Consider the following 60,948-nt stretch of genomic DNA (forward strand, 5'->3'; position numbering starts at 1 on the left):
GACTGAGGCCAGCCACTACCACTGAGAGGGAGGCAAAGTGTTCGGGACAGGGACTTTTGTGTGGGAAGCTGGAGGAGACAATGTAGGGAAGGGAGTGCAGCCGCAGGACGAACGGCTTAAGGTGAAATGCTGGTGCTGGGGGACTTCCCGCTTGATCTCACACAAAGAAATGCTGAACAATTCTACCTGGAGCAGCGTCTGCCCTTGTCCCTATCTGGCAGGCGTTAAAATTACTTCCTCTCCTAAAAGACACTTAACTGAATGGAGAACGAGTTTGGCAACAGATGAATGCTGTGTCTGGCATTGGAAGTGTCAAGAGTTGGAGCAGCAGCTCGAGTAGCATTTTCTGGATGAATAAGGATGGGTATAAAGAAAGCAGAGTAGAAAGCAATAAACGTTTCTCTAATGTCCCACAGAGTGTTTTTTCCTCTAAAGGACTTAACTGAATGCAGCTTTGAATGTTTCTCTTCATGGTTGATTTCAAAATAGGTCATGATATCACAAGCCAAGATGTCAATTGGAAATAATGACAAGTGGCAACACGGATAGTGTATTAGTCACAAGTCCTTACATACGAGTTCAGAATTATCCCTTGCTACTGTGTCTAATTGTCTGGTCTCTATTCCCAACACAAGCTAATTAGGATCAAGGTAGGTCTACATTTAAAACGCTGCATTGGCGCAGCTCTGCTGCTGTCGCACTTTAATGAAGACCTTCTACACTGCCAGGAGAGGGTTCTCCTGTCGGCATAGTTAGTCCACCTCGGTGAAAGGCGGTAGCTGTGTTGGCAGGAGAAGCTCTCCCACCAACATAGCACTGTCTACACCGGCACTTCGGTCGGTGTAACTACATCACGCAGGGGTGTGGATTTTTCTGATGGAATTCTGTAGCGTAGTCCTGCCCTCAGTGATGCTTGTAAAGCAAATAACTGTATCGCTGCCTGTCTAATCTGTTTAATTTAGCTAAGCTAGCAGTAAAAATAGTCGTACTTTTCTAAGCACAGAGAAGTCAAATGGTTCAATAACTGATATTCCCTCACCCACCTTGTCTCGCTAATAACCTTTCAATGCATTTCTAATGTACTCTTCACTGTGACATTTTGGCAATAAGTATAACAATTTAAAGTCTCAGTTTTGTCCAGATAAGGACCATCTTCTCTGCTCCTTATTCCACAGGTCTACCTAGGCATTGAGGTTTGGGCAGGTGGAGGGAGGAGTGGCATTTCCCCAAGTTCCGCCCACAAAATAAGCTCCACCCACGTCAGATGTGGAAAAATTAGACACCACTCCCAGTAGATTGTACAAAAACTCTGGAATTTGCTTAGACAGGGGTTTGGAAAGGGCTGAGTGCATGTTCCCAGAACGATGTGGGGGGTGGAATAGCTGGCCACCTGGCCATGTTGGCTTGGCTGAGCTGAGTTATTGGTTCCTGTTGAAATGTTTGTTTGTTAACGCTGTTGGGAAGATTGATTATGTCGTTGTGTCACTAATGAAGCGTCAGAGTGCCTAGAACCTTTGTATAGGCATCTATTTTACTATTTAAAGCGAAAGAAAGAAAATAAACATTTTTAAAGGTGCCTTTGTCTCTGCCTTTGAGTGCCCAAGAAGAGACGTCTGTGGCTTGACTTTCAGAGATGCCAAGGACCGCTGCTCCCATTGACTTCAGTGGGATCTGTGGTTGCTCATCACTTCTGAAAATGAGATGGAGGTCTCAAGTGGAATACCCAAAAATGGAGGGACCCCATATCAGTGAATGTGGACCTCTGTGACATCATGTAGTGGCAGAGCTGGGGATAAAACCCAGCAGTCCTGACTTCAAGGATTCCGGTCTCACCACTAGATCTCACTAGCTAATGGGGGAGAGGAGACGCTGACACATCCTTCACTATAGTGGTGCTCTCTTGTAAGGCACATTCTGTATCAAACGCTTTTTCACTACCATCCCCACCTCCCTGCCTCTGACTAATATACTTTTTTATTGGCCACTTCATTTGACTCCTCTGTGCTTAGAAAAATACGAATATTTATTTCAGGATACTGTAAGGCTGTTTTGCTGCAATGACGGCTTTCTGATTCCAGGCGAACACGATCATGTGAAAGAACCTATTCAAAAATCCGTCGCATTCCCGTCCTTGTAATTTATGCAGTCGGGTTTATACTGTAACTTCACATATCAGCTCTCATATGCCCCCAAATTCATTTGCTTTCAGAGCAGGCAGAGCTGTTAAAGTGGCCACATACAGAACACCCGTCTCACACTGGAATTATATTGTCCCTAGGTGGGTTTCATTATCATTGCCACTGTTCCAGCCGAAAACACCGTCAAGCAGATTAAAAGCCTTCACAAATGTCAGCACTTCAGAACTTATGGGCCAGCTTGTGCCATCTTGACTGTTGCTGAGTAGTACCTTATTCCACCAATAGCCCCATTGATTTCAGTGAAATTACTCAATGAGGCGTATCAGAATCTGGCCCTAAGAGAAATTGATCTGTCTGGGCCATACTGTTAACCCCTTACACAGGTTGGGGAGCAGTTACACAGATAATGCTTGTGCAAGTAAGTGCTCACCATTGTGTGCAAGGGGGCCACCACCGCATGGAAGAGATTCACAGTCTGGCGCTGGGACACAACGCCTTTCTAGCTGTTGGTGCACACGCTGTGTGTGCCAAGAATGTGGACACAATTCTGAGTGCAGAAGGGTGTCCCAGCACGCTGGGCACTAGCCTAGGACTTGGAAGACCTAGGTTTAATTCCCTGCTCTGACATGGACTTTCTGCGTCACCTTGGGCAGGTCACTCAGCCTCTCTGTGCCTCCGTTCCCCATCTGTAAAACAGGGAGACTAGCACTTCCCTACCTCCTGGGGGTGCGGTGAGGATAAATACGCTAAAGGGGGCGAGGGGTTCAGATACTATGGTGATAGGGGCCTGATTAGTACCTTAGATAGTTTATCTGGCTTGAGTTTCCCTCTCATTCCTTTCACAGCAGCCTTGGGTTTCAACCTTCTCTAACTATCTTTATAATTACTGTCAACTGCGGCTTACGACATCCTGTCAAACATTCTTGAATGGGATGTTTCATTCTTGCGATGCCCGGCTTCACAGCTAACAGTCGGGGTGGGGGGTGTTTTCTGCTCTTCATCATGAAAGCAGACGCCTTCTCTGCTTCGTTCTGACAAGCTTCTCGATAGCCACCGAGCTCTTACTGTTTCCAGGCACTGTTTGCCCTGGGAATCCTTTACCCACCTCTGCCACAGTAAACACACAGTTAGCTGTGTTGCTTTCTCTCCCAGCTCGCTCATACTTTCCCTTCTGTAGCTCCTGTGCTCCCCCGCCCAGCCCTCCTATTCCCAGCATGTCAAATTAATTCAAAGGGCTTGTTTATCCATTCTTTCCCCTCTTTACCACAATGTGAGTGGCCCTCCCTCTAGTTTCCAAAGGCAAGTCACCCGGAGATAAACAAGATATTTTTCCAAATGCTCTAGACATTGGCCATTTTAGTCCAGTGGTACGGCCCAAGTATTCATCCCCACTTCAGTGTGCCATTGCCTTAGGACCTGCTCCTGTTGGGATCAATTATGGCTTTGCCACAAGCCCTGAGTAAGGGGCAGCCTAGAGCTGTGCTGCCTCAAAAGCAGACCAGGAACCAGATTGTGGCCCATAGAGTCATATTCTGGTTCCTGGGTTTCCCCCTGCTCCAGGGGAAAACAATCCGCTCCAGCCCTATTCCTCCCCATTCCATCCCCGCCGGCTGGCACATTGTGGGTGGGGTGTGCCAAGCCAAGATGCCACCCACTCCCTGTCCCTGCCTGCCTGCTGCTCTCCCCCAGCGCTGTGACCTGCTACATGAGTAGTCAGGAACTGCTGACCAAAACTGAAGGCGAAACTTTTAGGTGCCTCCAGCACAGGCCCAAATCTTGTGGGCTGAATTTTTCATGTTGGTTTGAGTTTCATCACCAAGCTGGTGATGGTTCTCATGGGTTGAGCAAACACTTGGGAGCCCACTGCACAAAGCAGAAAGCTTAACGAAACCCACAGGTTTCAACCGGAGTTTTACCCCTGAGTTTAAACAAACCTCAAAGGGGCTAGAAATCACATGAGCCAGAAGCACTCTGTAGAGTAGGCAGTACCACTAGATACATTACAATGACCTCGCCAGAGATCTTGCATTACTTCGTTACGCACTGCTGCTACCTGGCTTAGAGTGCGCACTTCCAATTTTGCATGCTCACTTTCAGATGCCATCATCTTCCATGGACTGAAACCAACAAAATAAGCCTGTCAAAACCCATGAGAACCAAACCCACAAGTCACACAGCTCTACTTCTGTTAATCATGGGCCAGATTCTGCCATGCTTACCAATGCTGAGTACCACCTTACTCTACGAGTAGTCCTGTTCATTTCAAGGAAGATCATACTTAGTAAAAGAAAGGATAGCAGAATCTGGCCCCATATTGTTACGTAGATTTATTTTCCTTGCAGGAGAACTATGATATAACTGTCCATCTCTTTGTACCCTATGGCCGCAAATTCACTGGTATTGGGAACAAATCATGGATAAATCAATAATAAGTGTTAATTATGGTCCTAGAGTGGAATCCCACATCTTGGTGTGCTACACTAGGACTTGTTATTTCCACTTGACATGGTGGTTTGGGATGTTGTGGTCGATCCTGGAAATTCTCCAAGATGTGCGCCATTGGGGGAGAAAGTGATGTGGGTTTTTTTTAAAAGCTGTGTAAGACCCCAAATCATTCAAACAAGATATTTGAAAATATTTCTACTTTATTTATCTGCTTTGATCCTACTGATCAAATGGGCAATATTAGGCCTCATCCAGAGTCTCGAAATGCTTCCCAACAGGCCATGGGCCAGATCTTCAGCTGATGTAAATTGGCATTTGAAGTCAGTGGAGCTACATCAGTTTAAAACAGCTGAGGATCTGGCCCTGCGACCTGAAATTCCTGGTTGAAAAAAATGTCCATTGAATTCTGGATTTTTAATTCTCGTCATAGAGCACCCCTGAAATCAATTTGTCAGATTCAGTCACACTTATTCATGCTGTGTAGTACCATACTCCTAGTAGAGGTGGTAGAATCTAGCTCAGGGGGCTACCTGTGGAATTAAGTAACTAAATGTGACCAAGGGTGATCTATATTATCTTACACAGGGACCAATCCTCTCACCCTTAGTCACATTAAGTAGTATCTTGATTCCATAAGTAGTCATTATTTTAACCGTAACAAGCATCATAAGGTTAATCACACAGACAACATGACAGAATGGAAGTATTTACAAAAGAAAATCAAGATTGCTAAAGAGCATCTTCTTCAGGGTCTTGAATAGAGGTCAAAAAATTTCATTAAAAATGTTTTTAGCATCAAAAACTTTCTAAATTTGAAATGTTTTCAACCCACCTTCTCTGCTTCCCTGGACTACTCTGATCTGTCAGATTCTCTCACTTCTTTAGGAGTTAATTGCTTTTCTTTGTCCCATTTTATTTTCTTTGTATCGTCCGCAGACAGGTCAGGCTAGGAACATTTAGTGCACACTGGAGCTGTTACACATCTGTTTCACATCCAGATCCAATATGCCACTTCACATCTGTCCCAAAAGTTGTATTTTGATGCAGCATTTCTGTACTGTTCTATTATATCAAAGCACCAAGAAAATGCTGAGGAAAGACGTATGGACAATGTAGTTGAAGAGACAGGCCCAAAACCCGACCTGCTTGAAAAATGCCACCTTCTTTTTATACACAGTACCCTGTTCCTTGAAACTCTATCAGTAGCAGAGTTTCGGGATGAAGAGCCAGGGATGCAAACTTGTTTGCTGGCCAACCCTATGATAACAAACTCAATAAACTGGGTTTTCTTTGCAACAGCACATTGGCACATGCATACAATCCTGGGGGGTCCATTTTAAACCCTGAAAGACAAAATGTCTGCCTGAGTAGAAATTGTGCCGTATGCTGGTGAGGGGTTCTCAAACTTTTCCATAATGTGAACCACATCTTAATATAGAGAGATTGTCTTGCCAGCCAGCTCTTCGCGGACCTGAGCAATTGGTCCATAGACCACCATTTGGGAACTTTCAGCTTAGGGGAATAAGCACTGTGCATAGGACAAACTCCATGGGCGTGTTGCTTCTTAGCACTTCTCAGGAGCTAATCCATTTTCCCTCTGTCTCTGCCTGCTTGTCTATTCAGAGGTCAAGTTGCTTTCTGGTTTACTAGAATGCAGTAGCTCTACAGGCCAGGTGAGGGACAGTTCCAATTTAGACTTCGTTCTACAGCAGTAAGATGGGTGTCAGAAGTCCAACGGAGGCTGGGGGGGACGTGGGAATGAAGATGTAATTTACACCACCTCACGGATCACCACTGAATTTGGTCCCAAATGAGCCTGACCCTGAGCAACTCTTGTGTCCAACCAACAGATTCTTGCCTGGCTTCATGGCAACAACATAAAATCAGCCTCAGGTTCGTGTGACGGTTTCGCACAGTTGAGCTAACCTTTACACAAATCTGGTGGGTGTGCCAGGTCTAGGAAGTGACATGAGTCCAGGAAAGTTTCCTGTGCCTTGGGGGTAGGTGGTGAATATTTCACGTGGCCCTGATGAGCTCTTCCAGGATATTTCACTCACAGAACATTTTTTCATCTTTTTTTTTTCTTTAATTCCCTGTAGTCAGGCTCTTACTACAACTGCAGACAGGCTGCCATAATCTGACACCCTCTCCCCGATATACACCTGCTAATGTGCTTACAGGCTGGGGAAAATCGGCCTGGGCCAGGAAAGCTGGGATGTGAATATTGTGAAGGTGGCTTAGCATAAAAGGCATTCATTAAGGGATTTTTACCTCACTTCCATTTATATAATCACTAATCCTCCCGCTGTCTAGGCTTCATGGCTCGTCCAATAGCGGTGATCATTGTCACTGTCCTCAAGCTGGGTGAATTGAACTGGGCTTTCTCCAGAGCTCCCTCCACACAGCCTGTGACTAGACGGAGTCACTCACGGGGGTTGTGGGATAGTGCCATCTTGTGGACCCTAAAGTTATCTCACAGGAAGTAGACTAGGGAGAGACGTGGAGAAAGGGTGCTTGAATCAGATACTGAAGCCTTCATCCTTCATCTTAGAGTCATAGAATCATAGAATCATAGAATATCAGGGTTGGAAGGGACCTCAGGAGGTCATCTAGTCCAACCCCCTGCTCAAAGCAGGACCAATCCCCAACTAAATCATCCCAATAGAATCATATCTTATTATCTCATTGTTAAGTCAAAGCATTTCGCTGACATTTGAGAGCCCTTGTTTTCTTGAGAACGCTGCACCGTCCATCGGTTAGCATGATGAGGAGCATAGAATAAACCCTTTGATAGATAATCATTGAGCTCTCCGGGACATTACAGCTCTGCGGGGTTGAAGAAGTGATTCCCCCATTTCATTGTTACACAATTGGCCTGGCTCATTCCAGCATGGGGCACTCACTATCCCCGAAGAATCAGATATTGGCCATTCTCAGATCAGGATACCAGAACACCCGGTCGAAAAGGGACCCTCCCCGGCCTGGTGAAAATGAGCAAGTGAGGGTGGAGGACAGCGAGCAACGGAGAAAGGGGGGATGGAATGAGCAGGGCAGGGCCTCGGAGAAGGGGCGGGGCAAGGGTGTTCGGTTTTGTGTGATTAGAAAGTTGGCAACCCTATGACTGACAAGTGGTCCGACCCACTATGGCAAAACATCCCTATAATGCCAGCAAGGCCCACCAGATTTTCCCCTGAAGCAGGAGGCAATTTCCCTCGAATAAGACAACGTCAGGTGTTCTTTTGCCCTGACTTTTGCCCTTGAATCAGCAGATGTTAACAGCCACAAGTTTCACAAACGTCAATGATTTTATTTTAAAAAAAAAACAGAAATGAAAAAAAAAAACCTCTCCTCTAGCTACAGCTCGCCTAAAATTAGTTTGGGGTTTACTAGACACATCGACTTCACGCTGCGAATGCTGAGTTACTTTCTGTGTTAAAAAAATATTATTGTTTACCTAACTGTTCTTCGGTGAGAAATGGGTGTCTGTTTCTTTAAACGGAGAGAGCTGAAGGCAGACAGAGCGGCTCCCAGCTTGTTTGCCGCCTGGGGGGGAGAGAGATGGAGAAGAGTGCATCCTGTTGTTGAGTAGAAAAGGAGACAGACGGACAGACAGACAGGAGGAAAGGGTCCCCCATGGATGTTTGCAAGAAGTTCTCTCTCCCTCCCCCCACTTGGTCCTCTGCCTTCTCATTTTTAAACCGAAGCCCTGAGTTTTGCCAGTGCAGCCCAAGATAGAACAGGTTTATTAGCGACAAGAGATCTTTCTTCAGCCCAGCTCTGTGGGGAGCTATATGTCTGTGTAATGGAAGGGTCACAACAGACCCAGGCATTTAGAAAGATTTTATCCAGAAGATGGTATTATGACTGTTTCATAATTTAAGTCTCTGTTTATTTAAGCACTTGGGGGTTTAAAAACCAAAAAAACCTCTGCCTGTCAGATCTGTGCTCTGGGCGCATGTGACTGGGATGGGACAGGACTCGGCAGAGGCTCAGCACCAGAGTTCAGGGAAAGTTGGTGGTTACCATTTGGATGGGGTTGTCATCAGAATCCATCACTGCCCCCCCCAACCCAACACGCGCCCACACACACAATTTCACCCTAGGTTGCTCTATCATTCCAATGAATCTAAAAAGCCTTAAGCAAAGCTCAACCGAAACTGCTGAGACTCTGTTCCCCTCCCACACACACACACACACACACACACACACACACACACAAAACATAAATCAGCATCGGGCTTCACTCAAAACTCAGCCCAAAGTTCATTCCTGTCTTGGTCCAGGCACGTTCACTCAAAACTCAGTCTAAGGCCTGGTCTACACTAACCCCCAAATTCGAACTAAGGTACGCAACTTCAGCTACGTGAATAACGTAGCTGAAGTCGACATACCTTAGTTCGAACTTACCGCGGTTCAGACGCGGTCCACACGCGGCAGGCAGGCTCCCCGTCGACTCCGCGGTACTCCTCTCGCCGAGCTGGAGTACCGCAGTCGACGGCGAGCGCTTCCGGGATCGATTTATCGCGTCCAGACCAGACGCGATAAATCGAACCCGGAACTTCGATTGCCAGCTGTCGAACTACCGCGGTAGTGTAGACCTGGCCTAAGCTTCCCTATTTCGAATCCTGACTCCTTCCTATCTCAGCCCCACAGGCGTCTGCATTAGGGTTTTATTCCTTTTGGAATTGCACATTTTTACACTAAGGGTCAAACTTTCTGGGGTTGCCTCTAAAACGGCAGGTGCCATTTTCCACATTTGAGCGTTGAGCGTGCAACTTTTCTGCGCCCAAATCCTAACAACGATTTCATGCATGATCAATGCATTTGTGCCTGTGAGTCAGAAAGCCGGGTGCCTAATTCATGCTTTGATTTGCACATCCAGATAGTTTCCAAGTACAAATCTGAATGTTTGGGTGTATAAAATTGGGCCAGCCATTTGAGAGGTTTGACTAAGATCCCTTTGAAACCATGTCCTTAGGAATATACATTTGTGGGGCTCTTACCGTTGCACTCAAATGCAAAACCTTAGCTCCAACCTTGGCCAGATTAAGATATTTTACCAATTGATATGCTTATTATTTGTATTACCCGTCGCGCCTAGGAGTCGTAGTGATGGCCCATGACCTTATTGTGCTAGGTGTTGTATAATACTCATACTGGTAAAGTCTACTGTGCATTACCGCAACCTAAAAACTTCAGAGATCAGAGTAAAGGTTGAGTGTGACTAAGCTCCATAGACAGATAGATTTGTGTGATTGCATGTGTCAGCCATTGAGAAGTGTGTGCATGAGTTAGGTATGACTGGGTTGTAAGGCATGTGAATTGGGCTGGGTCTGGACACTAGCATTGCAGTAACTGGTGATCTCCTCGATTTTTAGCATCTACTACATCTGCTGTATAATTTACCCATCTCTGTCCCAACTTGGGTGCATATTACCACTGAAGTATAAATTGAATTGCTGAGTTCGTAGATATGATTATGGGTATTATAAATGTCAGATTGCACCAAACTGTAAGGTCCTTAGAGCAGGGGCTTTCTTGTTATGTGTTTGCATAGCTCCTACCACAATGGGGCCTCTGTAATAAAAATAGGAAGTAACAAAAATCCAAGTACAAAGGAAGGTGAACAAAGGGTGCATAAACTATCATCTAGTAAACAGCTCTGACTTTCTTTCTCTTTCCCTCACTCACAGTGCTGCCTGCCAGCCCCTGGTGGGGCAGATGAAAATGAGAAAGCCTTGGGCTAGAAATGGACAAACATTGTCTAGAGGAGAATGAGTTTCTTGCTGTCATTTCATATATTTCCTTGTTTGTTTAATTGGGGGCACTGTGTATTCTAAGCAACTGTAGTTAGCCATCTCTCTTGTTTGAGGGGTTTATTTCCCTGCATGTGTAATTTACCACATGTGCTATGGTGTTGCAAATCGTTTCTCTCTTGGCTTAGCTATGACATTCTGTGGGGATGGGCACCCTGCTGCTGGAAGCCGACAGCCACAGGTGGTGTTCTCTTTAGACTTGCTCTCCTGAGAGTAGGGCCCTGTATTTCACCAGCCAAGCTATTTGTGCAGATGAAACCGAATTAAAAGCAGGGGAGTAAATTAACTAGGTGTTTTTGAACACTCGTCAGACCTGGTCAATAGGAAACAAGGGGGCAATTGCAATGATGGAAATAGCCTCTACCAGCCCTTAGGCAGCCATGCATCTCAACCAGTGAAAGCAGAGAATGCCCTTTGGAGTAGAACTGAAGATGCTTGAGAGTTAGGTGTGTACTATGTATAAATAATCCAGGACTCTTTAGTAATCTCAGGAGCCATTTCACTTCTTAGGGAGCTGTTGCCATTCCTCCCTAACAGGGGCCTTGCAATGGTCATCCATGACTTTTTCACTCCCAGTCTACATTCCAGCAATGCCCTCTCCCTAGGGCGCCATTTGAAATCTGCCCATACAGCAGCTTGCTTCCTGAGTAGGGTGTTATGAGCATGTAGCCTGTGCTGTGGGTAACTTCCAGGTACCGTTAGACCCTATAATGCCTGGAATGGCCTAGGAGAAGCTCATATGAGAGACCGATTTATACACCATCCCAACAGTTAAGATCCTCTAGGGAGGTCCTGCTGTCAGTTTCCAAATTAAAACACTCCAAAGCTGATACATTGCTTAGCAGAGGGCCTCCATCTTCAGAATTGTCTCCTCCTCACTGTTCACCAGAGCATGAGTCTTGTGAGCTTGAGGTCAAGGCGTATTTATTTGTCCCATCATAAATTTCATGGTTTTATTGCATGGTAGAATCACCGATTATCTGATATCACCAATGGTTGTGTACTCAGGTGTCAACAGAGAGAGACAGAGACACTAACAGGTCATTAGGTTGAGTGTGGATAGTGGTTCTCCTGGACCTAAAGGTTGAGATTTTCCCTGACCGAAGGATGGGAATTGGGCATCCAAATATCAGTCCAAGCATAGAGCAAATAGAAGCTCTACCATTGATTTCAATCATCGCAGGATTAACCTCCAGCTTTGTAAAGAAGCAGCTGCCATGGCAATAGGAGGTAGGAGTATCATTGAAATAAATAAATGCCTTTTTAATATCATTCAGCGTGAGTTTTCAGGCATGCTGGTCATGCTGTGAGCAAAGGAAACCAGAGTTTTCATTCTATGTCCTAAGTCACGTATTGCCTGGCAGTGGTATAGGGAATGATTTGCTTAAACTTTACTTGTAAGAAGAGATGGGTTTGACATGAACTTGCAGATCCAAACATCCCGCAACTTCATAGGTTCCCAGATTTAAATCCCAGACCCAGATCTCACCCATCTCTATAACAGACTAAACAAAAAAAAAAAAAAAACTCGGGTGGAGATTTCCATTACCAGCTGGAGGATGTAGCCCAACAACTGGGAGCTGGCATTGAAAATCTCCACCCCAGATCTTTCCCCACCCTGATCTTATAGGGGTTCAAACTCCTGCTCCAGAGCTGGGTGCAAAGTTTGCATCTCAATCCAAAGGCTGAAGCAGACAGACATGCAAACAGGACGGTTTTCTCTTGGAGGAAATCTCCCACATCTCATTGGTCCTGTTGTGGTCTTTTCAAAGTGGCATCCCCCCTAATTTTGATTGAAAATAACCCATCCAATTTAAGAGGAAAGTGGCCTTTTAACAAAAATTAAATAAAACTCAGCAGGGATGGTTTTATACTGTAGTAAGCAAACATTGGGTAAGCCTTGAAAATGCCTGAGGCATTGACAGAGGCCTGATGTCCATGCATGCTATAGATGTATTAACCGGGTAATGAGAGTTACTGGATAGCATCATCTCTTTCATCAGCCCACATGAGGCTAAACATATGTAAAGCCAAAGAGCACATCTAGCTGCAGGTTCCTAATATTGCGTTTCTACTGTATTAATTTTACTAATTAAAATAAATCTTTCTTATGTACTGTAGACAAACAGTAATCAGGCCAAAAGGAGAAGGAGCCAAAGACTAAGACAGTGGATAAGATAGAGGGGTGTAAATCAATAGTTGTGGGAGTTTTGACTGAGCAAGGACTGAAGGATTTGGCCCATCGTGACTTTAAAGTGTTTCTCGCATTCTGGTCATTAGCCAGATGTTTCAGTGCAATTGCACTTCCAGTGTCCCACAGCAATGTTTTGTGTGTGTCTGTGACACACTGAAGAGATAAATGGGAACTTCCAGCTCCAGCCTCAGTTTTGTTTCCTTGTTGTTTATTCAGAACACGTGTTAAAACTCAGTCAAATATTCCCTCAAGGAGCAGCAGCTTCCATTATTTTATTTTGGAGAGAAAATTCTGAGTAGCAGTGGGTGGTGGGGGTTCAGTGTGGTGTTTGTAGCTGTTCTATGTTCTCACCTGGAGTACAATGTTCAATTTGATCTCAAAAATGACCGCATAAGTGGAAGGGATTGAGAGAAGGCTACGAAAATGATGCATGGAAAGAGGTCTGTATGAAGAGAGATTGGGGTGAGGGGAACTGTTTGGTTTAGCAAGGAGACACATAAAAGGAGATTTGATAGATATATGCAAATTAATGAATGGTATAATGACAATAGGCTAAATGCTCCTATTTACACATCCTTACAATTAATACTAATTAATTAATTCCTAGCTCTTAGTACTTTTCAGCCACAGATCTCAAAGCATATAGCAATGGAGGTAATATCTCCACTTTACAGATGGGGAAACTGAGGCAGGAGTGGTGAGGCAACTTGCCCAAGGTCATCCTGTAAACCTGTGGCAGAGCTAGGAACAGAACCCAGGTTTCCTGAGTCCCTGCCCAGTGTTCTATCCGCTAGGCCACACTCCCTCCCATAATTAATGAACAAAGGCATATTCAACACAACTGAAAGGCAAAGCACTTTACACTGATGGAGGGAAATGCTTTCTTTTTTACACAATGCCGAATTAGCCTGTGGAACTCATTGCCACAAAATACCACTGAAGCCAAGAGCTGAGAAGGATTTTTAAAAGTATTAGCTAATTACATGGGAAAGGAGAACATCCACAGTTACATTAAATTATTTATTTTATTATTTGTTAATGAGGGACATAAACCCTCATGCTTCAGGGCATAAACCAACCTCCGGGGGTAGGAAGGATCTTCCCCTCTAAGCAAGTTATTCCAAAAACATCCATGGCCAGGTTATTTGTCCCTATCGCTAATGTGGTGGCCAGCAGAGTCCAGATACTTGCGCTACCCTAGCCCCCTTCACAGTAACACTCTTGTCCAAACCGCACCCAGGCTGCAAAATATTCTGTTAGGGCCCAATCCTGAGAGATGCTGAGCGCCATCTGCACAGGGCCGAGCATCCTCAACTGCCATGAACTTCATTCCCCTTGCATGACTGGGCCTTTCACTACTAGCAAAAGCTTGAGAACTAAAGATGATGGGCCTGCTTCTGCTCCCCTTGGCCTCCGGAGTGATCCCTGCTATGTGCCCACCCAGGGGAGTCAGGAGGTGTAAGCAGTCCCCTTATGCCCCTGGATATCCTCCCCGCATCAGCAGAACCCACATAGCAGGGAGAGCAGCTACTCCCTAACCCAAGCAGATAGAGTGCGGGGAGCAGGAGGAACCTTGGCTCCGGCCCCCAGTGCACCACAGCTGACGCCAAGGACAAAGTGGTCTGTGCCACCGAAAGAACTGGTACAGACTAATTCTCCCATGAGCAAGGGGGGGAAAAGGACCAGGTTGTGAGTCCCAAAGTCACAATCCTATTCTTACCTGCTCCTGGAACAGCATATCTAAGTGCTGCCACTTACTTTGACTGCCTTGTATGATTGAACTAAAGAGGAGTCATGGATACAGTAGATAGAGTACTACACCGCTACCCCGATATAACGTGACCCGATATAACACGAATTCGGATATAACGCGGTAAAGCAGCGCTCCGGGGGGTTGGGGCTGCGCACTCCAGTGGATCAAAGCAAGTTCAATATAACGCGGTTTCACCTATAACGCGGTAAGATTTTTTGGCTCCCAAGGACAGCGTTCTATCGAGGTAGAGGTGTACTTGTGGCTACATAGAGATATTTAAACACAGTACTTTCTCAGCACAAAAAATCGGCTTCTTGTCCTCCTAAGGGATTTCAGCCTCCAACTCTCTTTTTGTAGCTATTCACCTTGCAGCAAGCTCAGTACCTTCAAATGCTGCCTACGAAACGTTTTCAGCCCAGAAGCCGTTTTAATATTTTAAATGTTTTTCTCCAGCACTGCAGCAGCTGCACTATGTAAAATAAAAGACATTTTTCTCTCTGTCCCTGGGCAGCTCTAAAGCATCAAATGGTAAATAGGGAGGAAAAAAGAAAAGAAAAAAGTTTTGTTTCTGCCTTGGAACTTCTCCTAAATATCAAATATTAACCCCCCAAAATTCCCTCCAGGGCTATAGATTTGATGTTAGCAAAACTTCCTGTCTTGCTGAAAGGCTCTAAAACAGTCAGGGTTTAAAAATGAATTACTCCAATGAGAAAGCATGCCTGAATAGCTCCATTTCTGCAGCTGGACTGCTCCAACTTCAATTCAGATCCAGTCCATGTTAAAATATTGACTTGTGTTCCGTAACTTGGAATAGTTAAAAAAAATCGATTGGGCTTCATCTCTTAATTTGTATTTTGCTTTCATGTGGCATTGCTGGGTGTAAGCCCAGAGTTTTGATTGTGGAAATTGTAAGGCCAATGCAAATTTATGGGCAACAGGTCTGCACTATGGCAAGCTGTGGCCCTAAGCACTCCTCCCATGCTGTCCCATGTCCCCACCCCTTCTTGGAGCGGTGGCAGGTTTTGGAGTTAAGATGAATGGGACAGTTCACACCTCTTGGAGCTATTGTTTCAGGCTGCCTCCATTGTACTCAAATCACATTTTCAAGCTTTTCTTTGCATTCACCAGGACTAGAAATTTTTTTTTTAATGAGAGCTGAAATTCTGATCTCATCACATGACTCCAGGAGCTGGGGTTGGATATTAGCTATGCTTTAATCCAGACCAGACAGTACTTTTAATACCCTTTTTCAACCAGTTGGCAACTTCTGTACTAACAAGTAAATGAAGTTCCTGCTTTTTCCAACAGTGCATTTGCCAGGGTTGTTTTAATTTTTATTATGGTTGCACATGGGGCGTTATTGGAGATCAAGGCTCCACTGTGTTGGGCACTGTACAATAAGAGAGAGTCCCTGGCCCAAATCTAAGTAAACAAGGAAGGATTATCATCTTCATTTCACACATGAGGAACTGGGGCAGAGAGAGGTTAAGTGACTTGTCCTGGCTCACACAGGAAATCTGTGGCAGAGCTGGGAGTGAAGCCCAGAATTCCTAAACCTCAGCTTAGTGCATGAACCCCAAAAGTCTCCCTCCTCTCCACTTTGAGAGATAAAATGACAAAGATGAACAAAGCCTTTTCATTGCCTAAGGGCTTTATTAATTTTACCCAAAAAAGCCTCATAGCACTCATGTGAAGCAGGCAAGTGAGGATTATTATCAGCATTTAAAGATGGGGAAAGTGAAGCAGAGAGGTTGATGGACTTGGGAGAGGCAGAGTCTGAGCTGGGATGCTGGAGGCCCTCACTCTGAGTCCTGTGCTTAGGCTACTAGATTACACCTCCCTCAATCACATAATACAGTGCAGCCACTGTATACTACACTGCATACTACACTGCCAGCACTCCGGCCCGAGTCAGTGTAACCAGGAAGGATCACCCTAGCATGGGTGAGCCACTGGTGGTGCATAGCTGCCTAGAGGCTCTTTCCTAGGGGGGTAGCTAAAAAGGGAGGATGCAGCTCCTTATCCCCAGCTGTGTTTTCTGTTCCTTGAGGGTTTCTAGCAGCCAGCGGCCACTCTAGCTATAAGCAAACTAGGCAGCTGCCTAGGGTGGCTGATTCCTGAGGCAGTAGACTTCTGGGTGGCGTTGCAATCTGGCACACGAGGTTGCAGCCCCCTCAAATTCCCACAGACACACACACACTTTTGCAGTCCTTCCGGCACCCTTGGAGGGCAGTGGCATGCTGAAGTTTTACCTAGGGCAGCAGATTTTCCTGAGCGGCCTCTGCTAGCAGCCAGTTCCCCTAACATGTTGCAGAGGGACCGGGTAGCAATAGAATCAGGGGAGCTGTAAGCCAGCTTTGTGTATATGCAGCCAGACTTGCCTTGTGTGAAGCTGGGTTGTGCCTGTGGAATGGAGCCCAAGATCTGCTCAGTGAATGCCTGGGGTGGGGTGTGATACTTTCATTAGCTGCCATTTTGTTGCTTCTTACCAGAACACAATCCAGGGATGGCTTCCATTTGTGGATTCGTCTTAGGGCCCGGTCCTGCGATAGATACTGAGCAGGCCCATTGAATTCCCTGGGACTACTGCACGGGTAGAATTACTCATGTGCTTAAGATCTTGTAGGAGTGGGCCCTAAGCAATTCTGTTTCTAAATTCCAGATCAGGCTTGAAGCATTGATCTAGTTCCTTTGAAATCAGTGATGTTTTATTGCTGTGTTATTCGAGGTTTTTCCTCTACTGTGCCTCGATACATTTGACAGATGCTTCACAAAAACGCTAGAGTTATAGCACAAAATAGTATGTATGATGTAGAATAGAAAATATATCATAGTACTGTATAGAAGAGCACAGTATTATCGCATATCATAGAATAGATTTCTATGAACAATTCTCTGTAAGTCTAGTTCTTGACCATGTGGCCGGTCCATATATGGACAAAGGAGAGTGTCATCTGATACCCATAGTTTGTTTTCTGTGCAGAAATCTGTCCTTATTTAACCCTAACTACATGTCAGTATGCTTCCAGGAACTTCTTGCTTTGCGAACATAACATTTTAAAGGATTTTTTTTTTAAAGTCAGTGCAGTTTCATGTTTAGAAGAGTGAGGCACCCAACACATCCTACTCTGAGTAGGGTTCTTTGATCGGTTGTGATGCTGCATGAATGGTAAATATATCCTCAGACTCAGAGTAAATATTCAATGGCATGTAACTCAGGTATAAAGGAGTAAATTTTACACAAGTTGGCCACAGACGCCTTGTCATTTCCCAGTAAATTAAAGGGTCTTCCATTGGACCTATAAATTTATCATACTAGTATTCTTCCATGACTACAGAAACAGACTGACCCTGTTTTGATAGAGTGTTCCATTCCCTACAGATAACAAGAGCTCCATGCTGTTCGTGTGTGTACCACGGCACCTATAAATTGAGAACTAAACCTTTTTTGCTGCTGCTCTCAGTGTTAGTCTTTCTGTTTTACTGACTGGTAGTTTTTTTTCCAGACCCTTGATCGGATCCTGCCAGAAAAAAAGCCTTCCCATGTGCTCTCCCAGCTACTCACAGGCTTGGAAACCATCTCCCTATGCCAGAAGCACTGCCGTTCCCAAACCAAGCTTCTTTCTCCCATAAAGAAGTACACAGTGGGTTACTCAGCGTTGTGCAAGATGCCGAACTGCTGTTACAAGAGTCTCTGTTTTATGGCTAAATGGGAGGAGGTGCCAAAAATAATGAATAAAGGTCCTGAAACTTTTTTCCCTTGTAATATGGGGTCACAGAATGGCAAGTTTGAGAATCGGTGGTCCAGTGCTATCTCAGGACTTGTCTACCCGATGCCGCGGTCTGGACTATGGGGGTGTGAATTGTAGTGCACTCTAACTGCCCCATGTTGGCCCTGCAGGTGTGAACTAAAAGCTATCTAGTATGCCAACATGTATACCAACACAGTCCTGTTGAAACAGGACTACAGCAAAGCAAATTAGGTACCTTTAAGTTTGCACCAGCAGGGTCTACTCGGGGAAGTTAGAGTACGACATATTAGCATGCTCTAGAGTTCACATCCCCATAGTCCAGACTACAGTGCCATGTTGACAAATCCTAAATCATCTTCATAGTAATTCACATCACCACAGTTATTCTTTACTTCCTGTCCTAAACCACTGTGTAGCATTGCTGTGCCGTGTTAAGCAATTGCTCAATTCAACCCAGAAGTGGCTGGACTTCGCTGTCTGGAAAATTATTGCTATATAACAGTGCAGAGTTTGTACAGAGCCCAGACCTACATGACTTGAAATTGAAATTAATGGAGATATCCCATCTCCTAGAACTGGAAGGGACCTTGAAAGGTCATTGAGTCCAGCCCCCTGCCTTCACTAGCAGGACCAAGTACTGATTTTGCCCCAGATCCCCAAGTGGCCCCCTCAAGGATTGAACTCACAATCCTGGGTTTAGCAGGCCAATGCTCAAACCACTGAGCTATCCCTCCCCCCACTTTAATACATGCAACTCCTATTTAAACCAATAAAAAGAGGGCTTGCTGGATTAGATCTTAATTTAATGAAGCTACGTCTACACTGCAGCTAGGAGCATGCCTCCCAGCTTGGGTAAACAGACTCGTGCTAGCTCTGCTCAAACTAACGCACTAAAAATGGCAGGGTGGACATTGCAGCATGGGCTAGCTTCCTGACTCCATAGGTCCGAGCTCAGGTGGTTCATCTGAGCTGCTGCCTGTGTCACAACATCCACGTTGCTGTCTTTAGCCCGTTAGCTCAAGCAAAGCTACTGTGAGTCTGTCTGCCTTGGCTGGGAGGCACGTGCCCAGCTTCAGAGTTCTTCTATCAGGTCAATATGATTGTTGTTGCCAGTAAACCACATAAATTCAGCAGCTGCTGAGATCTTGACTAGCAAAGATTATGTTGTCCAGTGAGAAGGGCATGGGGCTAAGAGCAAGGAATTCCTGAGTTCTAATCCTATAGCTCCTCCACTGACTCTTTATTTGACTTTTGGACAAGTCATTTCAACTTGGATTTCCTAAGGGAGTTGGCTCCTTTGAAAATTCCAGATGTGATCTTTCTTTTTCCTAGTTTCTTCATGTGTAAATGGAGGTTAGTAATATTTCCCTACCTATTTCACAGGGGCAATGTGACTTTGACTGGAAACTCTTTGGGGCACAGTCAATCGTTTTGATATATGTGTGTACAGCGCCTGGCACTGCAGGGCCCCGATCTTTGACTGGGGCCTCCAAATGCTATCAAAATTCAACTGTTATAATAAATAGTAATCATATAATGTTCATACCACACTTTGAAAATGCAAAACACTATCTACATTCTGGGTTATTCTGCAGCTTATCGTTAATAATGAAGTACTGAAGATGGCACAATGTGAATCCATTCTGGTGGCAAAGATTTTAACAGGAGCACAAAATGGCATCTCTGGAATCTAGTGTCAAAATGCAAAGTAAAAGATAACAGTAAATAACAGTAAATAAAAAGATAAAGATAACAGTTCCCGTGCAAAAAATAGAAAAGGAACCATTCAAACATTTTTTTTTATGGCATTGCCACTGGCACCAAGATGTGACCAGAGATAGACCCACAATTAAGCCCATATTCACAGGAATCTTGGATCCAAGGGGGGGAAATGTTTAACCACTCTCTCTAGGTTTGGGTTGCTTAAAAAGAAAAGTGACTTTTTATTTCAGTATCTGAACCCTTTAGGAAAAGGGTGCACATGAATACGAAAAAAAAAAAATTATCAGGCAAGACTGCCCTTTCAAAATCAAGTATATGCTCCAATTTGTATGCAGAAACAGTGACATCTAGTGGTCAGTTAGTTTACTCACAGGTCTGCACCAAGCATCATTCCAGTTTCAAGGCAGAGAAGGCAGAAGGGATCAGGAATATTGAATATAAAACAAGTTAAACGACCATAAAACCAAACAAAAACATCGGGTTCATTTCTTGCCTAGATGAAAGCTTTTCCCAAGTCTTTCCAAGCCTCTCCTGTAAGAGCTTCTGGAAACCATCTATTCTGCTGAACTTTCCATCTTCAGTGTTGACACAGCTACTCTGCGTTCAACTTCATAGCCCTTGTTCATACTGTGTTATACCCTGTCGTGCCTGTAAGTTCCATGGAGGAGGGATCCTGTTCTTTGTCGAGCACATCATGGCTTCTTAAAAATCATTTAGATAGCTTTTTGCACCCCTCTGTGTTGGTGTCTTCATAGCAGCCAGCAAGCTGCAGCTATGCCTCACACTTCCTTTGTTAGCCATGATCTTTGCTACTGCTGAGCAAGCTTCTGAAGGGTCGGAAGTCAGATATGATTTGGGTATGTTCAGTTCTTAGGCCAGATCCTAGGCTGATGTGGATCCATTGACTTCAGTGGAGCTACACCAATTTACACCAGCTGAGGACCTAGCTTCTTAAATCTGCAGAAGTAGGTTGGAAATCTTGAGAAGGGATTATCTATCATCTAGATAGACTGAGATCATCTCCTTGACTGAGATCATCTTCACAGCATTTAATTGTCTTACACAAATTATCAAAGTATCTAAAGACACTGCTATGGCCCGATCTGGTTTCCTCTCTCCTTACCTTTAGGCCATCATGGTTAATTCTCTCTTCTTCCTTCTGTTTTCTCTCCCCTTATTCTACCTGCTCAGATTTCCTGTAAGGTTTCTGGTACTTTGTACCTCTCATCAGGCCAGGAACACCTCCAGAACAGCTCCCCATATCTTTCATCAGTTCAGTGTCCAGTCCCAGTCAGGACCAGGAGTTGCAGATGCATGGGATGGTGAGTTTGGTTTAATAAAGTATTTGGAACTTTGGAACTCCAGGCAGGGTTACATAGGTTTGCGTTTCAGTGTCAGTGTGGGTTGATTCGTCTATACCCTGTTGTCTCATCCCCAGTGTGCACAAAGTTAATGAAAACTCAGAAATCAGACCACCTATGTATGCAAAAGGAAGCAGCCCAGGATTTCCCCCCTTAGATAATGGTAGAGAGGTAGCATAGCCCCGGGTTGTGTAAGGCACTAAGCTGAGACTCGGAAGACCTGAGTTCCATTTCTAGCTCTGCCACTGATTTGCGTGTGGCCTTGAGCAACTCACTTATAGAATCATAGAATCATAGAATCTCAGGGTTGGAAGGGACCTCAGGAGGTCATCTAGTCCAACCCCCTGCTCACTTCACCTCTCTGTCTCCATTTCTCTGTTTGTAAAAAGAGGGATAATGCTCCTTGGCTATTTTTGGAGAGAGTCTTGAGCTCCTCAGATGAGAATTATTATCTATTTGGTTATATTTTATTCAAATTCAAAGCATGTGGCCTGATGTCTCCCCTGAAGCAGAGCTGTACACTAGGACACCAACAAAGCCAGCCAGGCTGTTTTTGAGTCTAAGCATCTTTGGCAGGGTGACCAGCCTTGAGTTTGTGCCAGCCTCAAGAAAAATGATCTCGCTCATTTGCCAGTTGAGGAGCTGGGAATAAGGAGTTGTGTGACCACACTACCAAACCATGTCAGGGCAGCATAGACATTTTTATTTTTCTCCAGCAGTCAGATTCATGATTGAGGAAACAAGGTGAGAGAGGAAAGGAGGCCAAGGCACAGAGCCATGCACATGATTTGCTGTTAGTCGGCTGCATCTCTGTTCAGAGAGCAGAGGTGATGGAAGCCTTTCTAAACTAAGGCCTTTTTCTTTGGCTTGAATTCCAGGCATGGCACTCATAATTATGAGCCTCAGGGCTGCTCTCACTTAAGCGCTGATTCCTATGGCCCTGCAGGAAGCAGAGAATAAATGTAGGGCAGTAAACTGTGGCTATGCCTCCAAACTGCTCCCCATGCTATGGGGCTGGGAGTAGGGCCAGAGTAGAGCCCTTCTGTCAGCTCAACACTGGTTGCAGAAGGTTCTCTGTGCAAGGGGTATTCTTGGTGGGCTGTTTCCTCCCACTTTAAGGCCTCTGTATGCTGTAAAATAAAGCATGGAAGGGCATTAGCATAAGTGAAAACCCAACCCTGAATGTTGTGAAGTGGACAAGTAAGAGACAAGCCATGAAAGCATATATATCTGTTGTGCAGTCATAGCAAAACCTTTGGCTATGTTCATTCATGTTTTTTTTCTTAACATTTCAAATTGTGTTCAGGTTATCTTCATTTATAACGTTTCTGCTTACGTCTTCATAGCTTAGTGACTTTGCCCAATATTATTCAAACATAGGGCAGTATCATGCCATTGTTTCACATGTAGACCTCCCATTCATGTCATACTTTTTACTCTGCAAGTTTAGCACCGTTATCCATGAGTGCTTGAATGGGTGAACATCAGATAGGCTTTCTGAAAATGTTGATACAAAAAACCCCAAACTCAGTCACTTGAATATTCAGGGAGACATCTGGGACTGACCATTGATCAGGAGCCCAGTCCTGGAGGGGTTGAGCAAACTCAACTCCCACTGAGTTCAGTGGGAGTTGCAAGTTCTCAGATCCCTGTAGGAGATCCTCAGTGCCTCACAGGATCAGGCCCACAAGCCACTCAAAGTATGTTGCTAGTTGTACAGGTCTTCAGCTGGTATAAATAGATGTAGCTCCAATGACTTCAATGAACGCAATGGGTGAAATGCAGGCCCTATTAAGGTCAATGGGAGTTTTCACATTGACTTCAGTAAAGACAGGATTTCACCCAATGACTTCAATTAACTGCAATGGAGCTGTCAAATTTAGGGATCTGGCTCAGTATTTACATGGCATTTGGTACCATGTTAGATGTGGAGAATGAAGGACAGAGAAGCAGCCCGATTGCATTTTCTTGTTCTTAGATTTTTAATCGGCGATTCTTGACATTATTTGAAAGTAACCCTTTAATGCTTTGAGATTTAAATAATTTCCTCTGAATTATCCAGTAGAACCATCTCAGTGGCAGGAGAATGGTCTAGATGGACCATTGGCCTATTCCAGTATGAGAAATCCTCTAATCATCTATACCAGGGGTCAGCAACCTTTCAGAAGTGGTGTGCCGAGTCTTCATTTAGTCACTCTAATTTAAGGTTTCGCGTGCCAGTCATACATTTTAACGTTTTTAGAAGGTCTCTTTCTATAAGTCTATAATATATAACTAAACTATTGTTGTATGTAAAGTAAATAAGGTTTTTAAAATGTTTAAGAAGCTTCATTTAAAATTAAATTAAAATGAGGAGCCCTCCGGACCAGTGGCCCGGACCAGGGCAGTGTGAGTGCCACTGAAAATCAGCTCGCGTGCCATAGGTTGCCTACCCCTGATCTATACCTTCATTGAATTGGCTTTATTTTGTCACTTGTCAACAGGATTCCAGTGTGAATGCAATGATGGTCTCTGAGAGTTATCTTGGTGTGATATTTAAAGTATTTTAATGTTTGTCACATTATTTTAATTCACTGTTCACAGGCTTTGTTTTGATGAAGACTAATTATATGTGTGCTACTTATATAAGCAGATCCCTGAAACCCAGGGAAATCTAAATTGGCTTCTGATTAAACAGGGATCTATATTAAGGTCCTGCTCAGCGCACAGTACTATGATACAGTATACACATTCAAATGTCATACTGACCTTTAATGATGACATTCTGCACTTAACAGGTCTATTAATTATTTTATCTTTCATGAGTAAAATGTTAACACATCATAATATATTATATCACATACTCCATTCTGATTGGTGATATAAAATATAATGAGATAATAATAAAATAATAAGCTATGGTTATATTTACACAATACTGATGGATAATACTGGTCAGATAAGACCAATTTCTTTATACCAGTGTAAATTTGGGGTAATTCCAATGACTTCAGTGGATTTACACTGGTGTAAATGAAAGCAGAAATGAAAGCCAGTCTAATGATAGGCCTGTATAATGATATATAGAACAAGATCTCCATTGAGACTTATATTACTATCTTCCTGTTTTAAGCACCTCTTCAAGTATGCAGTAAAGGACAAATACAGCCGTGCCTTCTTAGCTTGGGAGGTTTCCCTTGCATTGGAAGTGGTGATGATTTGGGGGACAGAGCAGGGGGTGCACAAAGAGGCACAAGACATGTCCCTGCAAGGGGTCTTTAGACAACACCACACAACGAGTGTTTAGAAGCAGTATGGGGATGTATGTGTGTTTAGAGCCACATGGCTGGGCAGGGCTATAAAAGGAAAGGGGAAGCTGATGCAAAGGAAGCTCCCACAGGGTTAGTTTGTGTCCTCTCTCTTCCCAGCGGGCTGAGGCTGGAAAGGCCTCAGGTGGTTATTGCCCAGTAGTCTGAGTTGAGCCCTAAGGAAGGTATGTGAAGTGACCAATAGTCGGAACTTTTATTTCTCCTTCTCCAGCCAGTGAGTCTGCACACTGGCTTACAGACCCCTTTCCTTGCTTCTGAGAGAGATCACTAGAAGCCATCAGGAGGTTTCTCACAGCACTGGAGCCTCTCATTTGATTCCCCAACCATCCCATAACACTGCCTGACTTTTTCAATGTTAGGGAATGAAATTGGTATGATCAGCATTCAGGATCTGAGGATATGACGTTAGGAGGAAGGCACTGCACAAACAGGTTCACAATCAGCTTCTCCCTGAAAACCAGCACAAATGCCCGTAGCGGAACAAACAGATGAGTGCCACTGGTGAAGCACTTCCAAGTGGAAACAGCTCCTAGTTGATTCAGCTTATGTCTAAAATCCTGGTTCCCAAGAATGCTCCACAATAGCAGGTGTTCACATATTCCTTATATATGTTCATGTGCCCAAGGGAAGGTGGTACATACTGTCCGTTCGGCAATAGTATTGTCTTACCTACTTTAAGTATTCTTAGTGTCAGAACTTCCCAAGCATCTAATGGATCTGTCCTTTCCTTCCCCCTTTGAATTACCAAATTCTGCCCTCAGTTCCACTTGTGAAATCCTACCGAAAAATCCATGTGGCTGCATGTATGAAACAGAGGCCCCAAATGTATTATTTTTGTATAGAAAGTTCGCTGAATAGCGGCATTGTCCCCGGCCAAAGACGTATACCCAGTCTATACATTTCCTCTGTCATGCTTTGCCCCAGTGAATAACATGCACAGTTCATATGGTAAATATTGAGCCACACCTGACTGATTTTATCAACACACATCATCTGATTTCAGTGTAACAAAATCAAATGTCAGTGGATTTGATTTGAGCTTTTATTATGACATAGTAGGTGAAATAACTGGCGAGGCAACTAACATAAAATGTTAATGCTGCATAAATGTTGTGCTTCACTACAATATTATTAAACCTGCAGAAATTCTATAATCCAAAACCCCAAAGGGTGGCAGCCTCATCGTGTTTTTATTTTCTATCCGTATTCATTCCTTTCTCTTAAAGCCTCCTCCTGCTTCAATATATACTAAGATAGTGCCCAAAATAAACATGTTCTAAGACAAGTTGGTGATTTATTCCACCCCATTCCTAAAATCTTAGGAGAAGCCCTAGATTCATGCATATAAACCATTAGTTTACCTATGGGTTGAAAATGTATGGTGATCTACATGAGTCAATGGAATTGTTTTAAATATGTATGATTACAAAAGAAAGCCTTGCTACATACTAAGATTGCTCAATATTCCAAAGACATTCAGCTCGATAGTTAGTACATAGCAGATGCTGGATGAACCTCGTCCTGCTTAACATAATCATAGACCGTTTCCTCTTAAATGCACCTGGGGAGATCTGGAAAAGGAGTGGGGAAATATTGTTAAAACACAGAAAGACATGTTGACAATATTAAGAATTTACATAGTGCTTCACATCTTCTAAGTGACATACAAACAGTAATCTTCACAATACCCCCACAACCAAAGCAAGGGTAAAATTGGGCCAGCTGCTACATTTTTTGGATGCTGCCATCTTATGTCCCAGAAGCTAAGCTTTTGGGTTTTGTTTTTTTTAAAGGGCCAGATCTTCCGCTTTTGTAAGTCGATGTTTTTCCACTGAAGGTCCAGATTTTCAAAGGTATTTAGACACCTACAGATGCATATGTCCAGCAGCCTAGTGAGATTTTATGGGTTAGGTGGCTAACTCCCACTGAACTCAGCAAGAGTTAGGCACTTTTGAAAATCCCACTAGGTGCTTTTTTAGGCACCTAAATACCTTTGAAAATCTGATCCTAAGGCTATGTCTACACTACAGCCTATGTCGGCATAATTTATGTCACTCATGGGTGTGAATAAACCACCCCCTTAGCAACGTAAGTTACACCGACATAAGCACTCGTGTGCACAGCGCCATGTTGGTGGGAGAGCACAACTGCTATGAAACTATGGTTGCTGAGACGCCACAGAACAAACCCAACTCTTTGCAGGATCAGGCATATGAAGCAGAATCTCAGATACCACCATGTGCTTGTTGTTAAATGCTGCCTTTTTAATGATGAGCTCTGTGAGTTTCATACTGCCACAACCCAGGTGCCCAGTACTGTACAAGGTATAAACAGATGAGCAGGACAAGGAGTGCAGGGAGGTCAGGAGCTGTATTAATGAGTGCTGCTAGGCAGTCACCAACTTACTCCCAGGTAGTAAGGGATTATGTAGTCAAGTACTTTATTAGCATGATAAGAATTAGGCATAAACTCCTGTTCCCTCAGACATGCCCACTGTCCACCTGTCCCTTCTCCTTTTTGTATCCTGTGCATGTGCAAGGAAGAGAGCAGGTGCACAGAGAACATGAGACTGACTATAGCTCAGTATAGAGTTGTATGAATAGTGAATAACCTTATTTACGCCCATGTCTTGTCTCCACTAACACTTGCTGCAGAATGCAACAGCCATACACAATCTGCTGCTTCCTGCACCAAGATCTGTATGATCAGGGCCTTTGTGTGAACTGAGGTACGTACAATTCTGTGCTATAAGGCAGCAGAGTAGTTGTGGTGTCCAGAAGATTTTAAGTGTATGCTTGATTATTTCAGCTTTAACTTGCACCCTGGATAGTAACCATTGAATAATTTACCAAGGCTTGTGGAGGATTCTCCATCACTGACCATTTTTAAATCCAGATCAGATGTTTTTCTAAATGATTTGCTCTAAAAATTATTTTGGGAAAGTTCTCTGGCCTATGCAATACAGGAGGTAGGACCAGATGATCACAGTGGTCCCTTCTGGTCTGAGAATCTATGAAAAAATAACATTCTGTGCCAAATTCTCTGCAGGTGTGAACTGGCATAACTCCATTGACTTCAGTATACACCAGCAGAGAATTCTGCCCTTTATTTTGAAGGAACTGTGATGCTTCACAAAGGAGAACACATACCAGTAACTGGGGAAAAAACAAACCCTTTAGACTGGATGAACTAAATTCCTGTTGCAATGCGGGTAGCAGTGTGGATTTAACCAATGCTCAAGGAATTGTTCTTCTGATCTCTGCTCCAAGCGCTGGAGGTAAAGCATGTGTTCCTGTTTTGAGGAAAGAAAACAGCATTAAACTTGTGTATTCACTCAATTCTGGTGTAAGCCCATTGAATTCAGTGGAATTTCACCCCTTACAAAGGGGCTGAATTTAACCCAGAGAGTTAAGCTATGTCACCTTGAAAATAGCCTACAAATCAGGTTGATCAAATCTCACCATTGTTATTGAATTCCATCAATAGTCCTGCTAGTGTTTGCTACATTATGGACCAAGTTTTTACAGGCAGACATTTGCATTAGTGCTAAGAGATAAATTTGCATGGACACTATTTTTTTTTTTAAATACACACACTAAAGCTTCTGCTGGCCCAGGGGGTGGACATGGATTTTTGCAGGAACATCTACAGCACTTTAAAACCATGGAATGATTCTGGATCACTGAGTAGTTCTAAAGGGGATTCTGGTAAGTACCAGTCATTCACTGATCTTCCTTACGAGATCGATAAAATTCTATGTTTTTTCCATGTAAGTAAATAGAATGTATTGGTATGACACTCCCCGACCTTTTAAAAGGGTTCTAGTTCACAAGTGTAATCAGCTTTCCTGCAAACATTAACAATTCTCTCTCTCTCTGTTTTCATTGTACGTTTGAACATTACCATCATACCAACATATATCATGCTGAACTTTTACATTGCACGTTCTCCACTATCACCTGTTGTAACCCCATCTGGATATGGATCACCTAGCTAACAGAGAAACGCCAGCCCATCTTCAGTGTCACTTCTTCCCCATCCTGGGTGATTTTTGAGATCTGATATCTCACAAATCATCGGGCTAGAAAGAATTGCCATACATCCCAGGTTTTCAGTGGTGTACTACTACTTGTGGTGGTCAATGAGATGTAATTCTTTGGGGTGGTCACTGGTCCCTTGGTTGTGTTCAGTACCCTGGGCTAGTTTATCCTTGAAGAGAAAGGTAGTTTCCAGTATCCCTTCCCCTCCAAAAACACCCAAGGTCTATTATATGTGGTGCCTTCCCAAAGTTATCTGATTCTGTTTCTTCCCCAGTTTTATGCTTATAAACTCTATTCACTCTGAAATCCCAATTTGTTTTTTGAATGACCTTACTATATATATATATATATATATATATATATATATATATATATATATATATATATATATATATACACACACACACACACACAGTAGCAATGAATTGCTTACTTCCTTATTTGACAAAAGCACCATCTTTTATGTCATCAATAATTAGCACAGATCTAATAGTGCTACTTAGACTGTGTTCCCTCAGCCGGCCGGCTGGCCTTCTCTAGAGAGATACATGCTCCAAAACATTGTTTGACTCAAAGTACTTGGCATGTCCCTTTAAGCATATTATGATATAGGCCACTTATCAGTTCTGGTGGTGTTAGTCCTCTGTTTGAACTGAACATTATACCTTAAACCTAGGGCACTAGATTCAGGATGCAAGAGAGATGAGATAAGCATCAGAATATACTGGCTGAGATTTTTAAAGCTGCCTAGTGGGTTTTCATGCTGCAGTAGGTATCCAAATCCCTTATGCAGCATGGAAAACTCAGCCAACGTCATTATAAGTGGAGAAAGTAGGACCACAGAAGTAAAAAAATAATTCAGGCCTGGTCCAGCATCCTTGAAGTTAATAGGAGTTTTGTCATTGACCTCAATGGGCGCAGGCCCTAAATAAGTAAAGGCAGGTGTGAAATGAGTCACATGGCAATAATCACAGGCACTACCAAAGTCCATTTCAGAAATAGGGGGCTTTTAAAACTACCTTTGGAATTTACTTGCAACCAGGGCCACCCGGGGGGGGGGGGGGGAAGTGGGGCAATTTGCCCCAGACCCCACAGTGGCTCCCACGAGAATATAGTATTCTATAGTATTGCAACTTTTTTTTTATGGAAGGGGCCCCCGAAATTGCTTTGCCCCAGGCCCCCGGAATCCTCTGGGTGGCCCTGCTTGCAACTGTCTTGAGAAAAAAATATTAGCCAGCAATATCTGTTGTACTTTCTGCCAAAGTGGAGACTTCCTCAATCTGCTGATTCACTAAAGAACTAATTTATTTATACCACTCCCATTCCTGTGGTATCTGATCTCCGAGGGCCCAATACATCTCCCGCTGAAGTTAATTAGAAGCCTCCCAGTTGACTTCATTGGGAGCAGGAGCAGACCCCCTCGCTTTTAGTAGTTCCCCAAAATAAAATCTAGCTATGCCCAGTGCATTGTCACCATTCAGAAATGAAAACCCTCAGCAATCATTAGATCTCTCCAAAGGCAGGCAGCTGAGAAATGGGTTCCTTTCACAGGTGAATGTACTACTCTACAGTCACATCTTCAATCGATTTGATGTGAGATAAAAAAGCAGTGTCTCGCCGGTGGAGTAGCTACTAGTTTCTGTTATGACATTTTAAATAAAAGGTGTTTGAAAAAAATAAGTTTCGCACAAAATGAAATATGTGTGATAGTTCCCCACCTAAAACCAGTCTACACTGGCTATAGTCATTGCGTTAGAACATGTTTTCTAACCAGGGGTTCTAAAATTTCATTGCACCGCGACCCCCTTCTGACAACAAAAATTAATGCACAACCCCAGGAGGGGGACCAAAGCCTGAGCCTGCCTGAGCCCCACTGCCCCGGGGGTTGGGGGAGGGGAACCAAAGCCCAAGGGCTTCAGCCCCGGCTTGGGGTTCTGTAGCCTAAGCCCTGCCAGCCAGGGCTGAAGGCTTGGCCTTTGGCCCTGGGTTGGGGGGCTTGGTCTTTGGCTTCGGCCCTGGGCAGTGGGACTCGGGCTTTGGCCCCGGGCTCCAGCAAGTCTAATGCCAGCCCTGGTGACCCATTAAAACAGGGTCGCGACCCACTTTGGGGTCCCTATCCACAGTTTGAGAACTAAATCCAATGCTTTTTCCCAGTAGTAGTAGACAACACCTCAGGTCCTCTGCTTCCCCATTCCTCAATTGTCCCAACAGTTTCATGCAGGGTGGTAAAATATTTGCCTAGCTTTGATACTAACTCATATGTTCTTGGAATGGTGAGGAGGGAATACAGAGACACCTGTCGTTAACTGCAATTTTTTTTTTTTTTTTTTTTTGGTTAGTTGTGGTGGTGGTGAGGGGGAAGGGCTTGTGTAAAAAAGAAAAAAACTGCTGACAGGTTGAATGATAGCTGTCATTTAAACTAGGCACATTAAACGCCTCTCCTTAGGGAATGTAGTTATAATGGAAATGGCCAATAAACCTTCCCTTTAGCACCCTAAGTAAAATGCACTAATGAAATCAGCTATCTCATCGAATCCTGGCTGCTTTGGGAGTCAGACGAAGTACATATCTTTTCCTAAGAGTCTATATTAAAGGTAAAATCCTTCCTATTTAATTTGCACTAGGTTTGATCGTCCATCAACTTTTAAACCGGCTGTATTTTCTCATTAGCACACATGCTCTGCAAAGGGATGGTTGATGAATTGCTCTTCAAAGCTTAGCACAACTAAAAGGACTGTTGAGAGACAAGGTGGGTGAGGTTAATAGCGTTTATTGACCAATTTCTGTTGGTGAGAGAGAGGAGCTATTGAGTTTACACAGAGCTCTTCTTCAGCCCTGACCTGAGCATGAGCTGGCTTCATACATGTACCATTTACTTAAAATAAATTAACAGAGGTACTTTAGCAAGTGTGTTCATCCCAGTGTAAATTTCACCCTGGTGCAAAGGACAACTTAAACTCTGTGGTCAGACTGTGCAAGAGGCTGCTGGAGATACACAAGGGAACTTCTGCACCTCTTATGTGCAGAGAAGGGAAAATCTCCATTCTCAACGTAGGCTGGTATGGAAAACTGATGAGAAAATGTTTTTTTTTCTTCTGGAAAATTTAAATTTTTCATCAAAAACCAAAGATGGGGGGAGGTTAATGAAACGTTGCCGTTTTCTGTTGAAAAGATGGTTCCGTCTAAAACCCAATGTTTCATTAAAAGAAAAAGCTTCAACAGAAAAATTTCAACCAGCCCTAATGGTGTGGAAAGTTGCACTGGGGAGAGGGCAAGGCCAGACCAGCAGTGAACAGAGATCTACTGCTGTGTGGCTCCTAGAGCCTTAAACCCCCCCTGCCAGTGAAGACAAGAGGCTGCGGTCATTATTCTAGCTCATTACTGGTACTTGCTGTGAAGGCTGTGTGAATTTCACCTGCCTGGATCACAAGTTTTATGTAACATGCTGTTGTGCAGGAATTTATCCAATCCATTTTTTCTGATCTATCCTATTACATTTAATAGCCATCATGGTGTTGCTGCATATCATTTTAGGTAGAACCTGGGTTCCTGCTAATGTCCTGCCCCTGAATGAGGCTGCTTTGACCATAGTTTGAAACCGGTATAATCCTGGATGTTGAGGTCTGCTGGGGGGAGCCCATGGCCAGTGTTTTTTGCTGCATTTTGCCATGTGGGGTACGGCTCCCATTGTCTCAGGTCGGTGGGGCACTCTGATGTTGGAGGAGTCATTGTGTCAGGGTTGATGTGGTGATGCCAATGTGGTGGACAAAGAGGAGAGTATGTAAGTGGGCAGAGTTGTAAATTCAGCTCTCCCTGGCTGCCAGATGGGTTATTCCCCGCTAGTATGCACTAACCAGGGGATAGAGGGAACTACCAGCCTTCCCCAGCCACATGCTCTGTACACACTGGGCTCAAGTCTGCAAGGTGCTGAGCGCCCTCAACTCCCATAGACATGAGGTATACTCAGCACCTTGTCAGATTCAGCCCATTATGCTCATCGTATGTGCACGGTCTATTGTCCGCTTTCTGGCTTCTGTGGCTTTTAGCCTCTTTACAACCATATAATTTTAACACCGTATATTTACTTTGGAGAGAAATGTGCAGTAATTTTTAAATGCTGTAAGTAGCTTTTGAGAAGTCTGGGGCTGTATCACACATCCTGTCAAAAGCAAGTAAAACGGAAGGGTCCGCTCTGTCTTTTTTTAAATTTTTCTTTGTATTTTTAATGTGCTTAATAAGTAAATAATAGCAAATATTATGTGAAAAAAACATACAGTTACTTTACTCTAACAATTAAAGAAGTGAATACTCTCATAATATATAAACCTATCCCTAGCGCCTGTAGAAAAAATTAATGGATGCAGCTAAATGGATTTTAAAGTCAGTTCTGAGCTACCTAAATCTCCACACTGACCACTGACACCTGCATCCCTCTGCCAGCTTTCAGTGCAAAATGTAAAGCAAGCAAACTATCTTTTGTACTGCAGAGTTTAATTTTTCAGAAATAACGTGATGAACTAAACATTTGTACAGACGAGACGCTATCTTTTGATCAATAATTGATTCTACACTTTAAAATGATGACAGACATAGGTTATAGATAACCCCCACACTTTGCAGGTATGTACAGTCCCGAGCTATGTTCATAATTCAGAGAATGCTATCCAACAGTAGTTTAAAGAGTGAAAAGGGGTTTACAAAATATTTCACTCCATTGTTTAAAAGAGTCGAGTTTGCAACCAGATACACTGATTGAGTAGAATCCTATCTATGCAAATACAACATTAAGCACAAAATACAATGAACTGTTTTAGTGTATTCGTTTTTAAAATAAAAATTAAAAATCACCCTCATTGGCTCATCAGGGAAACCAGCTTTTCTTGGTCTATCTTCACGACGGGTTCTCAGAATCTGTTTAGCTTCTTTTTCAGTCAAAATTGGTGAAGTATCTAACGGGGGAGGGAGGAAGAAATAAAGTATGAAATTAACACGAAGTTAATATTTTATCTTTCAGGTCCATGGTGAAATGTTTTCGGGTCTGATTTTTGTCAATACACAAAGTGTTCTTTCATTACAGCCCTTTCCCAGGGGATATTGCATTCCAGAAGAGATGAGTGGAATTTTAAACCATTTTTATAATATACTTGTGTTTTTTATAAGCTAGTGGTACTAACAATATGCAAAACTTACTCAGAACACCATATTATTACAATTCCTTCCCAAAATTAGAAAAATATAACTGCACCATCTACCTATTTAATATTTGTATTAATCCTGCCAGTTTTTTGTTAAATGCATTTCTATGTTGCACTATTTTTAGGGCTATTTTTCAAACCAAAGCTAATGAGTCTGACTTTTGTTGAAATAAGTATTAAGACAAAGAAATTGCATTAAATGGTGAAATAGTCCAGTGCATCAAACGTAGATTTATAAATGAAAACATCTTTCTTTTTAATCAATAAATGACTCCAGGGTTGTGATACAGAGATAAAAATGCCTAGTATGGTAGTATGATTGTTAAAAATAAAATTACTGGAAGGCTGCAGTATAACATGATATTTAATATCATTATACTGTAACAGGTAAAAAAAAAGCAAATGTTAAGATATTTAAATACAAGATTAAAACACTAATATTATTATCATATGCACTCCAGCTCTATGAACATTAGCCGATTTGTTTGATATGAACTCCTACCTGTAAAAACAGTCAGGATGACCAAAATGAAGATAAACACAAGTAACTTCTTCATTTTGATTCTGCTTTCTCTCAGCCTGTTCCAAAATGAATAACACTGACTGAGGTATTAGCCTATTTGAAGCAGCTACGTCAGTCACAGATGTTTGTTTATGCTTTGACTAATTTGACTTACAGTATGATTTTGACTTTGAAGACATCTGGGTCTACGTTTTGAATATGGCGATTATCAGCTTAAACATTCTCTGTTCCTGACCAAAAGAAAATAGAAAAGCTTACTATTCCACTGCAGGTTTCCAAGTTATACTAGATATTTTAACTTTGTGAAGATAAAACACATTGCATTACATTCAGCATGGCAAGGTATGGTTTTAATAGTGTGATTCAAGAGAAATAATAATTTTAAAAAAAACAAACCTAGACTCTTGAGCCTAAATTTGGCAGGCAGCCAGTGAGGGGCCCCTGTGTCAAAGGGTGCTGCATATATGACCTTATTCAAGCACAAAGTTGCATCTTAATACGTTGGTTTAACTCTTGAAAAGCTGAACTACCATAGCTAAAGTATGGAGAGTTTATCAAATGGACAGAATTGTGGAAATTAATACTCAGTTAATTCTACTGTGTGCAGGGAAAGTCAGTAATGGACAAGATTGTAAATATCCTTGCTAGTGAAGATAAAGTGATGGGAAGAGGACACGTCTGGCAGATGTATAGAGAACAACCAGATTTCTAAAAGAATTAGCTTACAGGTTTCTGCCTTTTTAAAAACTGAACTTTTGTACTTCCCCCAAAGTGCAGGGTGGCAGACATTCTGAACCATCCACACAACACCCAGTAGTTTTTAGGATGAGAAATAACTTTTCCCTATGAAACTCCAGTGGGTGGAATGTAGTCAGAAAGCAACAACTCAGTTTAGAGCTCAGGTAGGACTGCAATGATTAGCACCCACTCCAGAGCGAAGAGTACCACCAACTGAATCACCACCACCATGCTTCCAGCAGCACCTGGATTTCACTTGGAGATCTCCCAACCAGGCCCTACACTTCTTAGCTTATAAAATCTGACACTCACAGGCTAGCATGGTGCAGCTGCCACTGTAAAACTTGACCCCACTCAAAATAGCCAGTGAAGCGAAGCAGTGAAATCTAGTGAACTAAGCATAGAGCTAGTAGCAAGGAACTCCTGGGTTCCAATCCCAACTCCGTCACAGACCTGTTGTGTGGCTATGCTCAAAAAGGCCAATGTTTTCAAAAGTAGCCACTAATTTGGGGTACCTTGATTTTTCAGTGCACAACTTGAGAGACTTACCCTAACTTCCAATGGATGAATTACGTATTGTTAGGGCCCTACCAAATTCCCGGCCATGAGAAATGCGTCACGTACTGTGAAATCTGGTCTCCCTCGGTGAAATCTGGTCTTTTGTGTGCTTTTACTCTATGCTATACAGATTTCATGGGGGGAGACCAACATTTCTCAAACTGGGGGTTTTCACCCAAAAGGGAGTTGCAGGGGGGTTGCAAGGTTATTATAAGGGGGTTGCGGTATTGCCACCCTTACGTCTTCGCTGCCTTCAGAGCTGGGTGGCCAGAGAGTGGAGGTTGTTGGCTGGGTGTCCAGCTCTGAAGGCAGTGCCCCACCAGCAATACCATACCATGCCACCCTTACTTCTGCGCTGCTGCCTTCAGAGCTGGGTGGCCACAGAGGGGCAGCTGCTGACTGAGGATCCAGCTCTGAAGGCAGCAGCGCAGAAGTAAGGGTGGCAATCCCATGCCATGCCATCCTTACCTCTGCACTGCTGCTGGCAGAAGCTCTGCCTTCAGAGCTGGGTTCCTGGCCAGCAGCCACCACTCTCCAGCCACCCAGCTGTGAAGGCAGTGCCACCAGCAGCAGCAAAAGTAAGGGTAGCAGTACCGCAACCCCCCCTACAATAACCTGGCCACCCTGCCACAACTCCTATTTGGGTCAGGACCCCTACAATTACAACACGATGAAAATTCAGATTTAAATATCTGAAATCACAAAATTTATGATTTTTAAAATCCTATGACCATTAAATTGACCAAAATGGACCGTGAATTTGGTAGGACCCTACGTATTGTATAGTGTGAACTTATGTAATTGTTAAGATTTTTTTTCTGGGTACTGCCTTTTGTGTTCTCTCTTATTGCCATTTTCCTTTATCTACAATAAAAGTCATTCAGGCTGAAAGTTTATGAAAACACATTTGCTTCGGTACAGACTGTTCAAAGAAAATAAGCTCAGATTTATGGAAAGGACAATTCATGTTTAACAAATGTGATCTGGGGGAAAATTTTGACACAGTACCACCTAAAAGACTCTGAGGGGAGTTAGGCACCAAGATGATACTAAACTTCAGTGGCAGTTAGGAACCTAACTCCCTTAGGCTTGTTTTAAAATCCCAGCCTATAAGGCAGAGGTGGGCAAACTATGGCCCAGAGGCCGCATCCGTCCCTCCAGACATTTTAATCCAGCCCTTGAGCTCCCGCTAGGGAGTGAGGTCTGGGGCTTGCCGTGCTCTGGCACTCCAGCTGGGGAGCGGGGTCAGGGCCTTGCCCCACTCCACACAGCTCCCAGAAGCAGCAGCAGGTCCCCCCTTCAGCTCCTACGTGTAGGGGCAGCCAGGGGGCTCTGCACACTGCCCCTGCCCCAAGTGCTGTCCCCACAGCTCCCATTGGCCAGGAACCATGGCCAATGGGAGCTGTGGGGTGGCGCCTGCGGACAGGGCAGCGCACAGAGCCGCCAGGCCGCGCTGCCGCGTAGGAGCTGGAGGGGGGCGTGCTGCTGCTTCTGGGAGCTACTTGAGGTAAGCGCTGCCTGGAGCCTGCACCGCTGACCCCGTCCCATGCCCCAGCCCCCCTGCCCCAGCCCTGATCCCGTTCCCACCCGCCAAACCCCTCAGTCCCAGCCCAGAGCACCCTCCTGCACTCTCAACCCCTCATCCCCAGCCCCACCCCAGAGCCCTCACACCCCACCCTGCATCCCAACCCTCTGCCCCAGTCCGGAGCCCCCTCCCACACCCTGAACTCCTCATTTCTGGCCCCACCCCAGAGCCCGCACCCCCAGCTGGAGCCCTCACCCCATCCTGCACCCCAGCCCCCAATTTTGTGACATTCATGGCCCACCATACAATTTCCATACCCAGATGTGGCCCTCAGGCCAAAAAGTTTGCCCACCCCTGTTATAAGGGCAGTTTAAGGTTAATGTGGTAAATTTGGTATTAATAGGAATGTTCTTGACTGAATACAAAATTGGCTTAGTCACCAAAATCAAAGTAGTGAGAGATGGAAACTGATCAGATAAGATGAATAGCAAGCAGAGTACCACAGCCCATGGTGTTATCAGTCTAATTTTGTTCACACTGTACACCTGGAGGAGGAAACATACATGTATATAGTCCTTGGCTGAGTACAAATTTGCAGAGGACAGAAAACTGAAAAGGCCAGTCAATACCAAAGAGGAAGAGAAGGATCAGATTCAAAGGGATCCGGATAGAATAGGGGCATAGGCTGACAAGGAGGTCATGCAAAGCAACATGGAAAAACTATGTAATAAAGAGGATAGAGATAATGAATGACAAAAAGGTTTAGTGACAAAAAGGTTTAATACACTACAATACACTAAGCAAGAAAAGAATTGGGGCGTGATAGAAGACATCAAATTATAAAATCAGTATCTAGTAGCAGTGAGGAAAACAGGCTACTTGGATTTATTAGTACAGACATACATCAGGAGAATGCAGATTGGAACAATGTAAGGAGATGCTGAGTTGGGGTGGGTGCCTTACTGCAAGAAATTTAGTTTAAAATGGAAAAAATAGGGACGGGGACAGTGTAGATTAGAAAATGTATCTATGTTCTAGCTATCTGGAAAGGCTACAAACACTAGGATTCCATTTTTTGGAAAATAAGAGATTGAGTCAAATTCAGGCCACCTCTTCTGCAAAGGTGTAAGCGGCAGAAAGATAAACTGGGAGGGAAACAGTAGGGCACCAATATTTTGCTCTGCTGTTTCAGGCTTTCACAAACCCCAATTTCTGGAGGCAGAAAGAGGGCAGAGTGCTGTGGGAGAGGTCATGGTTAGCACATTTTAGTGCAACACTACGTGGCCCAGCATCCCTTATACTTTAGGCTGGTGATTTCTACCCTTGACAGCACAACTCAGCAGAGGAGATGTGCATAGAGCTGCAACTTGGTCAAAAGTTAAGTCCATGATATTTTTGCAGCTTTTATATACACCCATTTTGTTTCACAAAATTGAATCAGACCTGAACTTAGCCTAAAAAGAGAATAGCACCAATGTAGTAGTGAGCAGCCTCAGAATACAGAAAGGGCAGATTCCAGGAAACTGACTGAGAGGATGACAAGCTCAAGAACACGAATATAAACTGAAACTAAAAATAGAGGGGAGTCTTGGTGCAGAATTAAATCTTAATTTCTGTTGACAACTATATAATGGAATTTAGAGAGAAATTCTTTATATTTGAGGTAATAGAAAGAAAAGTTACAACAGTATAAGCCTACCCACTTAACCTGCAGAAGATACCCTGTGTTTGCTTTGTTCAGGGTCCTGAACTTCTACTATAGTCTAGCCATTAAATTTGCTCTAGAGTTGCTGGACTGCAGTTCTGTGTGAATGGCTGAAAATAAGCCTTTGTTGGGCTCTTGCAAAACCCAACTTGAGCTTAAAAAGGGGAAGCATAAGAATCTTTAATCAGCCAGTACAGTACTTAGGATTTTAGAGATCAGGCACTGATATTAATGAGTGAAGCCCTGTGCATTGTTTTCAAAAAGAGACCTGTGGCAACGTAGGACTGGATTCTGCCTTCAAATGATATAAATCTGCAGTGACTCTGCTACCAGGGCCGCTCCAGGCACCAGCCGACCAAGCACGTGCTTGGGGCGGCACCTTGGGGCGGGGCGGCGCTCAGGTTTTTATTTATTTATTTATTTATGTATTGGTTCGTCGGGGCAGCACTGGAGGGGTTTTTTTTTGTTTCCGTGGCGCAGCGCACGGGGGGGCGGGGCTTCGGGCGGCGCAGCGCTTGGGGGGTGGGGCTTCAGGCGGAGCGGCGCTCGGGGGGGAAGGGGCTTGGCGCGGCGCTTGGCGCGGCGCTGGGGGGCCGGGGGCTGGCGTGGCATGGCGCTCGGAGGGGGGGCAGGGGCTGGCGTGGCACGGCGCTCGGAGGGGCAGGGGCTGGCGCGGCGCTCGGAGGGGGGTGGGGGCTGGTATGGCACGGCGCTCGGACGGGGGGCGGGGGCTTGGCACGGCGCTCGAGAGGCGGGGGCTTCGGGCGGCACGGCGCTTGGGGGGGGCGGGGCTTCGGGCGGCGTGGTGCTCGGGGGGGCAGGGATTTCGGCAGCGCTGGGGGGGGTTCCGCTGCGCGGCGCTCGCGGGGGGGACGGTACGGCGGCGCTCGCGCGGGGGGGGGATGGCACTCTTCTTTTTTGCCTGGGGCAGCAAAAAAGTTAGAGTCGGCCCTGTCTGCTACGCTCGGCACAGCTACTGCTGAATCACACCTGTGGTGCCCAGAGCAGAATCTGCCCTTGTATCTTTAGATGGATGGATGGATGTTCGTAGTGGGGTCTCGCCTCTGTGCCTGAGGGGCCCTTTACTTTGTTTACAGACCATTCATTTTCATTCCCTGAACCAGAAGGGCCTTTGTTTTGCTCCTGCCCTGCCTATGAGTCCTCAAGCAGGGCTGCCCTGCCTGCTTCCCCTCCTCTTTCCTGTGCCCCTCCAGTTGCCTGATTCCCCTCCTCTCTGCTGGGCCCCTCCATCTACCTCTTCCCCTCCTCTCGCCTGATGCCCCTCTACCCCTCCAGCTGCCTCTTCCCCTGCCCTCTCTCTCTCTCTCATTCCATCCCTCCCTCTCCCCCTTTCTAGGCCATTTCCGGTTGCCAGCCCGTCTCCTAGCAACCCTCATCAGCAGCCACCGCCCCCCCCACCCCCGGCCCTAGCTGGGCTCCTTCCGCTTCCGCCGCTTCCCCGGCTCATCCCCGGCCCCGCTGCTGCTACGGGCCCTCCCCCGACCCGACCCCCCTCCAGGGCCGCTGCCGGAGACTCCTCCTGCTGCCAGCCCCTCCCGCCCACGGGTGAGACCCTCCCCTCAGGGGGACCTCGGGGTGAGACCCCGGGGCGCGAGCAGGGCCGGGGGGAGCTGGTGGGGCGGAAGCTACTTTGAGGGAGGGGAGTGTCCAGGGCTGGGGAGGGAGGAGGTTATAACAAGGTAGCTACCTAATTCCCCCTCCCCCCCAAGGTCATCGTCCCTGGGGGGAGGGGTAATTATCCTAGGCAGTGGGGGAAGGGTGGCGTTGGGGGGGAGGGAAAGAGAAGAGCTGGGGGGGGGTGGAGAGAAAGCCCAAGAGAAGGAGGTTGTTGGGGGGTTGTTAGAGTGGGGGGGGGTCAGTATAATACCCGGGCTTTCACGGGAGGGGGAATTAAAGCTAGACTTGATGGACACGGAGGCTGGGGGGAGTAAATAGTTTAAAAGGGGGGATGTCGTAGATGTTAGACCAGCTCTTGGGCTAGGGGTATTACCTGAATTAAGAAGAGGAGAGGTTAATTATCAGACCCCCTTTTGTGGCGTGGGGGGAAGGGAGTTATTGGGAGAATAAGGCTATTTATATCAGGAAAAGTGAGGCTGATCGTTTGTCGGAGCAGGTGTCTCACAAGAAGGGTGCGTTCTGATAGTAATTGGTATATCAGGCCAGAAGGGGAAAGAGAGGGTTTTGGGATAATACCAGGGTGGAAAGAAAAGCAGAGGTTAATTATCATGATAACAAGTGTAGGGTATCCAGTCTGATGAGTTGTGAGTCAGGCTTCGGGGGGAGGAAAGGGAGTATAATAATAATAGGGGAAAAGTTAAAGCATACAATAAAGGATGGTTCCTAAACCCACCCACAGTATCCCTGAATTGGGAAGCGAGCCCCAAGTTAGCCCTACTTGTCTTGTTTAATTTGACCATTTAGACAGGGAAAGCTAAAATCCATAAGAGATGGAAGGGGAGGAAAACAGCGGTCCTCCCTCCTCAGGAGTGTTTGCGGACTGGAGTTTGGCCTTTTGGACTCTGTGCTCAGTGATCCTGCCGGTAGTGATCACCTTGTGGTGCAGCTTCCAGCGATCCCGGAGGCAGGTGCTGAGGCGAGACATCTTCCGCCAGAGCAAGCACGACTGGCACTACACAGATCTCTTTGGCCAGCCCACCTATTGCTGTGTGTGTGCCCAACACATTCTTCAGGGAGCTTTTTGCAGCTGCTGTGGGCTGTGTGTCCACGAAGGGTGTCTCAAGAAGGCCGACCAACATTTCCTCTGCAAGGAGATTATGATGAGGAGTGATGGTGAACCCCACACCTCTATGGCACATCACTGGATCCGAGGCAACGTCCCACTGTGCAGCTATTGTGTCGTATGCAAGCAGCAGTGTGGCACCCAGCCCAAGCTCTGTGACTACAGGTACAGCGGAGGAATGTGCTTGCATATGCAGGAAGTACAGTATCATGTCATTATTGTAATTGCTGTGGCAATATTTGGTCACCTTGCTGCTAAATGAAATGCTAGAATAGTTCAAGCAATTTGTCAAGCATGAAGCTCTGTTAGAATTTCTCACAGGGCCTATCATCAATGAGACTGCTTATGATAAGGTGCTATTCAGCGTGAGTAAAGGTGGGAGAATGGAGTCATAAGTTGTGGGTAAAGCATAGCTCACTGTCATCTATTTTATTATTATTTCTATTACTGTAGCACCTAAGGCCCCCAATCAAGAATTAAGGCTGTATTTTGCTAGATGTTGTACAGGCATGTAGTAAGACAGTCCCTGCCCCAGAGAGCTTACAACGTACGGCCTGCTCCTGCAACAATTTATAATTTGTTTAACTTTACACACTATGAGTAGTCGTATTGACTTAAAGAGAATGACTCACAGTGCATGAAGTTAAGTAGGTGCAGAAATCTTTGCAGGATTGGGGCCTGGACTTACGACAAAACACAGTCTAAATTAAACAAGTATAGGTGCAAATGGGGTTCAATCCTCCTAAGACTATATTGCAGGGGTCAGCAACCTCTGGCACGCAGCTCGCCAGGGTAAGCACCCTGGCGGGCCGGGCCAGTTTGTTTACCTGCCGCATCCGCAGGTTCAGCCGATCGCGGCTCCCACTGGCTGCGGTTCGCCGTCCCAGGCCAATGGGGGCGGCAGGAAGCCGCGGCCAGCACATCCCTCGGCCCGCGCTGCTTCCCGCCGCCCCCATTGGCCCAGAGCGGCGAACCGCGGCCAGTGGGAGCCGCGATCGGCCGAACCTGCGGATGCGGCAGGTAAACAAACTGGCCCGGCCCGCCAGGGTGCTTACCCTGGTGAGGAGCGTGCTAGAGGTTGCCGACCCCTGCTATATTGTAAGCTCCTTGTGGTAGGGACTCTCTTTTTGTTCTGTGTCTGTACAGCATCTAGAACAATGGAGTCCTGGTCCATGAGTAGGTCGCCTAGTGCTATTGTACAATATTATTATTATTTGTAGTAAGCAGAACTCCCCCTGAAAGTTAATGCGGAATTCTTAAAATGTCACCCATTAGCTTATGGTTACCTTATAATATAAATATCTATAATATCAAATCAAAAGTTATCTCAGTACCTTGAAATTAGCTTTTGTTGATTTCAATGGGACTACTTGTAGAGTAAGGTACTAGTCAACCTGATGAATGTCATGGAGTTGGTTCTGTAAATATTATCCTCATGGACCAAGTTCTGTTTTCAGTTAATCCAGTGTAACTCCATTGACTTCACTGGACATACTCTGGATTTACATCACTGTAACTGAGACATTATACTTTGGGATGGACAGGTGCCTGCTGCTTCATATTTACTTACTCAGGTAGTTTTCATGAGGCAAGCTAATTAGAAGAACCACCTTAGGAATCTTTTGCCAGGCTCTGAAGCTGTACAGCAGCATGGACGAATAGTCAATTAATATATTTCTATGTATAAAACTGCTATTCTTCTACTGTCAAACTCTCATTCAGTCTTGGCAATCATTTATTTAATACTGGTTGCACTGTTGTGTGATTCATCTGCAGTTTACAATATAAATTGTATCTGTTTCCCATCTTTTCTTCCTGTCTCTTTTCCCTCCAGTTGAATTTTTGTGTTTCTCAAGTTTCATTTTCTTCCATGATTTCAGGAAATAATGTACAGTATTTATTTAAGATGTCTGCATAGTGCTATAATTAACTGTGCATGGTACTTTGTATAGAGAATGAGGACACAGCATTTTACGCCGAAGGGTTTACAATTTCAGTGACATACATACTGTGACATGGAGAGATTATAGCAAACAAGAGAGAAGGAGAGAGGGATACACAAAAAATAAGATTGAGGTTAATTGTCTTCCATAGTATGCATAGTATTCTTTTATTTTTCTAAAAATAATTAGTGTGTTGGTATTAAGGAAACAGTGAGTCATTGTTGAAGGGATGGTAGCAAAAAGTTGAGCTGGAGATTTCAAATGGTCTCAAAATGAACAGTAGCCTTCAAAAACATATTTTGGCAGTCAGCTTGTATGATAAAGAAAATAGAGTGTTGATCCCAAGCAAAGTATGTACAGATCTGGCATATTTGTTCATTAGTAACTGCACTGTCTGAACTCTTTCAGCGTAAAACCTGCCCTAGCAGCAGATGGATATTCCTGGAGTACCTCCACTGTCTGTCCAGCTGTATGGCTGGACATTGCAATTGTCTTGCACATTGTCAGCAGCCGTGCGAGCTTCACACTGAAAGTTTGGGGTTCAGTACTTACTCTTAAATTAAATCTACTATTACAGCTCAGTTGTATTCTGAATTTTCCAAGGGACCTACTCTTAGATAATCTTTTCAGCAACTGCTAATTTCTGAAAAACCCATGACTGACTTCCCTCTATTGTTCAATTAAATAGCTTTGACCAGGACCGGCTCCAGGGTTTTTGCCGCCCCAAGCGGCGGGGGGGGGGGAAGCCGCGATCGCAGTTGCGATCGGCGGCACTCCAGTGGCAGCTCCACCGCGTCCCTTTCTTCTTCGGCGGCAGGTGCTTCCTTCCGAGAGGGATCCGCCAAATTGCCGCAGAACAGCCCGACGTGCCGCCCCTTCCCCTTGGCCGCCCCAAGCACCTGCTTGCTGGGCTGGTGCCTGGAGCCGGCCCTGTCTTTGACACAGATGAGAGTAGGTGCATAGGATGGTAGAGAAAGTATAATTGTGTCTATAATGTTACAAAGGAATTACTTCTTTCCTCGATTATACTTGCTACCTATTTTTACCCAGCTCTTATGTGACACCTTGTAAGCGAGTAGAGCTCCAGAAGAGCAAACAACTATCTCATCTGTAAGGAGCCTCAAGTGTGTTTGGTTGAGGGCAGGATTCATGGCCAGCAATGAAAAGAAATGGTCAGCCATCAGGAATGTCAGTGTCCATGGTTATAAGAGCTGGATTAACGGAGGGACTCCAAAAATAGCTTCCACAGCTGCTTAAATCAGGTTTTTGGATGTGGTGAACCAGGATTAGCCTTCTGCAGAGGATGGCAATAGGTATTATAATATTTCCTCCTATATTGTCTCTCATCAGGACAGCTGTAGGAATAGGTTAAATTGCTGAGCAACTATGTGCTGTGGGATTTTTGTGCTACAGCTTTGCATAATGCTGTACAACTCTTAGAGTTTAGGATTTAAAGGGATGCTGTCAACTTTTGAAAAATGACATTATTTACAAATTTATTATCTTCTTACTAACACTAAATTGTTAAATTAAAAAGCATTTTTGAAATTCAGTTTATTTTTTACTATTTGAAATGTCTTTTTTCAGTTAATGAAAATTAATGGAGCTATTTACACTTTCACTTTCAGGTTTTCAATTCTGCAGTGTTTGTGTTGCCAGCTGTGTAAGGGAATATTTATTTGCTTATAGCAACTGTTTCTCTTGGAATTACAAAACACGTTAATGTTTCCATTGGTTTTACATTTTGTAAAAGCTCATTTTTACAAAATCCTAAATATTTGGCCAAACTTGAGTTGACGGTGACCTTTCAGTAGTGGATTTGAAGCACGTCTGTTCTCCTTAAACCTACAGAGAACTTGTTCAGTTTTGTTTTTGTAATGAGTTATGACTATGTAGTGTGTCTTGTAATATTTAATAGTAATCAGTTTGCTATAAGTATACCTGGAGTATTTTTTTTTTAATGAGTGCACACAAAAAATAGTTTTTTTCCTACTTGGTTAAAGCTATAAATATCTGCTCTGTTTTTAGATGGAAGTAAATATTGTTCCAGGATGCTGTTTTGTCAAGTTGTCCAAAGGTCTGAAACTTTTCTAGTTATATTTTGATATCTGCCTATTTGAGTCTATTCCCAGTTCCTTGGGAATAAACGTCTTGACTTTCTTCACACTCCATGCTATCAATGCTCATGTATTCCAGCCCAAGACTGTGTGCACAGTGTAGTGTGCTGTCTACATTCACTTTTTTTAATATAGAAGTTAGGCAGTGAGAAGAAAGGAGTGAAGAGTTAATTGATAGCATGTCAGCAGTTTTTCTATATTTGCCTGTTCAGTTGTGCTGGCAGTAGCAACAGTAAACGCTAGTTTAAAAAAGTAAGATACAACAGTATAAGTTGTGCTTTCCACCTATTAAATGTTTGTTATTGAAACAGGAATAAATGTCAGAAAAGCCCAGATCCATTTTCCTATGTGGTAACGATCCTCGGTTTTCTCTCCTTTATGTCACTGTGGGTTTGTAAGTCCAATAGAAGGGAGAAGAGAAGGAGTAGTTATTTGATCAGAAAATATGTATATGGGGGGGGGGAGAGAAACAACTTCATCTCAAGGCAGGTAGTAAATTATCTACTGACAGTTTATGCCAGTTTTGTCTATTTAGGGAATTGCATGTGATGTAGTTACTTGGACTTGATGATTATTATGAGCAATGTGATATTGAGAACCTTAAATACACTTGCCTCCTATCTTATATCATTATGAGAGAATATTTGTTTCATACCCTACAAAGCTCTGTGTTAGAGTTCAAGAATGCATGACTTCTAAACTTCACAGTTTAAGAAAAGTATTTGGTTTTCTAATGTATCGTATGGGGACATTAGAAGTGGAAACGACCTACTTGGCCAGCTAGTCCACATCTCTGTCAGTGTGGAACTCTTCCCTACAGTACATTTACTAGTGCTTTGTCCAGTCTAGTTTTAATGTGCCAAGCTTCTTTGAGGAGGAGCTGGGTTTTTCTTACTATTCAGTCTGAATTTTTTATTTTCTTAATTTCATCCCACTAATACTCTTTTTGTCTGTCTTGAAGATCAGGTCTAATAAGCTCCAATATATTCGAAGTTGTGGTCACTGCACGTAAAATCCAAGAGTACCCTCTAATAACTCATTTGTCCCATGGTTCCTACAAATCTGCTCTGAGTTTTTCTCAGACTTATCAGCTCCGCTGCTCTCTACCAATTTTAAAATTAATGGTTGTTTGTGAATTAAAAAATTATGCTATAGTGTGCTGCAGTCTCATGCTGCATCTCCACAATCACCATTATAAACTTTCTCCATCATCTTCTGGTTTTTCATCTCTCTATATAACCATACAGAGAACATGAAAAGATGGGAGTTGTCCTACCAACTCTAAGAGGCTAATCTTGTCAAACTGTCTGTAATGGGCTATCTTGATTACAAAAGTTTTCTCTTAATTAATTAGCGTTTGGTATGTGTATATATATCTCCACAATCACCATTATAAACTTTCTCCATCATCTTCTGGTTTTTCATCTCTCTATATAACCATACAGAGAACATGAAAAGATGGGAGTTGTCCTACCAACTCTAAGAGGCTAATCTTGTCAAACTGTCTGTAATGGGCTATCTTGATTACAAAAGTTTTCTCTTAATTAATTAGCGTTTGGTATGTGTATATATATCTCCTTACTATATGTTCCATTCATGCATCCGATGAAGTGGGCTGTAGCCCACGAAAGCTTATGCTCAAATAAATTTGTTAGTCTGTAAGTGCCACAAGTACTCCTGTTCCTTTTGTGGGGATAGATTCATCCACTGCTCCCGTCCTTGCTTGGCTTTGTCCTTTGCTTTCTAACCTTACTATGTTGGCTATGTTTAGTTCCCTGTACTGATGCTAGTGTTCCACAGATGTCAAGGATCTTGGGGCAATAATCAAAAAGAATAAAAAGTAATTGCCACCTGGCCCATTACAACATTAAAAATATTGTATATAAATCACTTGGATTATGCATTTTAGAAACACAATTTTTTCTAAATCTTTTTAACACTTAATCTATTTTACATTGCTTTTTCAGTTGTTCCAGAATATTACTGTAGGGATTCAAAACCAAAAACATGATTATATATCATTATTTTCTGAAGGATCTTTCCGTACTCTAGGAGAAGCAGTTATGAAGTTTGATTGTACCAGGATTCTCCCAATAATCAGTCTGATGCCTGCTAGGGTGTCCCCTAGTTTGGGTAATAAAAATATATTTTTGGACCATGTTTACTCTCTTCTGTTAATTCTCTAAGTAAAGGACGGCTAGTTTTTCTGTATTAGACCCTGCACATTTCTAAGTGTGTAAGTGCTGTTGATAAAGTACCGTATTTTAAGGCAAGTTCTACAGTATTATTTTGTGATCCCATTGCATAACTTGTGCTGTATTAACATACTTTACTTTACAAAGTGTTTTTGCATAGCCCTATATAAGTAAACTCAACCTTTCAATCCAAACAGTTGGTTAGAAATCAAGTCAAACCACCATTTGGACTCTTTTTGTTTCTATTTTCAGGTGCGTTTGGTGTCAGCACACTGTACATGATGATTGCATGCAGAGTTCTTTAAAGAGCGAGAAGTGTCGTTTTGGAGAATTCAGAAACTTAATTATTCCACCATATTACTTATCCACCATTAATCAGATACGTAAGGATAAAAGAACTGATTATGGAAAGGTAACTTTATCGTTATTTTTATAATACATAATTCTAAATATTAAGTGCAATGACATGTTGGTGGTTATACACTGAATAAGTGTTTGAATACGTAAATGCTCAGTGTGTTGATTTGAATTTATTAGTCATTTTATTAACATCCTGGTTGAGATTGAACAGATTTTTGCATTTAATTTTCTGAGGTGACACTGAGGCTATAGTACCTTGCTTTCTTAAACATCTTAACCACAACTGTTTAAATCCCATAATCATCTTTAGTCAAAAATTCCAAAAGTAATTTATGCTCAATTCCCTGTTATATGTTAGAGAATATTCATTAAATCTTTAGCAAAATCTGTAAACAGAGCCATTTAAAAGAAAACTGTTTCCATGCTCCAAGCCACTACTGTAGATATTGGAGAGAAATCCTATAAAGTCTTTTTTAAGGGATACCTGATAAGAATAAGCCTGTTAGAGAATAAACTTCCATTGTACCCAAAAATTAAATACTGTGAAAACAGACTGACTCTTCAAAGAGGTACAGCTGTCAAATAAAAATATTTTCTGTGTACCAAAATAGAGTGTATTGAATAATGCAGAGTGTCAACACTCGCAGTACCACCACGAGTTTCGTGATTGGGGGACTGTACCCTGGAAATTAATGACTCAAAGGATTTAGGGATCATAGTGAGCAAGCAACTCAACTCAATATGAACTCCCTAGAGCGATGCTGTGGCGAAAGGGCTAATGGGATCCTTGTATGTATAAACGGGAGTAGTGAATAAAAGAGGAGCAAGGTGAATTTATTTCTGCATATGCCATCGGTGAGGCTGATACGAGAACACTATGTACAGTTCCGGTGTTTACGGTTTAAAAAAGATGTTGGGGGAAAACTGGAGAAAGTGCAGAATAGAGCTGCAAAAAAAAATGATTTAAGGGCTGAAGAAAATGCCTGACAGTGAGAGACTTAAAGAGCTTAAACTAAACAGAGTAACAAAAAGAAGATAAGTAACTTGACTAGTGTATAAGTACATTACAAGGAGAAAATACCTGTACAAAAGGGCTATTCTGTCTTGTGGAGAAAGGCAGAACGAGAACTGGTGGCTGGAAGCTGTGCCAGACAAAAACGTGTGCCTTATTTTTACTTTGAATTTAACAGTGAGAGCGATTTAACCATTGGAGCAAACTGCCAAGGAAAGTGGTGGATTCTCCATCTCTTGATGTCTTCAAATCAAAACTGGATGCCTTTCTGGAAGATAGGAATCAGTCAAATAGAAGTTAATGGGCTGGTTACAGGACTAACTAGGTGAAATTTAGTGGCCTATGATATACAGGAGATTAAACTAGATGTTCTAATGGTCCCTTCTGGCCTTAAAATCTATGAATGATTTCAGACCAATTTTAGGAGGCTCTTGTGATAAAACACAAGCAGCTCAGAAATTTTACCTGAGGTGCCTGCACTTCCCCCTTCAGCCTTTATAGGCTACTGTGATGTTTATGCCACAGGCAGCCAACCCGTATGCTCTGAGCAGGGCAGATTCCAGGACAGCAGAGCCGGCCCCGCTCCAAGCTTAGTAGTCTTAGCCTTGCTATCCCCACAAGCCCAGCGCAGGAAAGGAGAGTTATTGGATGTCGGAGCACAGAGCAAACTTCCTCCCTGCAGGTTGAAGACATGGGGCAGCTGCTGGATCTGGCCAGAGGAGAAGTTGGGGAAGTGGGGGCTTTCAGGTTGGCAGGAGGTGAAGGGGAGAGCAGGCTATGGGAGCATGCTGGGGAATTGGGATGGCTGCAGGAGTGTGCCAGTAGGGAGCCTGGAGGACTGGGCAGCGAAGGTGAGGGGAAAGGGAGTTGGGGCCTGCATTATTGTGTATGATTCAAGGTTGAATTTTCAACCTGTAATTCTCACACGCAAATTAGGGTATTCACAGGGGAGGTCAAAATCAGAAGACAGACAAAAAGCAAGATTTTCTTCTCTTTTTATCTTTGGTTCTGACTCATGGTATTTGAACCCTTGAGGTTAGCAGTACTGAAAACATGAAGTCGATTTAGAGGGGAACTTGCATGTTTGTGTAAATTTGATAAAAGCTATTTGTAGATATGTTCAACTTTGCTGATAATTTTCTGTATATCCCTCTATTATGGAAATCATTTGTGTTTGAACAAAAGCATTATCTGTCCTAAACCATGTTTTGATTCTTCCATGAGAGTATAGTCCTGGGTTTAAGACCTCAAGGCTGCTATGGAGATGTGATTTCATTGCAAGATCCAGGTGTAGAAGGAAGGGAGGAACTGTTTGAAAGCTCTTGTTGCAAATGATGATTCGCAAAAGTGGCAACAAGAAACTATGAAAAAACACAAAAATGCAATGACTTTTAGTAGCTGTATTTTGACACTTTCAACTAAATCTTCATTGACTGGGAATGCTACTGGTTAAAATAAGTTGTAAAACTTATCACTTATTTGCAAAGGTTGCTTGTTTCTGTACTCACTATAAAGAGGGAATTAACAACTTTTTATTTAAAATTATGGAGTAATTCATTTTTCCTGTCTTTGTGTGAATGGGGAATGAAGTTGGAATTCAAAGCCCCTCATTCCTTTCAGGTTTGTCACATTTGTGTACATATGGAAATTTTTTCTTTCTGCAGTTGGCATCCTCCTATGGTAAACACTGGACCCCAATAATAATCCTGGCTAATACTCGTAGTGGAAACAACATGGGTGAAACATTGTTGGGCGAGCTTAAGATTCTCTTAAACCCAGTTCAGGTAATTGTGGGGAAAAGCCATAACTATGTAATAACCTAAAGTCTCAATTAAGATCACCAGCATTTTGCTTATATATGGACTACAGGATCTTTTTAAGCAGTTTGATACAAATCTCCAGCTAAGGAAACAGATTGGTGCAGTTCTCATTTGAAGAAAAATGGACACGAGGATTTTAGCACGGATCTGCAAATGCAACTTAAGGAAGGAGCTCTTTTTTTTTTTTTTTTTTTTTAAACAATGAGTTTGATAAGGAGCTAGGTGTCACCAAGATTTATAGAAGTTGAACTTGCAATAATCCCCTCACTGCTTTTATTTTCCATAAGTATCCTATTCATTCAGGAAGGTATGAGGCTTTTAAGATAGGGAACAATTTAAAAAACACTTTAAATCATAAGTAAAATCATAACTCTTATTTTTTTCTTTTCACTGTATGATGCGTTGTGCGACACCATCACGGGGTCACTCTGTCTGGTGCAACGGTCCTTAGTAGACTATATGGGTTTGATGTGATTCTTTTGAAACTTTTGAAATCCTAACTTTACTTGTGAAGATGGCAATACATCTGGCTATTTTCCTGTGTTGCTCTCTGTGTTGCCATTGTCCCTTAAACTCAACTGGGAAGGCACAGGATGTTCTGACGTAACATAGCTGTTCCTAGACTTCCTGACTACATCTTAATTCTCTTCCTCCAAAGTTCAAAGCAAGAGCCTTTAATGACTTCTCCTAGTCTGAATTTAAGGTCTTTGTTTACTCTTGGCATTGATATTTTTTTTAGTCTCAATGAATAAACTCTTACAAACTGAATTTTGTCTTTTTTTTTTTTTTTTTAAACCATTTTTTATTTCATTACTTTTGGTTCTTGTAAAAGTGAAGGATTGACATTAATGGATTTTAAAAAAAATTATCTTGGGGCAAAATCCTACTTGCTTTGTTAATATGAATATTCACTGAAGTAACTACTCACATGACTCTGAGTAGGATTTGGTCGTTGGTATGATCATTTGCCAGTGTAGTTGACTGGAACTTATTATGATCAGTTTGCGTCCTGATATATAAAAGTGAAGATGTTTTGATCTGTGAAGTAAACCCTGTGTTGTGTGTCTTAACTTAGACATTTTTATTTTCATTTGTTCATAGGTTTTTGATCTGAGCAAAATTTCACCTGCCAAAGCACTCCAGCTTTGTACCTTGCTGCCTTATAATTCTGCTAGGGTACTTGTTTGTGGTGGGGATGGCACAGTGGGCTGGGTCCTGGATGCAATTGATGAAATGAAGATAAAGGTATTGCGTTTGAATACCTTTGCATGTATTGTGGTGAAATAACTTTTGTAAGTGGCCAAAGTGTAAGCCCTAATCTCTTATCTGGATATGGGTCATTCCTATCTTTCAGAGTAAACCTATTAAGAAAAGTATTTGTAAAGTAGCTTATGTACAATAAAGAGATACAGACGTTGAACATTTAACTTAGAAGCCATTCTGCTCACAGAGTGTAGCCTATTTTATGCATTCCTTTGTCATCTAAAGAGAAATTTAATTTGCTGTTAATAGACTCATTAATATAGTACGGTTCTGCTCTGGCTACTTATTTCTCACCAAAAGTATTCAGCTTCTAAAGCTACTAAAAATAATGGCACAATTGCAGATTGTGACTTTAGAAAGAGATTAAGGGACAGAAGTAGATAAATTATTAAATATTTGGTTTTCATTCTACCATTATTTACTGACAAGAAGTGAAGAAACTGTGTGTGTTTAGTATTGTTTCTAAATAGAACATCTTTTCAGTTTAAGAGGTATCAGCAAGAACTCCTGGGATGTCTAATTCAGTTGTCACCCTTTCTGCCTAGTATCCACACAGCTCCTTTTCTCTACAGAAAAAAGAAAGCAAGTGGTAAAGTTCACAAAATTGGATAATAAAAATTTAATTCCCATTTCTCAATTTTCTGGAGCCAGTCAAAGTGAATGTTATATTTGTTAACTGATAATACTTTGTAAAGTACTGTACTGAAAGCTGCGACTGGGTCATGATGCATATCATCAACCTATGAACTCTTTTGAGAGAGACATATTTGCTTGTACAATGAAATACGTGGAGGAAAATGTCTTCTTAGCCCTGCAGAGCTAACATACTTAAGATGGTGTGAGCTGGATTCTAGGCCCTCTCATGCCTCCTTAGCCGAGTTCTTGACAAAATGTTATGCTCCTGAAAACCCATTACAGGCATTGGCAGTACATAGGTATTCCTCTGCGGGCTGGGCTGTAAAACCTTTATTACTGGTGGTAAGTGAAGGGAGAAAAGAGTCCAGCTTGACTCTCAGATCCCTGGTTGCAGGGCTGATAATAAGAAGAAACATCCTTTTTCTTATAAACATATATATCCTGATTAAACAACAGTAACCATGATGCCACTTTTTCAAGTTACTTCTCACAGTTGAAAACTTAAATCTCACAACAGCTCTATGAACTAGGTAGATAGACCAGCTTTACAGAGGGAAAGCTAAGGCAGTAAGGGAAAGGCAAGATATTTTCCAAAGGGGCTGCTCACTTGGGGATACGTTATTTTTGTGCATTTGATATTTGCCTAGTTTAAAAATTCAACCTTTCATATTTTCTCGATCCCAAGTGCTTAAATTTGACATTTGCCATGCTTGCAGTACGTGCTGTGCCACTCTGTAATAACCATTGAAGCAGCTTTTCTGTTGATGGTGTTCAGCTATTTCTGGGGATAATAGGGAGGGAGAGGACTCTAGAAAAGGAGATTCTAAAATGTACCATTTCTATGTCACAGGGACAAGAACGGTATATTCCACAAGTTGCAATCTTACCTCTCGGAACAGGTAATGACCTGTCTAATACGTTGGCTTGGGGTGCAGGTTATGCTGGAGAAGTCCCAGTGGAACAAATTTTACGAAATGTAATGGAGGCAGATGGAATCAAACTAGACAGGTAAGTAACACAGTACAAAGGTGAATCCCACAGCACCATGACTATTTTATCTATAAACTCCAGAAAGCATTACCAATCAACAGTAACACGCAGTGACCGCAGAGTTTTGGTAAGGAAACACAAACAAGGCACCAGCAGGTGCGCACAGGTGTAACTGCTCCTGTGGGAAACTAGGGGCTACTGGATGTCAGAGATGGAGGAGCCTCTGCTGAGCAGCTTCTCCAATGCTGAACCTTTAGATATTTAACCAAACCTCTGAATCTTCTGAGGAACATCCATCTTCTAATTATAATTTCTTACATTGCAGTTGTTGGTTTCTTATTGCAGTTTGAGTTCAGTGAGAGTAGTTCATCTTCTGTAACTTGGCTAAATAATAGCCTTTTGTTTTTCAGATGGAAGGTTCAGGTAACAAACAAAGGATACTACAATTTAAGAAAACAAAAGGTATGATTTCAAAATTGCTAAAATGTGGATCTTACCAGATGCTTGTATGAACTGATTATTTTATTTCCTACTTGCATATGCTTTTTAAATAAAATAAAGTAAACTGCCTGGCCTGAAGGTTGTAGAGTAATAATACCTCGCTGATAGAGCACTTCTCATCAGAAGATCTCAAAAAGCTTTACAAAGGAGGTCTGAATCATTATTCCTATTTTGCCGATGGGGAAACTGAAGCACGGGGAGGTGAAATAATTCCCCCACAGTCACGCAACATGCCGGTGACAGAGCCAAGAATAAAACCCAGGTTTCCTGTGTCCCAGTGCAATGCTCTGTTCACTAGGCTTTTCTCTTCGGTTCACAGTACATTAGGAAAGTAGATGGACGCTTTAACGATAATGACATCGGAGCATTGAAAACAATGAACTGCTTTGTTAATTGGCTGACACAGAAGTGAAGCTGTCATGCAAGTTTACAGCAGTGCTGAGAACACTATTCTTACTACATGACAATCTTATAATTCACAATAAACAAGAATAATAAAATAGGAAATGTGAAGAGGATGGCAAATCATGTGTTTCCACTCTGGAAAGTTTCAGGGAAAAAAGATATAACCATTTGGTACATGAAAAAGATAAGTAACGTGCCTGTAAAGTGAATAATTATTTGAAAGAGTGATCTAATCTCACATCAGTTTTACACTTTTGGGACTGACATCAGTAGAGTTACCCCCTAATTCTCATCAGTGTGAGAGAAGAATCAGGCCCTACTCTCCAGGGAGCAGAGGGGCTTGGAATAGTATTTGAGGGAGTTGGTATCTGACTTGTTACAGGGTTAGTTGAAATTCCAAGGTATAATGAACTGTATATATCTATATTTGCATATTGCAGTTAAGTAGCAGCGTTAGCTGGAAAATGTTGGGATCCACAGAAAGAAATGCAGGATTTACAGTTTCTTTACTAGATTGCTACATGTTTTGCTTGCAGACCTGGCATTAAGAACCTTTATCTTATTTTTAGGGCTGTCAAGCGATTAAAAAAATTAATCGCGTGGTTAAAACAATTATTCGCATGATTAATTGCACTGTTAATAATAGAATACCATTTATTTAAATATTATTGGATGTTTTCTACATTTTCAATTATAACACAGAATACAAAGTGTACAGTGCTCACTTTATTTTTTATTACAAATATTTGCACTGTAAAAAAACAAAAAAGTGGTTTTCAATTCACCTAATACAAGTACTGTAGTGCAATCTCTTTATCATGAAAGTTGAACTTAAAAATGTAGAATTATGTAAAAAAAAAAAAAAATGCATTCAAAAATAAAACAATGTAAAACTTTAGAACCTACAAGTCCACTCAGTCCTATTTCTTGTTCAGCCATTCACTCAGACAAACAAGTTTGTGTACATTTGCAGGAGATAATGCTGCCCGCTTCTTGTTCACAATGTCACCCGAAAGTGAGAACAGGTGTTCTCATGGCACTGTTGTAGCCGGCGTCGCAAGATATTTACATGCCAGATGCGCTAAAGATTCATATGTCCCTTCATGCTTCAATCACCATGCCAGAAGACGTGCGTCCGTGCTGATGACGGGTTCTGCTAGATAACAATCTAAAGCAGTGCGGACCAACCCATGTTCTTTTTCATCATCTGAGTCAGATGCCACCAGCAGAAGTTGATTTTCTTTATTGGTGGTTCAGGTTCTGTAGTTTCCGCATCGGAGTGTTGCTCTTTTTAGACTTCTGAAAGCATGCTACACACCTCATCCCTCTCAGATTTTGGAAGGCACTTCAGATTCTTAAACCTTGGGTCGAGTGCTGTAGCCATCTTTAGAAATCTCACATTGGTACTTCCTTTGCGTTTTGTCAGATCTGCAGCAAAAGTATTCTTAGAAAAAACGTCATGTGCTGAATAATCATCTGACACTACTATAACATGAAATATATGGCAGAATGCGGGTAAAACACAGAGCCGGAGACATACAATTCTCCACCAAAGAGTTCATTCACAAATTTAATTAATGCATTATTTTTTTAACAAGCATCATCAGCATGGAAGCATGTCCTCTGGAATGGTGACCGAAGCATGAAGGGGTATATGAATATTTAGCATATCTGGCACGTAAATACCTTGCAAAGCTGGCAACAAAAGTCCCATGCGAACGCCTGTTCTCACTTTCTGGTGACATAAATAAGAAGTGGGCAGCATTATCTCCCGTAAATGTAAACAAACTTGTTTGTCTGAGCGATTGGCTGAACAAGAAGTAGGACTGAGTGGACTTGTAGGCTCTAAAGTTTTGCATTGTTTTGTTTTTGAGTGCAGTTATGTAACCAAAAAAATCAACATTTGTAAGTTGCACTTTTACACAGTAAAGAGATTGCACTACAGTACTTGTCTGAGGTGAATTGAAAAATACGGTTTCTTTTGTTTATCATTTTTACAGTGCAAATATTTGTAATCAAAAATAATAATATAGAGTGAGCAGCATACACTTTGCATTCTGTGTTGTAATTAAAATCAATATATTTGAAAATGGAGAAAAACATCTAAAAATATTTAATAAATTTCAATTGGTATTCTATTGTTTAACAGTTCAATTAAAACTGTGATTAATTGCGATTAATTTTTTTGAGTTAATCAAGTGAGTTAACTGTGATTAATCAAGAGCCCTGCTTATTTTTAAAAATGCCACAGTGAGCACTTAAAGTGCCAAAAGAAGCATTTTAAAAAAAAGGATACTATGAAAGTGATCATAGGACTTTCTTTCTCTTTGAGGAAGTCAAAGGGTAGCTGAGAAGTGTGTGCAAAACTCCATGAATCCAACAATAATTTTTAAGTGGTGGCAGTGTATTGATAAGTGCAAAGAGTCAGTGAAAGTCTTTTTGACGATTTTAATTTCAGAGGACCAAATTCTGTTCTGTAACGTGGGTGCTTCTCCCACCCCTGGGTAATTCTCATCGAAGCACCTGTATAACTGAGAGCCTTTAATCATTTTATATTCGCTAAGAACTGGTTATCTGCTACTTCAGATTACACACGTGTAACTTTCAATTTGCATATTGCTAGGATTTTGTTTTCATGTCTCCATAATTTTAACTAGAGCTGTTGTCCCGCAGGTGTTCACAATGAACAACTACTTTTCTATAGGACCTGATGCTCTCATGGCTCTCAACTTTCATGCGCATCGTGAGAAGTCTCCCTCACTGTTTTCCAGCAGAATTATTAATAAGGTGTGATTGATAAAATAGCATTTCCCACTTCTTGCCAAAGATACTGAGAATTGCCACCCTTTAATCAAAAGTCTGCAAATAGCCTCCATTAATTCATGCAAGTATTTAAGTATCAGCTGTTTTGTGTAACAGTCTGAGACCAACTTGGATTTTTTTTACATTTAATAGCAATCAAGCAAAACATTTTTCTGCATCTTAATCTAAGGTCGTGTTTTACTAGTGTCTAGTTTATTCTAATGTGTATTTCCATTTTGTTGTTGTTGCTCAATATCAGTTATGCTTTCTAGTAATATGGCAAAATTCTCTTTGACTTCCGTGGAAACAGCTCAGGCCACTGATTTGTTGCAGTTGTAACTACCACTGTTGGAGCTACGTCCAACCTTGGAAACTGCCATTAGGGCCCTATTTTCCCTTATGTGAAATTTTTCCTACATAGGGAAAGAGAAACTCTTCTAGTTTAGCTCCTGGAGTTTCATCTTCATTGTTCCATTAGGCATTCAGGGTTTATCTCCCTGGGTCAGGAAGTTCATTCTCCTTCAGCAGTACATGTCTTGAGATGCACAGGGATCTTGGTCAATTGTCTCCATGCAGCTGTTCTGCTGGCCCACCACCATGCTGCTATTGGCTTACTTACCACTCCATATTTTTAGGTTGTACAGTAGTGGCTGAGAATATGGACTCTAGTACCAGCAATGGAACATGCTTCTTAGCGCTACCTCTTCCCACCCCAGTTTTAGAAGAGGTTCAGTCCTAGAGCTCTTGTAGAGGAGCTTCCATGGGGAGCTTATGGTGGGTCAGGTGCATTTGCAGCCAGGTTCCAACTGTTTGGGTTGCTCTCCCCTTCTGGAAGCAGAGGGAAAGACTCTTGTTCTTAATTACCTGCAAAGCAGTCTGAAGTATATTTATCTCTGTAGAGCTTCTCAGTCATTTGGAAACTTAATGGACTGGAGTAATGGCACTGCCTAACTCTATTTAAAAGTGTAGTACGGATTTTATTTTAAAAGGAAAAACTCTTACTTGCACTAGGTAGTAATGACTGGGTCATCCCCTTCCTGAAAACTTAAAAGCAAAGAGGATACACAAATATCTCATGTTACATAAGAATTTCAGATTGAGCTCTTATAACCATAATTAAATTATCTTTGTCTTTCTCTCTGTTTCTGATACTGATTTCTCTTTAACTTTTTGTAGGCTGTTTATTTTTTCTATGGAACCAAAGATTGTTTAGTACAGGAATGTAAAGATCTTAACAAAAAAATTGAGGTAAGGTATCTTATGTTCTCTCGCTGACTCACTTTTTTCCCTGGGGAACATACATCTCCCTCCCTCAAGAAAGCAGGATCTTAAATGGAAATGATCTAGTAGTTTTTATAAATAAAAAAAGTCTAAGCAACGCCTAAGTTTCCACTAGATACAATCAAAGAGACCTCTTAAAGCATACCTGTATATTGCTTACCTTTTGATATAATAGCAAAATTAACTTGTATAGTCCCTCTGCACTGGAGCAAGTTTCACCTATACATTGGGATTTTAGCTACAGCAGGGGCTCGATCCAAAGTACTACAGTACATCCTGATCCTAAGCCCATTGAAGATTCCCATTTACATTTATGGACTTTGGATCGAGCCCCTGCTGTAGCTAAAATCCCAATGTATAGGTGAAACTTGCTCCAGTGCAGAGGGACTATACAAGTCTGAGTCACAAACCCTTGCAACTGTAATGTGCTAGTTAATAATAGAAATGGGGGTTGTAGGATACGGTACCATATTATGAAGTCAAAAATATTGTTTCTTAATATGTTTATATTTATTTTATAAATAACACACATGCTGATCATATCGGACCAGTTCATATTGACTTCAGTGGGATGCCCACCCTAATGCATGAAGAGAAGTGGCACATGCCCAAGTGCAGAATTTGGCCCACAGTAACTTACTAACAATCTGTTGTGTATCTGTAAAGCTAGAGTTGGATGGTGAGAGAATCGATCTGCCGAATTTGGAAGGTATCATCGTCCTGAATATTGGATACTGGGGAGGTGGCTGTAGATTATGGGAAGGAATGGGTGATGAGCCTTATCCCCTGGCAAGGTATGTAGTGCATCAATGGTTAGAATATATACTTTTTTATTACAGTGTAAGGGCCAATGATACAATCATTAAGTAAGCAGTCCCATTAATCAGAGGGATTGCTCACATGAACAGGTGCTGCAGAACTGGGCCATAAGATTTTATAGAATTTATTGAATTTGTTATGCAGCAGAAGGCAAACGGATAGTTTTAAGCTTATGTACTGTATCAGTCACTTTCATTATAGTTTTACCTATTAATACAAAGACTATATAAAGATTTTTATACAGTTATTTCAGTGGTGTTCACAGCTATTTTTTGATGATAAATGTCTCCTTTTCTAAAATTTAGGTATGATGATGGATTGCTGGAAGTTGCTGGAGTTTATGGCTCTTTCCACTGTGCACAGATTCAGGTGAAATTAGCAAATCCTGTTCGACTAGGACAGGCACACACTGTGAGGGTACGTAGCATTTATAATTACCTTTACCCAAGTTTTTCAGTGAATGTGTCATCTTAGGCACTCAGCTGCTGACCACGTCTTTGTTTTTAAAAGCTGCAGTTTGTCGGGGAGTCTGGTGTTCATCTTTCTTGGAAAAGTTAATTGCCACTTAAATTGCACCCCCATAACTCAATTATGGACACCCTATTCATGTGTGTAACTAACAATATACTAAGATTCTCTACTGGGAGGCTAAAATCTTGCTATATCAGTACGTAGGCAGTAGTTGTAAATGAAATATCTTTGACTGGAGTGAACTGTTATGATTCCATATATGCTCTTTTATTTAATACCAGCTGATTCTGAAGAATTCAAAGATGCCAATGCAGGTGGATGGAGAGCCATGGGCACAGGGACCCTGCACTGTTACCATAACTCATAAGACACATGCACTGATGTTATATCATTCGGGTGAACAAACGGATGATGATGCTTCCAGCATGTCTGAGCAGGAACACACAAGGGAACAGACGGATGAAGATATATAGGTTTTGAAGAATTTTACATAATATATTAATCAATTCTCATTAAAAAACTTAGTTAAATATATATTAAATGTTCTATCTCAATAACTATACCTTTATGCAGTAAGGTGTAGACTTGTGAGTGGCATAGGGGTAAAAAAAAAAAAAAAAAAAAAAGCCATGCTTTCAAGTATTAATGGAAAAACCTCCAGGCTAACCTTTAGCAAAACACTTAGATGTATACTATCAAAATGAAAATCTCACCATAACTTAAACTGATTTTTCTTAAGGCTAAATGTTTAGTATGTCTTGAGAATACTATTTTCTCTTTTAAATAAGCAGTATGTCTT

General features: G+C 42.7%; 2 protein-coding genes across 2 annotated transcripts; one reads left to right on the forward strand and one right to left on the reverse strand.

Annotated features, from left to right (window-relative positions):
• Window positions 1-27,664: 27,664 nt before the first annotated feature.
• Window positions 27,665-34,281, reverse strand: C13H17orf67 (chromosome 13 C17orf67 homolog). The gene is made up of 3 exons (XM_065415047.1): window positions 34,227-34,281; window positions 33,378-33,478; window positions 27,665-27,781 (listed from the first exon to the last, which is right to left on the reverse strand). The coding sequence occupies exons 1-3, from the start codon at window positions 34,279-34,281 to the stop codon at window positions 27,665-27,667; spliced, it is 273 nt and encodes a 90-aa protein (XP_065271119.1).
• Window positions 34,282-41,241: 6,960 nt separating this feature from the next.
• On the forward strand, window positions 41,242-60,745 carry DGKE (diacylglycerol kinase epsilon). The gene is made up of 11 exons (XM_065415951.1): window positions 41,242-41,699; window positions 48,042-48,201; window positions 50,826-50,945; window positions 52,083-52,226; window positions 53,731-53,888; window positions 54,281-54,332; window positions 57,450-57,563; window positions 58,755-58,826; window positions 59,526-59,653; window positions 59,984-60,095; window positions 60,431-60,745. The coding sequence occupies exons 1-11, from the start codon at window positions 41,242-41,244 to the stop codon at window positions 60,620-60,622; spliced, it is 1,710 nt and encodes a 569-aa protein (XP_065272023.1). The 3' UTR covers window positions 60,623-60,745.
• Window positions 60,746-60,948: the final 203 nt, after the last annotated feature.

Source organism: Emys orbicularis, chromosome 13 (assembly GCF_028017835.1).
Source record: "Emys orbicularis isolate rEmyOrb1 chromosome 13, rEmyOrb1.hap1, whole genome shotgun sequence".
Lineage (NCBI taxonomy): Eukaryota > Metazoa > Chordata > Testudines > Emydidae > Emys > Emys orbicularis.

Excerpts from the sequence above, each read along its gene's own strand:
- DGKE (XM_065415951.1), top strand. The coding sequence starts at position 41,242 with ATGGAAGGGGAGGAAAACAGCGGTCCTCCCTCCTCAGGAGTGTTTGCG. Across the intron at positions 53,889-54,280 it reads GATGGAATCAAACTAGACAG|ATGGAAGGTTCAGGTAACAA; the intron begins GTAAGTAACACA and ends TTTGTTTTTCAG. Across the intron at positions 54,333-57,449 it reads ACAATTTAAGAAAACAAAAG|GTGTTCACAATGAACAACTA; the intron begins GTATGATTTCAA and ends GTTGTCCCGCAG.
- C13H17orf67 (XM_065415047.1), bottom strand. The coding sequence starts at position 34,281 with ATGAAGAAGTTACTTGTGTTTATCTTCATTTTGGTCATCCTGACTGTT. Across the intron at positions 33,479-34,226 it reads CATCCTGACTGTTTTTACAG|ATACTTCACCAATTTTGACT; the intron begins GTAGGAGTTCAT and ends CTCCCCCGTTAG. Across the intron at positions 27,782-33,377 it reads TCCCTGATGAGCCAATGAGG|GAACACATGCTTTACCTCCA; the intron begins GTGATTTTTAAT and ends TCCTCAAAACAG.